Raw genomic sequence first — 72089 nt, 5'->3', positions numbered from 1 at the left:
TGCGTAGGCTGCGTAACCATCTGAGTCAAGTTATTACTGGTGGTGATTTCCAGTAACTGGTGGCAGAGTGCACTCTTATTGGCATACTTCATGACAGTGGTCGTACTCCAATCAATATCCCCCAAGTTGAAATCACCGCCTAGCCACACATTCGGAGATTTCCATGGAGACTGGCGAGGGACTTGTCAAGTTGCTCTAAGCTGCTTGAACCATCATCCGGTGGTCGGTAGAAACATCCCAAGAACACTGATTTGGTACCCTTCATCTGGAGTTGAGCCCACACTATTTCGCAATCTGCATCCAAATCAGGACGGTGCGTAAGTATGAGGTCATTTCGGTAAGCTATGAAAACTCCACCATGTCCTCTTCCAGAAGTACGGTCCTTACGGATGACCCCATAATTTTCAGGGAAAATTTCACCATCAAGAATATTCGGAGTCAACCAGGATGATATCAGGATCTGAGGATTCAATAAGGTTCTCCAGTTCCCTTGTCTTATTCTTGATGCTTTGACAGTTCACAACAATCACCTTGAGTTTCTTGCCTATGATGTTCTTTCTGTGTTTTGAGGAGGATGTAGTACACGTTGACTTAGACGAAGAAGTACGTCTCTTGGCGCCGTTAGGGTTAACAACCTTTGGAGAGGAAGTAGCTGACGGGGCTCCCATCCACAGCTCAGTTTCATCAATGGTGGTGTTAGACAATGGTTCAAAAGAGTTGGAATGCGTAAAGTCAAAGAACCCGCCTAAGATGCTGAGACTGAAGTTGGGCGTGCCACATGCACAACAAATCCATGAAGCTTCAGTTTTATTTAAGCTAATATATTCATCTGTAGTCATTAACATACAATCCTTGTGATACCACTTACAACATGTATCGCATCTAATAGCCTGCTGTCCCCACTTGCATGCAAGCTTGCATACTTGGCATGGATACTTCAAAGGGCGTGGCCCAGGGTTAGTTTCAAGGTCGCCAGCTTGAAGAAGCAGGAAAGTACACAAGAAATGCAGCAACACATTTTTATCAGATCTTACTACGTCAATGTTACACTTATGGGAGTTGTAAAGTAACACCTGGAAGTGTTTGGCACTATCTATTACCGATGTCATGGAACTGTTTATCTTGAAGTTATTTCCAGGGTAATCATCTTGCACAATGTAACTTTCATTTACTAATTTTGCATACGAGTTCACTGTAGTATATAGTAGAATACCAACAGCATACAATATAAAAACTGCTTTGACATCCATTATGAAGAAAGGAAGAATGGTTGGATCTCACCTGGATTACCGCTGCTCCCCAGTGACCATACCCGAGACCAGTTACCCAACAGGTGTGAGTTTACTCCATGTCTGAGGCGGCCATCTTCCCGGGTGCAAAATTCAACAGGCTTGGTTGTGGGCCAAAGTAGTTGAAAAGTTAAGGCACAAAAAGCATTCAAGGATGGCTCAAAATTGAAACAAAAACCACTTTAAGTACGTCTATGATGGTATAGCTTCACTTTAGGTGGTGGTAAGAAGCATAAAGTTATCCACAAAGCTGAAAAACGTGGGTAAATTGGGACAAGAAAATACGACGACGTGAACCCCGCACAAGCACTCGTCCGATCATGCATAACTCGCGAACGCAAAATCGGAATCAACTGACATTTTGGGAATAGGGTTTTTTCGTGGATATCTAATGAAAAATGACATAAATAGAGGATGCTAGGATCACGAAATACTCCTTTAAATGATTATTAGCATATTAATTATATTGATATTGCAATTTAATATCGCATCTTTGTTTATCATATCACCAAGTCTACCAAATCTTTTGTGGAAATCCGATGGAAACAGGCTGTTTTTAATGACAATATAAGAAATCCTAATGCGCATAATAATAATAATAGTAATAATAATAATAATAATAATAATAATAATAATAATAATAATAATAATAATAATAATAATAATAATAATAATAATAATAATAATAATAATTAACGTGGTTTTAAATCTACGTTTGGTACAGCTACATACGGTATGTCAACACTTTTGGAGAATTGTAATAGGAGGGCTTTGTCTTATTCAGATTATGGCTGTGCTCCAATTGTCATTAGAACAGGTCGTTACAACAACACTCCCGTTAATGAAAGAAAATGTACTGTATGTGACATGAATTACATTGAAGACGAGTTTCACTGCTTTATGACATGTTCTGCTTTAATATACTGTTATTCGTTCACAGTTTATTCAACTTTTTCAAGTCTCTCTGTTATGGATCAATTTCATTTTGTAATGACTGATGGCAACCACTGTCATAGAGTTGCCACATTTGCCAATCATATCCTAAATCTTCGGAAAACTTCGATGATAGTGATAACAGGAAGTTAAACACTTTCCAATTCAAATGTCTCACGAAAATATTGAAAAAGATTAGATGGTCATATGTCATATCAAACAATGACCTAATAAAGAAAATCAAAATGAACAGGACAAGTGAATATGTAAAAAGGAGGTGGAAATGGATTGGCCATGTGCTAAAGATGGAAGACAATAGCCTGGGTTCCACGCAGAAGGCAGAAGGAAAGTCGGTCGCCCTAAGACAACATGGCGGCGGACAGTGGAAAAAGAAAGGAAGAAACTGAGGTGGAGGTCATGAAACAAAGCCACGCCAATAGCTAGAGACATGGACAGCTGTGAGGAGACTTGTAGCCTTATGGACCAGAGGGCCCGAAGAGGATAGGTAAGGTAAGGTACGGATTGCAAGATATGGCAAGACTACATTTTACGAGTAGTGTTAATGAATATTACACAACAGCATTGCAAGATATTGCAAGACTACATTGTACTAGTAGTGTAAATGAATATTACACAACGGTATTGCAAGATTATATTATTTTCAAATATGCTGGAGTAGATTTTCATTATATTCACTTATTACCACAAAAAGTGATTCTACAAATAAAATAGGCTTCTGTTTCGTGTTGCTTTTAAAAAAATTATTATTAAAGATCTTAATAACCTTCTATGTGGTTGCAATAAGTGTTATTACTTAGAGCACGATGTTCATTTTTAATGTTTGTTTTAATAATTATACAAAAATGAAATGTAATGTCATGTGCACGTTATATTTGCACGTTATATCTTGCAACATTGCTACATTGTACAAGTAGTGTCAATGAATATTACACAACGGTATTGCAAGATATGGCAAGACTACATTGTACGAGTAGTGTCAATGAATACCGTATTACACAACAGTCTTGCAAGATATGGCTAGTCTACATTGTACGAGTAGTGTCAATGAAGGGTACACAAGCAACACAACGGTACTGCAAGATATGGCAAGACTACATTGTACGAGTAGTGTTAATGGATATTGTACAACGGCATTGTGTGTAAGATATGGTAAGATTACATTTTGCAAGACTATATTCAACTTTGTGATTAAACTGTAAACGTTTCCGTCAATAGATATTTTTTCCATCGGCAAATACTTTCAAAATGTTGTTTTTGATAACATATTACAAATTCGGAATCCCGTATGTGTAATAATTTTTGGTATTCAATTAATATTTAAATTCTTTTCATTGGCATGACGATTTGGTCACGCTTGCTGGTCTTGGTATGTAGTGCCCATGGGTGACGTGTGTATTTATAAATATGTATTTATTAATATAGTCGAAGGTAGCTGATTATATTTTGCCCTCGTCAATATCAGCTACTGTAATCAGAGATGCAAACAATCAAAAGATAACTAAAATTAATATCATCAGAGTTTATTGTTTGATATGGATTCAAAGCGGAGAATACACCAATTGTATCCGAAATTAGGGTCATCCTAAAAAAAATTAATTCAACTCATGAATAAGCTATAATTATATTTCACAATGGTTTAGATATTATAAGCAATGAGCCAGTAGTTGCAAAAGAAGAATATGCTTCTGGAAGTCATGTAAGTACAAACTTGCATGCGAATCAGAAACAACAGGTCGTTTGAAATGTATTCGAAAACTTACCGAAAGCTTACAGAGTTTGACGAACTTCTGTTTATCTCATTCGGTTCGTTTATACAAGGTTCGTTTATACACAAACCTCTGGTCAACTCGTATGTATTATTCACATCGGTGTATCTTTCCACGATACCAAGATGGACTCGTCTTTGCCTCTTACGTTATGTTTGATTTGTCTGCAGCTAGCGCCTGTTTTCGCCGTAGGTGACCCTGTATACATCTACCCAGATGTCTTCAACGATCCAGAGAGAGACGCTTTCATGTTCGGCAAGTTTCCCGAGGGTTTCATCTGGAGCTCTTCTACTTCTTCATATCAGATTGAAGGCGCATGGGATGTTGGAGGAAAAGGAGAAAGTATATGGGACAGATACGCCCATACACCAGGAAATATTGCCAATGATGACAACGGAGATGTAGCATGCGATTCATATAACAAGTAAAAAATCATTATATTCTGCAATTTTGAAAACGATGTTTCTACGTCACCAGAGCATTATTTAATCAATTTTGTTCAAATCGGTAATTTAATCTTTACTTGAATTAACATAATTCGTTATGTTAATGTTACTTTCAGTCATGGATGAATTCGTCCTCTGGAAGCAAAACTGTCGTAATTTGTGGCAAAAATTGTTTTTCTTTTCAATATACATATTTTAAGATATCATAGAAGTTTATACCATAATTAAAGGAGGTAGTAATTAAGATATGTCAAGAGAGTCTAGCATTTCTCTACCCCTTGTACTGGAATGTAAGACTTATACCATAATTTAAGGAGGTAGTAATAAGATATGTCACAAGAGTCTAGCATTCCTTTATCCCTTGTACTGGAATGTAAGACTATCGTAAGTGGCATTTATGACATACAAATGCCTCTCTTGTAATATGATGAAAAATGTATATAAACTTGCAATTATTGAAATCTACCGTCATTATGTCAACTTGATAAAGTTACTGTATATTACAACTATTAACCTTGGAGCCGGGCCTTGGAGTCAGTTTCCTAGTTATAAAAATTACGTGTTACGGCACTTTTCCAGCCTACACGCTTTGATGATCGCGATCGTAAAAAGATTTTTTATTGAGATTCACTTGATCAGCCACTAGGATGTCGGTGCTGTAAAATGGCTGTTTCACTTCAGTGTTTGCAAGCTACACGCGCTAGCTACACAGACAAATGTGAAAGAAGCACCACCACTTAAATCTTCTTTCCTGTTTATTCTATAATAATTATTGTGTTCCATATTACAGGTACAAACAAGACGTCCAGTTGCTGGTTGATATGGGTTTGAAATACTACCGCTTCTCCCTGTCATGGCCAAGGCTTTTACCAGATGGCACACTGGACAACCCTAGCGCAGATGGTCTTCGCTACTACAATGCTCTAATTGATGAACTTGTTGCCAATGATATTTCACCAATGATCACACTCTATCATTGGGATCTTCCTCGGGCACTTGAGGACGACGGTGGTTGGGCAAATGAAGCTATTGTGGAACATTTCAACAATTACAAGACTACATTGTACGAGTAGTGTAAATAAATATTACACAGCGGTATTGAAAGAAATGGCAAGACTACATTGTACGAGTAGTGTAAATGAATATTACACAACGGTATTGTAAGATATGGCAAGCCTACATTGTACGAATAGTGTAAATGAATATTACACAACGGTATGCAAAATATGGTAAGACTACATTGTACGAGTAGTGTAAATGAATATTACACAACGGTATTGCAAGATATGGTAAGACTACATTGTACGAGTAGTGTCAATGAATATTACACAACGGTATTGCAAGATATGGTAAGACTACATTGTACCAGTAGTGTCAATGAATATTACACAACGGTATTGCAAGATATGGCAAGACTACATTGTACGAGTAGTGTAAATGAATATTACACAACGGTATTGCAAGATATGGCAAGACTACATTGTACGAGTAGTGTAAATGAATATTACACAACAGTATGCAAAATATGGTAAGACTACATTGTACGAGTAGTGTAAATGAATATTACACAATGGTATTGCAAGAGATTGTAAGACTACTTTGTACGAATAGCGCAAAGGAATGTTATTCAACGGTGTTGCAAGATATGGTAAGACTACATTGTACGAGCAGTGGGACTGAATATTATTAGATGAAATTAATATTAAACGAGGGTATGTGTAAGATGTAGTAAGATACATAGTACGAGTAGTGTAAATTAATATTAATATTACTGCATGGTATTGCAAGATACGGTACGACAATATATTGCATGAGTAGTGTAAATTAACATTACACAGATAAGTGTTGAACAACGGGCTTCATCTGATTGCCAGTCATTTGAACTTTGAAACAGCTGTTTAAGCATTTTCTATGTGTTAAAAAATTGGCGAGATATCATTTTGTGTGAAAACCTGCAGCGATTGAATTGTTATACGATATTTTCACTTGTCTTTGGCTACGATCAATGACATTCACCAGTATTTTCGTAGACGCTATGATCCTATATTGTAACGGGACCGAGCTTGCCCCAAATACTTTTATAAACGACTGGTAGAGAAGACTAGCCTTATAAACATACAAGTGGTAGCGTAGTATCAAAGACTAGAATTCTCCCCAAGATATGTGGAATCAGTGATGCATGAAAGGAGAAGTAACAGGTAAGAATGAGACTTGACAATTCTGTTTTATATTTGCTTCTTTTGTTATATCTGTATTGTTATTTTGCTCTCATATTTGTCTTATCACATCACAATTCATAAATACAAGTAAACACTGGTAAATACACAATCTCTGTTGATGATCATGACGATATTTCCTTATTTCTCTGTTTTAAATCCAAATAAATTACCAATAAATGCTGCCGAACAGTACATACTATCTGCTTGAATAATCGAGAAGCATAAAAATACAATTTAATCAACAGAATCTCCCATCACATGACATAGTCATAGGCTAGGCCCAGAGGATGATTTAAGCACTTCCCAGCAAGTCTTGCGGTTAGCACAGCTGTGTGAGTGAACATGACACCACTGCCCGCCCACTGCATACACACGTGCATGGTTAAATTTGAATTTGGACAGATATATTTACAATAAAAACACTTCTAAAGGTTGGTCGATTTCACATTTTATGTTATCTACAGAAGGTGTGGATTTTCCTTCATGCATACATCACTTTAGATCTGAAATCGACCAACTAATAAGGACACACGGGCAATTCTAATACAACATCTTTTGCACAGAGTTCAATGGGATTTGAAAAGTAGAGTGGCAGTTGAAACTCTAGTGATAACACTTTTACAGTGCATGATGGGGCTTCCTTAAATCATCCTCTGGGCTAGGCCAAGGCCTAGTAGGCCTACTAAAGAGTATCCATGCCTGTACACCAAATACGAGCTTGCCATGCCGTAATGCACAAAACACAGTGCCCATGGTGCCTTTCCTGGACTTTGGGGATATTTCACGCCCAAGCTTGTGTCCAAGCTGCAATGCAGTAGGCCTATTTTGAGCCTAGCCTAGATTACTCCGGCTGTTGCATGCTTGCATGCATGGGTGGGACTGAGCCCGAGAAAAAGAGATAGAGAAGCGACACTCTGTACAAACTGCCTATACCATGCTATACAGCAGTTGAAGACATGCAATTCGCAAGCGTCGTCGCCGGCCAAGTCTTACTACGAACGTGTAATGAGAAGATACCATAGAGTCCTACATAGAGATCTGAGGAAGAGACGGTCCGAATTGACCTAGTGACCTATAATTTATTAGAGAATCACATTTTTAGAGTATAAGTCCGCCCACCGCTGTCAATCATTCTAATGAACAAATGAAACAAGCTCTGGCATTCTGGCAATGACGTAATCCTAATTATAAATGAGAAAATCACATTGTAGGCCCTACATGTAACTGTCTGCTGTACTTCATGTCTTCCAACAAGTGCCGGAGTGTCGCGGCCCTGACTGAGCCCACCCGGCAAACTGAAATTTCTTGCGTCGTGCATGGCCTTTTATACTCTCCTGAACGCGTTCATGGAACCTTTTGGCGGCTGCGTTCAAAGCGTAAGCTCCGTTACTATGGATATCGCGCAGTCACTCCGCGTCAGGCGCTCACTTTCGAAAAGATTTGAACATGACGAAATCAACAATTTAATAACTAGAACAATTGCTAAAGTGTTTTTAAATCAGGAATCAAACTGATGACCCCTTTTTGACCATGTAAAACATTAAAATACTCAAAAATATCTTAAAATTCTACATCCTTAAACAATTACATCTTAAATAATCCAAAGTTTGATCAACAAAAGTCGTTTTTAAGGAAATTTACAATTTTTAGGAAAACTTGTTTACGTACGCCAGACAAAATGACAAATCCAAAATTCTGTAAACAACCGGGTAAACAACGCAAGAAAAGCATGAATTTTGTCCTGAATATTTACTCTCAGACGGTATGTAATACCTTATTTTGTTCCTGACAAAATTATTTACACAATATTATAAGATCTCTGTACAATATAAGCTAATAATAGCGGAAATAGTGAAAGTTGAGGCCAATTTCGCACGCACGTCGTGACAAATTTTCTCTGCCGTATTTTCAACCCACGGCAAAAACTGACGATCGGCAGTTAAACAAATCCAAATATTTACAAAAATATACCTTGTGCAGAGCCATGCAATCATTTTTAAATGCATAATAACAATCAAAAACTACCACGAACACGTGAGCATCTTGACTCTTCTCTAAATATGAATTTGACAAAAGCTGAATTCGGCCATTGACAACACACGGGAGGTAAGCTTAAAAACAGGCCAAAAATCTGAAATCGCATTTTGGCTCTCCGTTTCACTATTTATGATTAGGTATGATGAAATTTAAATTGTGTTTGATATCAATCAATGTAATGTCATGAATATATTTGCACGTTATATATTATGTGGTTTAACATGTTTAAGATCTGATCACTGTGAATTTAAATCCCTTACTTAAAGGGTTGCAAAGAATTATCATTTTTATAGTATAATGAGAAATCACCCTGGGAAAATCCTCTCTGTGGGGTAGAATGAAGCCGCTAGCACTAGGATCCATAACATGCTCATCTATCAGGGGCACAGTTCTTTAACCCCAATACATTTGTACATTTATTGAATGACTCATACTTTGCAAATTTTGCACTATGATTGTTTAATTAAGGTTATTGAACTATGCCATTGGGATGAGGCCATTGTGGTCCATAGGTTTCCGAATATAAATCTCTGCTGTGCTGTTTGATTTCACTGTGGTTCGAGTTGCTGCAGATGAGCAGAGTTAATGCAGTTGAAAATGGCCATAATACAGTCAGTTGTATCTATATATAATTAATCCAAATACTTTATGTTGTTTTAAACAAAGTGAAATTGCACAATGCAATGCTAACTTAATGTTCACTTTAAAATAATAAATGTCAAAGTCATAAATGCTTATACCATTATTGAAAGATGATAGGTAAAAGAAACACACAGTACGTGGCCTTTACAATATATTTTGTGATTCATAGTGGGTCTTTGTATTTTGTATAATTATAATTATGTCCTAAAATGAACATGGGATAAAGTGTATTGACGATACAATCATTTTACAAAAAAGATGATTTGTGTGGGTGTGTGTGTGGGAGGGGGGGGGGGGTGTGTTGGGGGTGTGAACTAGACTTATGGCCTACATAGTAAACAAGAAGAGTCTTTCAAAAAGACACAGTTCACGAATCAGGTGTATAGTCATTTGTTGTTACTTTCCATTTTCATATCTAACCTACTCTGCACTAGACTATGCCATAGTCTATTTTTGATAAATAAAAGCATGTTATTAATGTTAATCATGATGAAAGCATTCAGTTGAACTCGAAATTATACTGATATATATTTATTACATCACAATAATACTAGTATAAAATTGTTATGAAAAAGTTTATATAATTATATTAGTGACAGTAAAAGTAAAGTGTACGTAGGCTTATATTATTGAATGCAACATAAATTATCATAACTAGCGGGATACCCGCGCTTCGCGCGGGTCCCCGCTAGTGAGTAAATGGGAGCGTTCACTATGACAGGAAGAATTACTGAACAGGTAGAATAATTGAAAAGGTACATTTTATTTATATAAATCTGTCTCTTCTTACATTTCCTTTTTTTTTTTTTTTTTGCTGCTTAGCTTGTGATTTTCCGTTTCCATGTTATTTATTTATTTATTTGTTTAATCCCATTCCCATTATTTTATAAATGTGTTATTTCTAACATTTTCCTTTTGGCTTCTCTTTTTTTATTTGCTGCTTGCGATTTCCCGTTTCCATGTTTTTTTATTTAATTCTGTTCTCATTATTTTAGCTTCTTTTTTTCTTACATTTCCTGAATGGTTTCTTTCCTTCTTTGTTTCGTTCCCGTTTCATTTAGTTACTTCAACCCGTTGGCCTATTACTCGTACCTCTTTTGTCATTTTAAAATTTCCATTTTTCCATTAGTACCGCTTCATGTTGTTTATACAATACACATTTTTTCCCGATTTATTACGTCCTCTCATAGCGTGTCTGCGGACATGTTCATCCGGTATCATAATCCCGTGACCCGTCCATGTACCTTTTTGTCTTTTATTTTCTATTTATTTTTCCTTCTTTCTATATTTTCATGTCCACTGGTCTCTGGCTCGCAAGTCGCGTGGCTCTGCGCCGTTTACGCGCGCATTGGCGTAGTGCGCATTACGCACGCGGCGCTGACGCGCTGCCTGCCAGCTGCAGTTTTTCATAACAAAAACCCCGTTTTTACCCATATTTTCACTGTTTTTGCAGCCAATTCTTGACCGATTTCAACCAAATAAAGTCCAGGCAATTTCCCGTATATTTCTCGATCTCCCGTATGAATTTGGCGACATTTGGATCGAAACTGACGGAGCCTTTTACATAAACCACATACATACACACACACAACATTAGCCTATTTATAGTAAGATGTCATAATTGTATTGGCACTTCACTGAACAATTCTGATTTTAAAATCTGCAAGTTTATTAATCGCGAAATTCCAGGTTAAAAATAGACTATGGACTTCCAATTTTAAACGGGATTTTGAGTGGGCAAAGTCCCTGACACTCACACTGTCAATCACACTTGTTTATCAATCAAATTTAACCGCAAGCAAATACAATACGCGCTCATGCACTTAGTGACGCGTTCATGCAATTACACAACACAATGGCGGCAGACTTGTGTACCATGTAGTTATTAATGGTAATGATAGGTACCCGGAGGATTTAAACCATAACGAGATCTGGGCGACCAATCACAAGCCAGATCCATTTAAAGATGCATTACATCATGGCCAATTTTAGTAGGCCAGATTTCCGACAATCTCATCCATAGAAGCTCATAGACAGCCGTGTTAAGCATCTCTGACCGCAATCCAATGTCAGTAGTCCACTTGGGGAGCTAACAAACAGAGGGTGTAGGGTGACTAAAAATATCAGATGCCACGAAAATCTATCAATTGTGCACACATGAATTAAATCAGAGTTTTAAGCTCAAATACAATACCCAGAGTATTATGCAGAATGGGCAAGTGGACTACGGAGTAGTCTAACTCTGCACTGATCTTACAATAAATTAGTGATTTGAGGCATAATGATACCTACATCCTGACTCTGACTTATATAACTCTCCAGCAAACAAACTTTCCAAGTCAATTATACCATGCAAATAATAACCTTGGCCCACTAGAGCTCTAATTAAGATAAGCAAACATTACTGGGTAGATAACAGGAACTTAATTTCGTCAGTTGGAAGTATATAATTGAGTAAATCGCCTGTATCAAAATAGCAGTGTATTTTTCATATATGCAGTAATATGCTCAGCCTTATCACAAAATAAACAATAGCATTGACCTTACCCACCAATCAGTAAAGCCTATTATAATTATGTAATGGCTCAATCTAATAGTAAACATGCTTAGAAAAGAGGCAAAAAAAATAGTCCTGCCATTGTCTCAATACAAGATAAGATGTGCTAAAAAGTCCTTGTCATGTGGGGCAGGATTAAATAAAGGGATGCAAACCTAGGTATGAGACATTAGAAATTATTTCCTAGCCTCTTAACCACGGGGTTGATGGGCTACAATATCTATTCAAGACACAGTGTATGTAAGGGATAAACTGTGCATATTATATGGGTTCAAGTGGGGGAAATGTTCACTCCGTGAACAAAAATCATTTGGTCAGAATCGTAGCCAGACCTTCATCTGAAAGGGTCATTAGAAACACGAAATGTTACTTATATTAGAAATTCATCCAACAATGATTACTGACAATTGGAGAACCGATAAGAATAGAATCAGGTTTGGTGTACTATATTACTAATTAACTGTTATGTATAGCTTTTAGTTTTATCACGACAAATGGACAATTGTATGCCGGAAATATTAAGATGATTTATGCTGTTGAAGGAGCCTCAATAGTACTGTTACTTGATAAAATGTAGTAGTAGTCAATCAGTCCGCCTTTTATCGATATACGGAGTATGTTTGTTGCATATAGATATTATTTTTATTACCGTTTTCAAATATGCTTGAGTAGATTCTCATTATATTCACTTATTACCACAAAAAGGGATTCTACAAATAAAATAGGCTTCTGTTTCGTGTTGCTTTTTTTATTATTATTAAAAATCTTAATAACGTCATAAAAAGTAATACAATTGAGTTGTGTAAATGGATATTACACAACGGTATTACAAGATACATTGTACGAGTAGTGTAAATGAATATTACACAACGGTATTGAAAGATATGGCAAGACTACATTGTACGAGTAGTGTAAATGGATATTACACAACGGTATTGCAAGATATGGCAAGACTTTATTGTACGAGTAGTGTAAATGAATATTACACAACGGTATTGCAGGATATGGCAAGACTACATTGTACGAGTAGCGTAAATGAATATTACACAACGGTATTGCAAGATATGGCAAGACTACATTGTACGAGTAGTGTAAATGAATATTAGACAACGGTATTGCAGGATATGGCAAGACTACATTGTACGACTAGGGTAAATGAATATTACACAACGGTATTGCAAGATATGGCAAGACTACATTGTACGAGTAGTGTAAATGAATATTACACAACGGTATTGCAGGATATGGCAAGACTACATTGTACGAGTAGCGTAAATGAATATTACACAACGGTATTGCAAGATATGGCAAGACTACATTGTACGAGTAGTGTAAATGAATATTAGACAACGGTATTGCAGGATATGGCAAGACTACATTGTACGACTAGGGTAAATGAATATTACACAACGGTATTGCAAGATATGGCAAGACTACATTGTACGAGTAGTGTAAATGAATATTACACAACGGTATTGCAGGATATGGCAAGACTACATTGTACGAGTAGCGTAAATGAATATTAGACAACGGTATTGCAAGATATGGCTAGACTACATTGTACGAGTAGTGTAAATGAATATTACACAACGGTATTGCAAGATATGGCAAGACTACATTGTACGAGTAGTGTAAATGAATATTACACAACGGTATTGCAGGATATGGCAAGACTACATTGTACGAGTAGTGTAAATGAATATTACACAACGGTATTGCAGGATATGGCAAGACTACATTGTACGAGTAGCGTAAATGAATATTACATAACGGTATTGCAAGATATGGCAAGACTACATTGTACGAGTAGTGTAAATGAATATTAGACAACGGTATTGCAAGATATGGTAAGACTACATTGTACAAGTAGTGTAAATAAATATTACACAACGGTATTGCAAGATATGGCTAGACTACATTGTACGAGTAGTGTAAATGAATATTACACAACGGTATTGCAAGATATGGTAAGACTACATTGTACGAGCAGTGTCAATGAATATTATTAAATGAAATTAATATTAAACGAGGGTATAGATGTGGTAAGATACATAGTACGAGTAGTGTAAATGAATATTACTCCATGGTATTGCAAGATATGGTACGACAATATATTGCATGAGTAGTGCAAATGAACATTACACAGATAAGTGTTGAACAACGGGCTTCATCTGTTTGCCAGTCATTTGATCTTTGAAACAGCTGTTTAAGCATTTTCTATGTGTTAAAAATTGGCGGGATTTCATTGCGTGAAAACTTGCAGCGATTGAGTTATATACGATATTTGTTCACTTGTCCTTGGCTACGATCAATGACATTCACACCAGTATTTTCGTAAACGCCATGATCCTATTTATGATAAGTATGATGAAATTTAAATTGTGTTTGATATCAATCAATGTAATGTCATGAATATATTTGCACGTTATATCTATATAACAAGTTAAAAGTACTGAAAAGATGAAAATCTACACGCAAAAGGAAAGCGATGGGTTTTTATGTTTTTAAAGGCAAAATTGATAACGCGTTTTGAATAGGAAGAATATGTTTGTTGCTTTGTTTTCCAGTCAACGTCCTCCACCTGACCTTTCGCATACACTTTGATCATGAAAATGCTGTATAAATATATGAATTTATTATTAACACTGTAAAAACGGCGCTTGTAATTCAAAATAGCATATAGGGCTGCAATAAAATTCTATCATTAATATTTGTAACAATGTGAAAGACGTTTCTCTAATTCTCCTAATTGTCGGAACTTGTGCTTGTCAAAATGATGCTTTTGATAGAAGAATTTTCTTTCTGCTTATTGTTTTAACTTTTATTTAAGATATTTTGATTTTGAAACTGAGATTTTAGACAGTGTTCGGATGTCCGCGGGTGTCTAATGTGTTAGTGTGATGAATATTAACATGTTTTAGATCTGATCACTTTGAATTGAAATCCGTTACTCAATATTAAGGGTTGCAAAGAAATTTATCATTTTTATAGTATAATGAGAAATCGCCCTGGGAAAATACTCTCTGTGGTGTAGAATGAAGCCGCTATAGCACTATAGGATCCACAACATGCTCATCTATCAGGGGCACGGTTCTTTAACCCCAATACATTTGTACATAGATTGAATGACGTTTGAAAAATTGGGTACGAAAACTCATACTTTGCAACCTGAGCTCAAATTTTGCACTATGATTGTTTAATTAATTGTTTAATTTCACTGTGGTTCGAGTTGCTGCAGATGAGCAGAGTTAATGGAGATATCCAGAAACGCAGTTGAAAATGTTTTCCACATTTCTCCTTCCAAAGTCGCAGAAAATGTCGATCATTAAATAGTTGATTAAACAGGCGGTTTTTTATTGCTTGACATTAGTTTCAGCAGAGTGTAATCAAAGTATTCTAGCTTGTACAATAAAATGGTCATAATACTGTCAATTGTATCTATATATAATTAGTTCAAAAACATGTACTTTATGTTGTTTTAAACAAAGAGAACTTGCACAATGCAATGCTAATTTTATGGTCACTTTAAAATAATAATGTCAAGGTCATGAATGCATACCATTAATGAAATAAACACACAGTACGTGGCCTTTACAATATATTTTGTGATTCAAAGTGGGTCTTTGCATTTTGTATAATTATAATTATAATTGTGTCTTAAAATGAACACAGGATGAAGTGTATTGACGATACAATACTCATTTTACAAAAAATATGATTTGTGTGTGGGGGTGTGTGTGTGTGAACTAGACTTATAGCCTACATCATGACATAGTAAGAAATAATTTTTGTCAGAATCGTAGCCAGCCCTTCATCTGAAAGGGTAATTAGAAACACGAAGTGTTATTTATAGAAATTCACCCAAAAATGATTACTGACAATATGAACAGACAAGAATACATGTAGCATCGATTTGGTGGTACTAAATTACTAATTAATTGTTATGTATAGCTTTTTAGTTTTCTCACGACAAATGAAATGTACAATAGTAGGCCTATGCCGGAAATATTAAGATTTAATTATCTGCTTTTGAAGGAGCCTCAATAGTACTGGTACCTGATAAAATGTAGCATAATCAATCAGTCCGCTTTTTATCGATGTACGCCGGGAGTGTTTCAAAAGGTTGCATACTCCAAATCAAGTATTACAAATTTAATGGTTGTTACACATTATGGATAAAATCAGACCGCTTCTTTATTATATACTAGCGGGTACCCGCGCTTCGCGCGGGCCCCCGCTAGATGAGTAAATGGGAGCGGTTAGTAAACGGAAGCGGTTAGTATATATAAACGATGGAAATGGTAATGGCAATTGGTATCGCTTTTAACAGCTCAATTATTACGCGGTTAGTGATGGTAGGCCTACCAGGCCTACCATTTTTGCCTCTACATTGCAAACGACTTCCTTAGCATAAAATCTGTTGCGTAATTTTTGTATCAAACACCCTTTTTACTTATTTTTTCTTTGTCTTTCCCTTTTTTCTTTCAGTTTCTCTCTCTCTCTCTCTTTCCTGCGTTCCATTTCTCTTTCTTTTTCTTGCTTGTTCACTTTCTTTCTCTCTATCTCTGTCTTCTTTCTTTCTTTCTTTCTTTCTTTCTTTCTTTCTTTCTTTCTGTATGTCTATTTTTTCTTTGTCTTTCCCTTTCTTTCTTTTCGTTTGTCTCTCCCTTTCTCTTTCTTACTTTCCCGATGTTTCTTTCTTTCTTTTCTTCTTTCTTTCTTTCTTTCTTTCTTTCTTTCTTTTTGTCTTTCTTTCCCTCTTTCCTTCCCCTTTTTACTTATTTTTTCTTTGTCTTTCCCTTTTTTCTTTCAGTTTCTCTCTCTCTTTCCTGCGTTCCATTTCTCTCTTTCTTTTTCTTGCTTGTTCACTTTCTTTCTCTCTTTCTTTCTTTTTTCTTTCTTTCTTTCTTTCTTTCTTTCTTTCTTTCTTTCTTTCTTTCTTTCTTTCTTTCTTTCTTTCTTTCTTTCTTTCTTTCTTTCTTTCTTTCTGTCTTTCTTTCTTTCTGTCTTTTTTTTCTTTGTCTTTCCCTTTCTTTCTTTTCGTTTCTCTCTCCCTTTCTCTTTCTTGCTCTCCCGTTGTTTCTTTCTTTCTTTCTTTCCATTTTTTCTTCCCTCTCTCCTTCCCTTTTTTACTTATTTTTTCTTTCTTTTTCCCTTTTATCTTTCAGTTTCTCTCTCTCGCTTTATGCGTTCCATTTCTCTCTTTCTTTTTCTTACTTGTTCACTTTCTTTCTCTCTCTCTCTTCTTTCTTTCTGTCTGTCTATTTTTTCTTTGTCTTTCCCTATGTTTCTTTGTTTCTCTCTCCCTTTCTCTTTCTTGCTTTCCCGTTGTTTCTCTTTCTTTCTTTCTTTCTTTCTTTCTTTCTTTCTTTCCTCTTTCTTTCCCTCTTCCTGCCCTCATTCCTTCCCCTTTTCGCGCGGGCCCCTGCTAGATGAGTAAACAGGAGCGGTTAGTAAACGGTAGCAGTTAGCATAAACGATGGAAATGGTAATCATGGCAATTGTTATCGATTCAACAGCTCAATTAGTACGCGGTCAGTGATGTGGTACCATTTGTTGCCTCTATTTGGAAACGATTTCCTTTAGCATATATCTTTTGCGTAATTTTTGTACCAAACACCCTTTTGACTTTGGCTTTCCCGTTATTTCGTTCCATTTCTCTCTATTTCATTTTCTTGCTTGTTCGCTTGCTTTCTTTCTTTCTTTCTTTCTTTCTTTCTTTCTAGGCCTAGTATTAAGTATAATAGCAACATTGGGTTTCAAGATATCCCCCCCCCCCATATTTTGATAAGGGCAATGGTCCATACAATCACCCCCAAGAAAGTTGACACCTGTAGGCCTATACATGTGGGTTTCTGACAATATCAACCTCATATTTGGCCAAACTAAAAAATTTTGCGGTCTTCGTGCGAATTTGTTCCACTTTTGCATCATATAAAATACCATCTTCATTATGGCCATAAATTATTCTGTCGCCAAACGGGGCAGGATTCACTGTAGGCCTATTTCAAGAAATTGAAACGGACTCTACCTATCCCCATATCAAAAGAAATCTATACGCCACTGTTAATGTTGCCAAAAGGTGCTGGATTCACTATTATAATATGCCTACTTCAAGTTCAAGAAATGTTTTTCATATCTCTCCCCCCCCCCCCCCCAATGTCAAAAAGAAATCTACGCCATTGAGATATCATAGTGTTTCGTTGCGGTTACCATGCTAATAATGCTCCACCCTCCCCATCGAAATTCATCACAACATGACAAACGAATAAACTCAAATTATACTTCCAATATTATAGGCCTACCTTGAATTTAAAATCTTCGGAAAGTTATCACAAAATAAGTTACCAACAGTCATCGTAAACGAATGCAGCTGATCTATTATAATAGCGGTTGCGGTTACCATGCTATAATAATGCCCACTCTCCATCGAAAGTCACCACGAACGGATAAACTATGATCACTTTCAAAAAGATCACTTAAAATTTTTCGAAAATCATCTGTGTAGCGGTTACAGCATGAAATATCCGCCGTGAGCAGTTTGTTTGTCTTGAACATGCGCGTATAGGATACGCGTATTTTAAAGCTTGTCCGTAGCAACGAAGCAACGCGTGCGGGTTCACCATTGGTTGATCTACCAAATAAATCCAAATAATTCTTTGTATTTATTAATTTATCTATCTATCTATGCATTTACCATTCATCCGGAAATGCTAGAACTTATTTATTTATCTATTTATTAATTTATAATTTATCTATAATCTCTGAGATGATTTATCTATAATCTTCAAAGTATCGATTAGTATCGATTATCGGCAAGTTCCTCTTTAATAGTATAGACTAGATTTCGCGGTTCTCGGGTCGGGCGCTTCTCGTGATAGGCTTATTTCTAATATTACCCAAACCCGTTACCCATATACCTGCCCTGACTTTTTAAACTATATGAAATGCGTCTCTCAATGATCAAGACCCAACTTGACCCAACTTAATCAACTCTGTTTGTTTTAGAACGGTAGTTCGGTAGGCCTACCCATAATCTGGAATTCGACTCTTCCTAGCCCTGTTTACCACATTTAGAGAAACCGAAATTAGTATCTGGACGTGGATAGGCCGTTACTAAAATAATGAAATCAATCGCGAGAAACGTGAACGCAAAAAAGGTTATAGGCCTTACCACAACGGATAATTTTTATGTAAACCATTCTGGAGGATTCCGGAAATAGTCATGTTCTTCTGAAATAGGCCTATGCACGTGTTTGGTGTGTGCACGTGTTCAGTATTGAAATATGTGTTAAAAATAAGGCCTATAATTATTGGTCCGATGAGATGCACCTGTTAGTCACACTGTAATGCTTTGCCGATGCGCGAACTGTACTCCGCGCACACTCCCGTTGATACTCCGCGATAACGCAGCGTGAGCACGCGATAGTGCACCGCGTGAACGCGAAACGCGCGGACGCGAACGCGATAGCGCGCGGACAGAGGACGGACGGACGGACACGCCGTTATTAGTATTAAGATATGGTCAATTCCAGCGAAAGCGGGACAAAATTCTCTCTATGTTAACTTTCCACTTTAAAATGTCATTAATAAAGGAAATCACTGTATTGATGGAGCATATCATGTCACGTCTCTTTGTGCATATAGGCCTTTACTAGCAAGTCATACCAGAGGACAAGTTATGATGGCTTAAATGAATTGGCGTTACCCACGAATTCAAAGATAAAGCACCATATATGTCATTGAATGTCCTTCAATCAAAATGAAATTATTACCGTTAGAAAGACGTTTGCATGATCTCTCATCATATGTAAAACGATTGAATTCCACCAAAGTTTGTGGACTCTAGAGGCCATTAAGTCAATTTGGCTAATAATTTTGTTACCCGCGTATCAAAAATAAAATGATCGTTCTGAAAAATGTTAAGTGAATATGCCATAAATGACTATATCATGAAACGAAGTTTCGTTCTATAATTCTGAGGTCCAAGCGATTATTTTATGCAAATACGTTTTACCCATAAAATTTCATAAAATCAAATATGACGTTACCCACGTATCAACTGTTACCCACGAGTCCAGCAAATATAATTGCCATAACTTAAATTAACATTTAATGACTTTGGACACTGAATTTAGTTTGACAAGCGCTTAAAATTGTAAGTCGTAAAAATACGTTCACCGCTTTAAAAAAAGAATCTACGACGGTTTAAACTTTTGTTACCCACGAATCCCGAATAGATGCTAACCTTGAAAAACAAGGAGATTGTTTATTTTAAGTTTAAATCAGCACATATTCAAGCCATGGGTATGCTATAATTTTTACAGTACTTACAGTTTATGCACCTAAGAAACGCAAACCCCAAACGGTACTATAGTACTTATAGCTTTACCCACGAATTCGGCGTTACCCACGAATCCAAGGATTTACTCGTAAATTATATGTTTCTTATGCATCTTAACATTTTGAAAACATGCGAAATAGGTTCCAAAACAGTCCTGTTTAATAGCGTCCTCTTGAAGGTATACTGAAGCTGTATCATGAAGTTTTGATTGATTATCCTAAATTACCATTTTTTGGGTAAATGCAATTGGTTAGAGAAACGGAATCATTGAAACACAATGGAGGAATAACCGCATGATGGTTTCCAACCTTCTGTAATATTTTCTATTTTGCCGATTACCAATACATACCTTCAAATATGTGTTACCCACGAACATTTTGGTTACCCACGAATCCCTACTTAAATTATAGTTAACAATGTATTGATAGGGTTTTTTTGTTCATAGGAACTGTCAAACACAAGTTAATAGAATATTGCTGCATGAAAATATGGAATGATTTTACTAAAATAATAATACAAAACTGTTTGCTCTGTCTATTTGAATTTGGCAACTTCATTATTCTCAAAATTTTTATACCCAAAATGCCATAATGATCCATTCTAAATATTCCATGTAGTCTGTATTTTGATTAAAATTCAGTTTAGTGCCATTGCAGCCTGAATTATTGACATACGGAAAAGTATTTTTATTTTTATTTAAAAAATTAATAGGAATTGCTATTTTCCAGACGCTGTTACCCACGAATCCATCCGAGATCCTCATCCTGCGACGAGATACAAAATCTAACTTTATATTTATATGAAGCATTTATTCTAATCTTTTGAAATAATACAGTAATGTTAAATGACAGCCACTTTGGAAAGAGTTCGGAGAATTGACACAATCTTAACTGTACACCTTGTTCTTTATTAAAATTTGTAATAACCAAAATATTTCTTTGTAGATATATGTAATAAAATTCTATTTTACGTTCAAAGTCTTCACCGATTTCTAGTGTATATGAGTCACACATAAAATATTGAAAGATATTAAAGAAAGTGAACTTTTATGGCGTACAACAGGTGAAAAAGGCTTGAATTCGTGGGTAACATGCATATGCGCATTTAACACTTGATTTGGTCTAGCAAGAAAAGTTATTTTTCAATCCGATGGCACTTCCACCTGATGATTCACTAGATATGATCGTCTCATTTGATAAGTCTAGAATTGAAAAGGAAAACATTTTAAAAATGGCCCCCAGAGAGAATTTTGTCCCGCTTTGGCTGGAATTGACCATATAGTCTAGTAAATAGTGATATTACAATTCATATGTATATCAACGTGATGAGAAATACTTGGACTAAAAAAAGTAGATCAATTTCACTGTATGACCAAAATTTAATCATGACATATCAATATTGTTATTATGCAAATAACCAATTTCCCGTGGCCCGGGAACTAACCTTTTGTTGGTCTTCCCTATTTCTCATGTACAAGGTCGCGCATTACATACATCAATGAACATCAAAAGAGCTCTCCGAGAGCTCACTGTGTATGTACTGCTCGTGAAATGTTCATAAATGTAGACCTGCGTCATCAGTCTGCTGCATTGGAAATCAATTTCGCTTCGAACGCTGAAAAGGCCGTACGAGTCAGCATTTTACCAACACAATTGGTCTTTTTTTTCAGGGGAAATACGAATAAAAAAATGGCAACGAGTGTCAACTTGTAATGTAATAATTATTCTCTTCGAATGGAATTTTAATTTAATTTAATGGAGTGTAAAAACTTGTTTTTGCAATAGATATGCCCTTTAAATATCATTTTCAAACATTGCCACAAAAAGTGATTCTACAGACATGACAAATAAAACAGGCTTCTGCTTCGTGTTGCGTTTGATAAAAGTCCTTAATATAACATTCTCTGTCCTTGCAATAAATGTTATACTTGCAGCATTATGTTCATTTTTAATGTTTGTTATAATATACAAGAATGAAAATTTATATAATAACAGCGTAGTACATTTGGGAGTATTCGCCCAATATTATAAAGCACAAATAGAGCAGAAACAGCTCGTTGGTCATTAATAGCGACTATATTTTTAATAGAGTATGGCAAGATCAATTATGGAGAAACACTCTTCAATAACAAATGTTCGTTAGAGTTTTTGGTTCTCCCGTGGTCCCATTGGGGCTTTTAGATGAGAACGAAGGGTGTGTTCAACAGAATAAAGAATTATTCGTGCATTTGAATCATAAAATCAAGGAGGGTCGTGGTGGTGGAAGGCACTTGAAACATAAAATTGCGCCCCTACTTACCGTACCCTACGGCAGCCAATTCCTGAGCGTTGTTTTGGACCTTGAATTGAGATCCCCGTGCCGTGTGCCATTCAATTTCTGTCCGAATTAATGATTGTAACTTTCATCTTGCTCAACAAGAACATGAAACCCCATCTGATCATGTGACTCGTTTCTTTAAACCGGTTGACCTTTGCAAGGATGTTCTTCATAGTAAAAATATGGATCCAATCATTCTGAAAGGCAGTATTGCTACATGGAACGCCCGATCCTAGGCTGAAAGAAAGATATGGAGTGCCTGGCAGAGCTTACAAATGGTTCACTTGTTACCTTGACTACAGGCAGCAGTTAGGTATCATTTGATGATAAAACATCAGACTCAATGACTCTGGGCTGGGGCGTACCACAAGGATCAGTTGTGAGTCATGAAATGTTTTTTTAAATTTATGCTGCTCCTGGAGAATATCATCAAAAGTCACAATCTTTCGCAGCATGACTTATGCTGATGACACGCAACTTAGATTGCCAGCTATGCTGTCAAGACTAGTATATGTGACATTAGACAGCGGTTGACCTAAAAACAAACTTTTCCTGAATGACACCAAGACTGTAGTGCTTCATGTCAAGTTAGCTAGGCTATGCCAGAAATGTTCCTGATATCACTCTTTCCATCGGAAATACTACTATAATTGACGACCGAATTAAAAAGACTAGTTAGCGTCTGACGTCAGGGCAAAGGCGCGGCGTGATTGTTGCCGACATGCGCAGTACGGCATTTTTGGTCTGCTTGACAGGACATCATACGCAAACTAGTCTTTTTAATTCGGTCTTCAATTATATCTCTCAATCGAAGGGGGCTCATGATACTGGAGCTTGTTTGTTGGTTTGTTTGTTTGTTTGTTTGTTTTATTTTTTCCTTAACCTGGGACACTCAATCAGTTGAAAACACAATTAATCAGCTGTTCTTCCTTGAGGCAGTGCTTTCTACGCAATCTATATACATAATCGGTAAGGGACCGTTCATAAATACTTTGGTGGGGGACTGGGCAAAGTGTGGGGGACACAAAAGTTTTGAGTTGCACAAAGAGGGGACCAAAAAGTTTTGGTTACTAAAGGAGGGGGGTCAAAAAAGTTTTAAACAAAAAAATACCAAAAGAACAAGAGTATACAAAATTTTTGCGCGTTACGCGCGCATATGTACCAATAAAGCCCTTTTTTACCACGATTATGGTCAAAAATAGTGTACAATTCATTTTTGGCTCGCTACGCGCGCTCATTACCGGTGTCTCAAAGAATCTCAAAGACTTTACATGTATTCTACAGTCGCTATAAGAAAAGGGTGATTATGTAGGCCTATGTATCCCACTGATATACCGGGTCAAAATGATGCAACCAGGATTTTTTTTTGTCTTTGCCCCGAAATTTATATTTTGCCCCCCTGACCAAGAAAGCTGGCTACGCCCCTGATAAACAAGTCTTAAGTATTAAAAATCTTGAGTATGTGCCCAGATGTTGCTCTGAATTTCCAATGGATATCGACGGGGGCAGGTGGGGGCATGTGCCCTGGGCGCCACTCTTAGGGGGCGCCAAATTGACCAATTCAGCATCGATTCTGCGCCACTCTAAGCGATGAAAGTCAAAATTTTCGCGCGCATTTCAGGACAAAGACATTTGAAAGATCAATTTTAGACCGATATTCTTTCATTATAACCAAAATTAATTAGTGGTAGACCCACTTGTTGGTTTGTGCTCCGGGCGCAATAATTATTTTAAGAATCGGGAGCGACACCTATCCTTAGCCCTGGGTGCCACAAGCCCTAGCTACGCCACTGTCAATTTCCCTTTTTGTGTTACTTTTATTTATTTAATTATTGGTTATAAGAATGAAACAAAAATTAGAATGCATAAATTGAAATTAAACTTCATAAAAGTCACAGCATGTGAAAAACACCTTGAACTTTCAGGCCTATAATTGTGACTGAGTTTGCACAAATGGAGTAGCCCCCCTCCCCAGACTGATTTTTAACCTCTTGGAAAGGGGGGGGGGTCAAAAAAGTTTTATATATCTAAAGAGGGGGGTAAAAAAGTTTTAGGTTGTCTGGAGGGGGGGTCAAAAAAGTTTTGACTCCAAAAATTCCAAGTGCCCAGCCCTCCCCCCACCAAAGTATTTCTGAACGGTCCCTAAGTTGCGCCGATTATCCGATATATGATGCTGACAGTACTGAGAAACTGGTCCATGCGTTTATCACCTCGCGTCTGGATAACTTCAATAATATTCTTGCAGGCTTCTCTTCTAAGAATTTCGTGAGACTGCGCCATGTCTAGAAGGCGGCGGCATTATTCAAGAAGGCAGTTCACATCTCTCCCGTTTTGTTCAAACTACACTGGCTGCCTATTCAGCATCGAAGTGGTTACGTAATTCTCTTGGTTACCGGATCACGCTACTTTGGTATGCCTTCGAGTGCCATATACTTTATGTGGTGATCATTTCGATCGTGGTTCATTACTCTAGCGCGTGATCCCGTTGACATAGTAACATTACGTAACTTCGATACTGAATTCGTGATTGTGTTCAAAATTGCTCCTCTGGCATATAGGATTTCGTCTTGAATAGCTCCTGCTTATTTATTTGTCAGGCCTGGTGTGTCCTTATAATCCTCCAGTCATTGAAATCAGCGTCGCAGAACCTGCTTTGTGGGAAACCATCTAACTCTTCAACATAAATTATGAGAGGTCTCTCTCAGTGTTGGCACCTAAGATCTGAAATGGACTACGAATTACTGTCAGAGACTCGGTGACGATTTCACAACTCAAATCATGGCTTAAAATTTCATTTGTTCAAGTCTGCTTATATTCAATTTAGTTTTCATATGTGTGTTTGCATTCGCTTCATTGTATCTTATGATTTGTGTATCTTTTGTACATGTATTGCTTGTATCTTGGGTTCTTCATCGCTACGAGACGTCCTGTTTTATGCGCTACTATTAGTTTTCGCAAGCTAAGTAATACGGGGAAGCGATTTACCTTAGCAGGTCAAAGGTGAGTGAAGTAATTATTGGCACACATTCTTTTTAGCATCTTGAAGGCTTCACTAGTAGTACCGTACTAGGTGCTTTAATGCTACAATTATTGCACCATCTATGTTTGGAAAGTAGGTTCATCATTAAATTTGGCTTCTGCAAGCAGGCATTGGCACACCAAGAGGTAGGGCAATCAATTTTAGAGCGCCATTTTAAACCTCACACTCATCGGAAGATTCATAATTATTGCTTAAGCCCTCTTTACAACATGAGAGACTAAATGCATTGTTAATATAAATATTTTATTTCAGAGACAAATACATTGTTATTTAATATAAAACATTTCAGAGACGAGTAGTGATTTTAATGAAACGATTTATTCAGCTAAGTGCTTGAAGGCGTCTGGCGAGACGTCAGAATTTAATAACAGCATTCAATGCAGCAAATTTAAAAGTCTTTTTTCTTCTTAGTGCTTAGAGACAAGTCAATAAAGTGATGCTTTCACGCGGAAATAAAACAATAAAGTTATATTTTATTGACGTATTTCACCTGCAAATTCTATCTTATCAAAGACCAGGCAAAATAGTCATAATTTAGACAACACAACGGTGGGAATCACTTGACACTCAGTCTGATAGTCCGTTACATTTGCCTGTGCATACTTGATAGCCGATTTTCAATTTCATGCAAATAAACAGACATCGGCAGAATACCAATTCTCAATGCGCTTATTCGGAATGTAGACATTGTTCACGTTGATTGCTGCATGACACTTTTGGAAATGTTGAACTCAAAATGAAGGGCTAGTCCATAACAGCTTCCCAGAGATATAATGGAAATCGAAGGAATGTTACATTGTTTTGAATACAAGGTTAACAGGCACACATGCGGGTAACTTGCAGTGATGAATTATTCAACCAAATCAGCATGGGACAATGGTCCTACATGGATTGGCATTCGTACAACAATCGTAACATTAGTAACCATTCTTGACGTGTTCGGAAATATTTTATGCCTAATGATTCTACCACGTCTGAAGTCCATTCCAGAAAACAATCGTATGCTGCTGCTAATCCTGTCTTCTTCTGATCTCTTGATAGGGATATTGGTTTCTTTTAGTATCTATCCAGCTGCAACAGGCAGGTGGCCTTACTGGGAAGTGTTCTGCCAAGCTGTGCCACTGGTAGTCAGGGGTCTACTTAGTATTAATATTGCTTCATTGATGCTCATAAGTGTTGATAGATACGTAGCAATAGCAAAACCATTACAATATCATTTGATAATCACAAAGAAACGCATCTTATGTATCCTTGTGACAATATTCGTCATCGGATTTGCTCCAGCTTTGAACCCATTGCCTAGAAATAGAAACATAGTCTTTGTGCCAGGAATGTGTATTTGCATTATTGAACCAGGGAGTGATATCGGGGAGACTGGTTTATCGGCCTTTATTTCTGCTCTGATACTCGTTATAATTGGACTTTTTATCACTTTGTTTGTGTATACAAGATTGTTTTGTATCACTCGCACACAACTTAATAAAATTCACGCAAGAAAATGTCTTCAACAATGGTTCAAAAGAAATAAATCAACGAAAGTTTTTGAGGGACGCTAAAGCTCTGCGGCTGTTCTTCGGATTCACGATAACGTTCATCATTTCATGGGTACCAATCATGGCAAACAATGTCTATGTTCAAATTTCAGGAAAACAAACTACAGTACCGGTTTACTTTTTCTGCTATTGGGCAGCTTTGTCTGGAAGTGGACTCGATGTAATCACGATATTTGGCACTAATTCAAGTTTTCGTAGATCTGCAGCAAGTATTATTTGTGGTCGATGTTTCCTGAGTTTCAAGGCTGATAACTCGGAGACAATTGCTTCAGTTGCTTTTTTGGAAAACCAAAGGTCTACATAATAATAGAATGATGGGAAGATATATCGAAAGCTTTCTATACCATAGACATGAAATATACTGTCTAAGATTGGTATGGACATACGCTTGGGTTCTGATGGGACTAGGCTCAAGCAAAATGCTCAAGGTTAAAGATGCAGCAAACAAAATAGACTTCAGGAAACTATAGCTAGGAAAAGAAAGGCCACTCCCAACCAATTAATTGAACAAGTTTGCTCTTAGCCCTTGAGTCGAGAAATTAGAAATTGGGAATTCTTATTCCGTGCCCCTGATACAAAGGCTTTAGTGCATTCTGTATAATTATGTCTGTCATTGCTGAGCAAAACTTAAACGATCCTTTTCAATATGTCTACGGACAATGACACATAGTGTGCAATGGATTGTGGAAAGATCACAGCTTTTGTATTACTCGATTTTAGTGCTGCATTTGACACTGTAGATCACAACATCCCTCTTTACACAGACTTGAGAATAATTGCAAATCTTGTGCAAAAAGTTACTATTTTCGCCTGTTTTGTCATACGGTTGCAAATCCAACGAACTATGTCTTTTTGTCCGGTGGCAGACCAAGGTAGGTTGGTTTTGCCAGTTAAAGTGTTTTTGCTTCTGGATTATTGTTCTGTGGGTAGTGCAAAATGAGATTCCGAGGGATGTAAAATTGTCACCCCTGGGCAATTCGAGATATCCAAGGTCAAAGTTTATACAGGGGTCAAAATTATAAACTTGTCCAATTTTGTCCAAACATATGTCAAATTATTCCTCTTGTCATAAGGATTCAGAAAATATATAGTTTCACATATCTACGACTTATCGTTGTGGAGTTATGAGTAAAAAGGTCAAAGGTTAACTATAGAACTCCACAGGGGTTGAATTGAAAAATGCTTCAATTTTGATGAAAATGGTCTGAAATTGGTCTTTCTGTATCACAACTCGAATAATGAATAGTTTGAACTACCTAGAATGACTTGTTGCCTTGGTAACACATCAAAATAGGTCATTGTCAATTGAGTCCTACTGATGTTGACCTACTGGTACTTCTCTGAATGCTTACCTAGGTAACGAGTCATTACAGTTGGTTATAACTATTCTTTATTCGATTGAGATAACACTGCCAACAATTTAAGACCATTTTCATCAAAATTGGAGCATTGTAACTCTTTCAGCCCCTGTGCTGCTTCAAAGTTAACCTTTGACCTTTTGGCTTATAACTCCGAAACGATAAGTCGGAGGTGGGTCAAACTATACTTTAGGATCAGAGGAACATTTTGGTATTGGTTTTAAAAAATTGTTCAATTTTGAATTTTGACCCTGTATAAACTTTGACCTTGGAAATCTTGAATTGCCCAGGGTGACAATTCTACATCCCCATAATCGCATTTTGTACCACCTATAGATTAATAATCAGCAGGGAAACACTTTAACTGGCAAAACCATCTAACCAATTACAGTGGCGTACCGTGGCCGCCCCAACCCCGGGGGACTGAAGAAGAAACAATTTTGCCGCCCCTTCTTTAACAGCCCGAAAAGGTTGACTCAATCTTTTCACGGTCGTTTTTAAAAGTCAAAAAAAAAAAAAAAAAAAAAAAAAAAAAAAAAGAGGCGCTAGCGCCCTACAAGCAACCATTTTTCAAAATTGTTTATTTGCTAATTCGTTTTGCCGCCCCTTCGTTTTTGCCGCCCCTGTTTTTGCCGCACCTTCTTCTTCCGCTGCCCCTTCGTTTTGCCGCCCCCTACTTTTACCCCGGGGGGCTGGCGCCCCCAAAGCCCCCCCCCCCCAAAAAAAAATACGCGCATGCCAAATAAAACAATAGTTTGCAGCCGGACTATTTTCTACAGTGCGCTTACAAATTGATATGACTTGTATTCAACATATTCTCGACCATGCACGCTGCGTCAAGTAAGATACGTTATTGGTGTGAACAGTCATACAACGCCAAGAGCTCATGGAACACGCTGTTGCCAGTGTGTGATTTTTGTGGCGACTTTTGTACATCTTTCATGATTAATTTCCGCAGATTTCCGATCATCTGCAGTCCACTCAATTTGATACAGTTTGATATGCTTGTTCGAATTTCATTATCGGCGCACATTTTGATACATTGTCATTTCTATAGCAAAACGAAGTCCAATTTGATACACTTTTGATATAGCAATTTCTGAAGCAAAATATTCAAAGTACGATTTGATATAATTCTGATCAGGAAAAACGTTCAAATTCTAATTTCATACACTTTTGTATAGTACTGTATAGTACCATAAAGGTATTTGATACACTTTTGATATAGATTTGATAATATCAAATTCACATCAAAAACGATTTTGATATAGTTTTGATATACTGAAACTATCATGACTATGTACTGAGTATAGTAGGGTTACTGATCGAAAACCATAAAGGTATTTGATGCACTTTTGATATAGATTTGATCAATTCACATCAAAAACGATTTTGATATAGTTTTGATATATATATTTGATATGAATTTGATACAATTTTTTATTTCAGCAAGGGGATCACAAAATAGTAAATGAAAATTAAATATACCCCTCTCCGGACACGACACGTAGCATATCTAAATTTTTGTGAAATCATTTTGTATGAATCCCATTTTTTATCATTTAATATGGCAAATTTTTAATTTTATGCCCGCGTGCAATATTTTAATATTATGGTAGTTGATACGTTTTACAATACACGCCCTGTGTAAAGAGGTGTGATATCAATTAGTAAATCAATGAAGCAAAAAGCAGATGCGTTTAAGTTTAAGGCGATTTCGATGGAGCCTTCGGGTCATTATCGAGCTGGTTATTTTACTTTTTAAAACAAGTTTATTTTTTGCAGAGTAATACATTGATCATATATGAAATGAGGCAAGGAAGCCATTGAGCACATATATATTTTCAAATGTATTGCAGTTATTGAGTTATTACCAATAATAGGGAAAAGAAATTTTTCGCGATTTCCCTCCTCCATGTAAAACTAAAACCATGCCCATGGGGGAAAATAAAACCCTTTAAAATGTGCCTGGGGATCTCACGTATAACCCATACAATTCCCTATGAGTTTGCGATTTATTTTTCTGAAAATTTGAGCACAACCACCGCTAGCTCAGCATCGCACGGACCGCCTCGCCTTAAGCGTGGAATCGATCGAGATTTTATGCATATAGGCGTACATCACTACAACAGTATCATTTATAACCGAACTCGGAGAAGCAATCTGCAAGATAATGGTGGCAACCAGACAATAATATATGTTGAGATATACGTATACACAACCTAAGAAGAAAGAAAACTTGAGTAAGGTGCACAACGGAATAAACCAGAAAGCTCCAGAAACTCATGTAAGGTGAGTGTTATAGGCTATGTACGGTGACTATATAACGATCATAAAATATACTTATCCGTCAACAATGAGGCAAGGGAGGCACCAAATGTTTCCGTCCCTCGTTCTGTTTTAAAGAGATAGGCGAGGAAAGGAAAAAGGACGGGAGAAAAGGGGAGATGGTATTAAAAAAAAGGAGAAAGAGAGAAGAGAAAAGGAGAAGAGAAAAGGAGAAGAGAAAAGTTATTGCTTTTTATAAAAACCGCAAAGCCGCGTCGAGTGGGTATGTTGATTTTTTTAATGTAAAAAATGCCGGTTTGGCTTCTGTTTTGGACATCCGTACACTTTTTTGTTTGTTTTAAGAAATAATATGGTAAAAATGGCGCACCAAATGGCTTCAATTGTGCATCTTTTTCAATATCGGAGGGGAACCTAAATACCCCCCCCTGCGTATGGATAAATTACTGGCTCTTTCTATTTTGGACAATGCACTTTTTGTTTATTAAACAATAACCATGATAACATTTAAAGCAATAATTACAAAGTGAAAGATGATCCACGAATGGCTTCAATTGGGCCTTCATTTTCACTCATCTCCAACTACAATTGTACACAATATTAAAAATAGTATCAATGGTCTACCAAATGGCTTCAATAACAATGTACAAGATTTCCACCGAATGGCTTCAGTACCTTCATTTCCATACTTCTCAGGGGGACATCACCTTCAGACACCCTGGGTATGGATAAATAAGCAAGTGATCGGGTTCGTTTCTGTTTTAGACACACTTACTAAACGCTTTATGTGCAATTTAAACCAATAATATATTCAACTAGTATTTGGCGAGTAGTTTGACGTCAATATCGAGGCAGCAGTGTCAGTCGTATCATCAGCAAGCGTCAATGGCCGGCTGTGCAGAAAATGAGGTTAAAATATCACTTCAAAAGCTGAATTTCTCGTGCCAGTGATCTGTGTTCAGCCAATGAGCATGACCGTACATTCATGTGTGATAAAGTATAATGAACTGGTCAGGTATCAAGTGCTTAGCGCCAGTTTCTGAGGTATAACTTTACGAAGCAGTCAATGTTTAGCTGAAATGTTTAAATGCAACCGCAGAAGGGTGATCTTATTGAAAGGATATAAAGTTACACCATTTTCGTGGTGACTCAGATTTTGAGAACGACGTCTGAACTCTGCGTAAGGAGGTTTGCTTGACTTGAATCAGTAATTGCTCCATTGTTGGGTTGGGCGGTTCTCGTGATAGGCCTATCTCTAATTACCCAACACCCGTTACCCATAATACTTGTCCTGACCTTTCAAACTACTACGATATACGTCTCTCAATGATTAAGACACAACTATCAACTCTGTTTTGTAGCTGTGACGCTTACTTCGGAACCCATAATCTGAAAACTCATTGTTCGCCTCTTCCAAGCCCTGTCCTGCTACCACATCGGAGGACCCAAAAATACCTCGAAATTCTAGTACTACTAGTAGTAGTGTCTGGATGTAGGCCGTCAATTTAATCGGGAGAAATGTGAACGCAAACGGGTTACATAGGCCTTACCATAACCATGGAATTAAGAGACATGGAAGTTGGTCGATCCAACACCTATTGAATTATTTACGTAACATTCTATAGAGGGTACGTATCAAGCTATTGTGATAACAATGTAGTCAGCGTGTCTTTGATGTGGATCATACTTGCCGCCTTTATTGCCAGTTCGTTTATTTACAGGTTTATTATTTGGAGCAAAAATCGTGTTTTTCTTGATTATGTTTCAAGTATGTTGTTTTATTCGGAAAAAGTGACAGGGATGTTAGATTTGTAATCCATAATTACAGAAATCCAATCAAAATGTCGATTTCTACCCTATACTTACAGATTTTCTTAAACTTCAAAATATTGGAAATCATGCATTTACGTCTAAACCGCTAATTAGCGGTAATAATTGATATGCGCACTTGGCACATGCGTTACATTGTAAAATGAATCTCGCATCTATTTGTGTGCCCGGGGTTGCCCGAAATTGCTGTTGACCAGAATGTTCCAGAGTCGGGTATTATCTTTACATTTTGCGTAAAATAAATTGTATTTCATTTCCTTTTCTGTTTTAAAACTGCTATCCGAAAGTCTAGCATATATATACATTTAATCGGTAGGTTTTCACATAATTACATACTTTTAATAAAATTGTATAAATTAAACTGATAGCATTCTGACCATTACGTAGGGATTTTATAAAATCTGTTTATGTTCATAAAACTAGTCATGCACTGCGGTAATATAACACAGCCCATTGTCAGGACTTAGTACACGACCTCGTACTGCTATTGATTTTTAAGCGGGAACTTTGATTTTAGACATGGTACACGTTGACCATGCGTTGACTCAATTGTTCCACTTTCACCTGTACTGCTTTTGTTAAGTATCGCGGCAAGTATGATACTCACTTTGATGTAGTATTTGACCAGCTTCCATGTGTATTACTTCCATGCCATAACTGATGATTTTTATGTTAATCATGTCTTTAAAATAGGCCTATTGGTCCGATGAGATGCACCTGTTAGTCACTGTAATGCTTTCCGATGCTCGCACTGCGCCCGTCGGTACTCCGCACACTACGCGATAGCGCACCGCGCGCACGCGATACACACCGCGAGCACGCGTTATACGCACGCGTTAGCTAGCCACGCGCACGCGATAGCGCGCGGACAGAGGGACGGACGGACGGACGGACATGCCATAATTCACCTGTTAGTCACTGTAATGCTTTCCGATGCTCGCACTGCGCCCGTCGGTACACCGCACACTACGCGATACACACCGCGAGCACGCGTTAGCTAGCCACGCGCACGCGATAGCGCGCGGACAGAGGGACGGACGGACGGACGGACATGCCATAATTAGTATTAAGATAACAGTGGAAAATGGTCCACGGCCGTTGGTTTTAATTGTTGTGCTTTCATGTCAATTTTCAAATATTTTGCCTACTAAAATTGACACAATAATTATTAATAGTGTCAAAAATAGTCCACCAAAAAGCTTCATTCTGATTTTATATGTGCCGAACAAAAACAAATGACAGCTGCCCTCATTCGTAAACACTCGGATCACGGAAGATGCACGGTACTATAGCGCAGCGGAGGCCACTGGATGGTGGAGGCAGTCTATAAGCAGATGACGTCATGATGTATACCATGCTCACTGACATCTACAGAGGTCAGTCCAGGCTATTGTCAATAGCCTTAGTCGGATGTCCCTCTGCCCATTATGCGTGACGGTCTCAAAAGTATTAAACAGGTCGGAACAAAATGACCATGCATGGCTGTGGATTCAACCTACCATCATGGCAATTTCTGCCATGAAGATATCGGGGCGATGACACTGTGTGCTCTACTTCTGGAATTTATGGTCAATTTAAGAAAGGGGCTCCAAATTCAAATTGACCAGGATTATTATAATTCTAACATGTTTTTAATTTAGGCGATGTCTGCTTGTGTACTGTTCACAAGGGGTAGTATTCAGTGAACGGCTCTTTTCAGAGCCATCAGTATGCAAGGGCGGTCTACATGTCTCATACTTAGGTACTTTGTCCTGATGAAGTCAGAGCTAAACGTGTCTGACGGCGAACTCGCTAAAAACCTTTTTTTTTTATTATTATGAACTCCCGTCGTAAAAGCCTATCCCACGATAATTTTTAAACATTTCAGTGCTATATATAGGCTACGCGTTTCATTTAATAGATTGATTGATTGATTTATACATAATAGGCCCCCCCTATCTATCCATTTTACATTTATAAGTTCTGAAAGCAGATTGTCATTGAATGCATGAATTACCATGGTTGAATCCATCTTATCACCAGGATTCTGCGAATATTTTCCAGCTGTGTTGTTGTACATAATGCATTTTTTCCAAAAATAACATTGGTCACTAAATGACTCCATGTTAAAGAGCTTCTGCACTATTCATCCACACGCAGTGTGTACTTTATCTGTCTATGCTGAGGTGGTGGCAGAGAAGAGCCCAATTTCCAAATTTTATGCAACATTATTAGCGGTGCTCGGTATAATGCAACAATACGAATTTTCAGTGCACAATACCTAAAAAGAATCTTATTATTTTTTTCCCATTAATTTTTTCCACAGAGACGTTTTGTCTTATTCATTATTCTTATAAAGTCATGGCGACTAAAATTCGATTTAGTGACACCAAGAAACAGCCTGATCATCCAATTGTTTCCTCGAATGCATCGACAAGTGACGTGCCTGGTGCCAAAAGACTGTTTTACCTGATTGTGTGTGTAATTGTAATTGTAGGAGTTTCAATGTTTCATTTATCAACGTATTCAACGGTAAGTTAAGTTTTGAGTTAAAACAACCTAATGATTGGAATGAAAGGATCGATTTTATCGATTTAATTTGATGAATTACATTTCACATGCGCGTTGTGTTTTTTTTTTGGGGGGCTTTGGGAGCGCGAGGCCCCCCGGGGTAAAAGAAGGGGCGGCCAAAATCGAAGGGGCGGCGGAAGAAGACCACCGAAAAAAAATTGGGTCAACCTTTTCGGGCTGTTGAGGAAGGGGCGGCAAAATTGAATTTTCTTCCCCGGGGTAGGAGCGGCCAATCAGGTTCACGATCGGATAGCAATATTTGAACAATATTTTTTTATGGGACATGAGACTGAGTACATCAGAAGAATGTCCTTCTGATCTCAAACAATTTTCATTTTTTTGAAATTCGCGATATAATATTGTAGACCTACACATGATCATAAGAGTTATTCATTGTAATAATATAATTGTGTACAATTTGTTGAATATATTTATAACATTCAATTTACCTGCAGGTGAAAATTTACCCATACAAACCAGCATAATTATGTTTCCTCAGAAGTGTCAGGCGAAGACATAATAGGGATAGGCAAACTTAAGCAAAGAGATTTTACTACCAAGTCTGACCACATCTCTTCATCGGAAAATGCTTCTATAATAAATGCCACAGCAAACTCTCCTTCAATAACGCATGTACAAAAGGTTGATGTGAGATCCAAGCCACAAGACATTGAATTCGCACAATCCACTGCCAGTGTCGAACCAAACATTACATTGGACTTACCAACCAATCCAACATTTTCACGTTTTACATTAAAATCAATCGGACAGTACCAACTTTGTGATACTCTTGAAATAACAATCGAAGCACGAGATGTTAAGAACAAAGTTAAAACATACGGCGGGGATTACTTCTGGATTTGGATTTACAACAAAGAATTACGTGCAAGTGCTGCGGCAGATGACATCATTGACCACCAGAATGGAACCTATACAGCTAGATTCCAGTTGCATTGGACGGGAGTAGTGAAAGTTTCAGTATTAAGTCTGATACATTCAAGTGAAGCAATCGTCGTACTTCGACGAATCCGGAATGAATTCCCCGCTAGATGGGCTTACAAAGGAAGATTTAAGGCCGGGAATGCAGCGGAAATTATGTCATGTCATATAACGGAAGATATGTACTTTCCGCCGACTGCAGCGAAAGCCTCCGTGGTTAGAAAATTCTGCAATTTTACAGACGGTAAAACAGGATTTCCGTGGTTCTGTGAGAAGCCTAAACAACTGTCACACGCTGTTCACATCACATCTTTGAAAGCAGTCATGTCTAAAAAAGAAGTATGATTTTTACTCGTTTGCTCATGAAACGAAAACTTTGCTCCTGAAGATTTGTGAAAAGTAACCGTTTTGAATGTTATCACTTGCTTATCGCTGCAACTATTTAATTAGCCCGATAGGCTTAATTAGGTCAAAGATCCAAAGGACAGTGGTACAATTGACACGTCTTCATCTTGATTATCAATCAATATATTTTTCTGATTTTTTTAGTCCGGTGCTGATTTCAGCCTCAATAGCAAATATTCCAGTGAAAGAAAGTGGTATGTATTAATATTTGTTGATATCTTTTATACCTCGCTTGCAGATTATGGAGGTATGGGTGCTTCCGTGCATGATGCTATTGTCTTTTTGATTTTTATTAAAGCCATATTGTAATATTTGCTAAGGAGTATGCCTGTATTCATTTCGGCATAAAGATTCAGAAAAGGACACTTTAAGGTCTGATTTTTCGAAGTTTGGCTAGTGATCCGGCTTCCTAAACCAGCAGGCTAGCCCTACCAATGTGGATACATTTTTTAAATCTTTCTAGGTGATGTACTAGTACAATGTGAAATTTTAACTAATTGGGCTTAAGCCTGACCACTAGCCATGCTTCGAGAAACCAGCCCTAACTGTCTGTGTCTACGCCGTTCTTGAGTTATATACAGAAAGGGCGAAGGTCATTTTAGAATTCCGCAAGCTCAAAACTCGAAAGATGCTCCAAATTTCATTCATTTAATGTGCTAAGCATATTATCTGATACATTGTCCACCTTTGTGTTCGGTGAATTTGTATGTAGACAGTTATAAATGTATATCATTACAGATCGGAAATCGTGACCTGGTGCATGGGGGCTGCAAGTATAAACGTCAAAAAAATTTGGCTTGTTTGTTTGAGACATTTAGCGATGATGATGGAGATGATTTGATTATGAATTAGTTTCTTGACCCCGGAAAACACAACCCATACCTCTCACCTACATGACCTAGGCTCCATTCTCCCCTCACCTATATCCCCTACTCTCCCCTCGCCTCTCCCCTACACTCTCCTCTCCCTATACACTATTTCACTCCTCATTCGAGAGCTCCCCTTCCGTCTTCCAATCCCCTCTCTACCTCTCTGTTTCTCGTACCCTGCGAAATTTAAAGAATTCTTATATATACTATGATAAAGGAGACTTCAACTCGAGAGATTCTGCGGTCACACGATTATGTAACAAACTGAAATGAAAACCGAATTCTCCAAGTCAAGTTTCTAACAAAGGGTTAGCGACAGTCAAGAGCTTATATAGGTATGATAATAGGATACAACGTGACATCAACCAAAACCAATTCAAATACTAACAACTTGAAACGACCGAATGAATAGTTTGCAGTAGTTTGTTTTGTTACTTGATAATATCGCATAATCGCGATATTCATGCAGTTCTTTATAGGATTGAATAGACACTGATCTTTTATGCAAAAGTAATAGAACGACCTGGTGTATATGGGCTATATATAGCAAACTTATCTTGATTTGAATTCCTTATGGACAAAGAACAGTTTGAGACCATTTTGGTGAATATCACCCAATAATTAGGTTTAGCAACATTTGAGCTATTTATGATATTGACCTTGATGAACACTAGGACCACTAGGACACTCCGTATATCAAATTGCCCAATGCTGACACAGGTCCAGGAAAATTGTCTTTTAAATTAATGATCTTGAGAAGAAGCAACATCGAAAAACAAAACTTTAAGGGTAGATTAGGTATTGTTGGTCGAAGCAACCCAAAAATCTATTTTCACTAATTCAATATATTATTGAAAAATAACATTTCGTTGTTTTTCAAAAGTTCATTCTACAAATCATATACCGGTACTTTGAAAACTTGCTTGATTTATTTTTGTTAATGAGTTATGTACGTTTTACAAAAGTGTTGTTGTTTCAGCCCTCTTTACAACATAATTCAAGAATCACAGGACCTACTAAAGTATATCTGTGATATTTGAATTCTTCTACACGCTCGCTATGAAATGATCAATGCAATTTTTGCCAAAGCTCACTGCCATTCGCAAGATGCTGTGAACTACCAAATCGTAACAGTTTAAAATAACCTTAAGACTCTAAAGCATGGCAAAGATGGCCGGCGGCGCGGCCGGACCTAGAAGTGGTTGCAGGCTCAAATCGTGAGGGTAGAGGACTAGAAGTCTAGAAGTGGTGGTGGTGGTGGTGGTGGTGGTGGTGGTGGTGGTGGTGGTGGTGGTGGTGGTGGTGGTGGTGCATGATATGGTGTTTGTAGCAAATATGTAGCGCGGATATGTAGCTTTTCCAATTTTGGGGTGACTGTTGAATTTTCCACAAGAAATACTTACATCAGTGTGTGTTATTCATTCAAGTATAATGCGGAAATGTGATGTTTATCGTAGTGGTGATATTGTTGGTGATCATGGTGATGGAGAAGTTGTTGGTGATGGGTAATAGTGATGCCCGGTAGTGATGATGCTGTTCTTCGTGGTGGTATGGTGGCGGCGACATCATCGGTACCGTAGTTACTCGGACCTGTTTGGATGTTGCAATCATATCATGCAAATTGACAGGCCTAGTACTAGACGATTGTTTACACAGGATGTTGTACACCAGAGTACCGAATATCCACATTCCTATATTTATTTTATACTTAGTTTCCTTTTAGAGTTTAAGTTATTGGTCATATTCCTGTATAGGCCCCCCGGGGGGATAGGCCCCTACTCCTGAAACTGAGACAACTTTGGCCACTTTCTTTTACCATTTTTGGAAGACTATTTGTGCACCATACTTGTGAAAAGCCTGAAAAGATACATTCGCTGTAAGGTATGGTTTAAGTACTCAAGTGTTTTCATATTGCTATTCGTTTCTCTATATTTTTATCAGACATGCAGATTTCATCTTCATGCGACAACAATAAATTGCCTCGGTGTTCGCTAGGAATCATGCCTCGACCAAAAGACGGCACTACTGGATTCTATTATCACGATAAATGGAACTCTCTAGTATGTAAAAATAGGGAATTTACTATTCCAGAAATAAGAAAATGTTTGCAGAACCAACGGCTTCATTTTTGGGGTGATTCTACACTTAGACAATGGTATGAATACTTTGCTTCGCTTATGAAGAGTACATTAGTAGAACAGAAAGCCGCCAACAGTAAATTCGGTCCTCATGTCGCTGTGGACAAGGCATTCAATATCAGCTTCTTTTACAGGCACCATGGATTCCCCATCCGAAATTCATGGACTCCTGTAAAGGATATTCATTATGTACCAAATATGATCGATGAATTACAGGGTGACAACAATGAAATTGTTTTATTAAGCTTATGGGCTCATTTTACTGCGAGTAACGAAGCGTTTTATCGCAACCGGTGGCAAGGAGTGAAAGACTCGATACTACGGTTGAAAGCAAGAAATCCTAGAGCTCGTATAATCATGGAGGTATATAAATAAATGGAGAATGATCGCCAGAATTCTAATCTCTTAAGTGGAGATTATCCGATTACCTCTATTCAATGAGTCACCAAACTTGAATGACTAGCCACTTCAGCCAAGCTATTGATCTCCACGATGGTTATGAGACTCTACCATGGTTCATTGATCGTCACTCCCAAAATTTCCTTATAGGAATTGACCCTACATTGACCCGTACCGGAAGGCTTGTAAAAGAGACTGTATAATGACGTCAGCTAGTCAATTAACTGTTCAAAGTCGCCAGTTTTGATAGCTTATAGTTCCAATGTATGATTGTGCGAAAACCCGATGAAATTTGGATGTTCTGTTCTCAAGTTATGAAACTGTTTTCAACACTAGTTGTGCCGTAACTTGACAAATATACTTAGTTTTCATGTTCATATATTAAGCTCTTAAGGGGGTCTGAGGGAGTTCAAATATAGTGCAAATGAAAGCAAAACGTTTTTACCTTCCGATTGTGAAAAAATTATGTTGGGCCAATTTGGGCCAATTGAGTTAAGAGCGAGTAAAATTTACCGGAAGTACTTCAGAATTCAGCTAAAATCTTTTCATCATCATTAAACTTCTCATTTTATAATAAATAATTATCAGTATTTAGGCCTAAATGATTATTAATATTATAAGGGGCCATCATTTTCTTTGGAGGGGGGTTCCAAATAGGCCTATACCGGGGGGGGGTATGGAAAGAAAAATAGGGGGTCATAGCCTAATTTAATTTTTCAAGAATCATGACCAAAATGTAGGGGGTCACAATATAACAGGTATAGGCCTACAGATAGGGTGTTTATTTTATTCAAAAAGACTGTGTTCAATGCAATTTTTTGGCGAAAATGACATTTTGATATTAAATTTTCTGAAACATGAGCACTTTCCAATAAACATTATAAGTAACTGCATTTAGCACCCCATTGAAATAAATGACCAGTGAAACAGACTTAACAATGTAATCAGCTTAGCATAATCAATATCCCCTGAAATTGCCTATTCAACAATAATTGGTCATAACCAACGTAGTACAAAAGATGCTTGGCTAGATCATTCTCCATTTATTTATATACCTCCATGGTATAATCATTAAGTCAGCCAATACAAGAGAACCTGCCATTATAGATAATTTGAGCTGGTCCGGGAGCTGGTATGCATGGACATTAGATCAAATGATGAGACGCATGATGTTGGGAGTTGATGGCGTTACTATCATTGATGTTTGGGATATGACTATCGGTCATCGGACTGGGGTTCGGATACACCCTTTGAGCCAGGTCATATCACAAGAAATTGGCATGTTACTTTCCTTTTTATGCCCTGATCCCAGCTGAGTGTTTTAAATTTTTAAATGTGTTGAACTCGAAAGAGCAGTTTTTAAAGGGAAAGGTAAGTGGGGTCACCTAAGTGGGGTCAGTATTCGGGTTACAAATTGTACCAATTCAAAGGTTCTTGACATTTTTAGAAATATCATCAGTCATAGGTGCAGTGCATCTATTTAAGGGTGTTGTCATTTCTTCGGAATGAGAAGGTGGGGGTCATGGAATTTTTAGACGAAAAATAGGGGAGAGGGTTATAATTTTATATACCTAAATAGAAAAACTTACATGTACAATCAAAATGTGCACACAATCTTTAGTGCAATCTGCAAAATGTTTGCTCGCTCCGCGCGCCTTCTTCACACTTATGATCAAAATTTTAATGCGTTTCACGCGTTTTCTTCGAACCAACGTTTGGACGCGCTCCAGCAATGAACATGATGAATAATTTGTTTTGAGTCTGTGTAGGCGGAAGGGGAGGGGGGTCATAAAAATTGACTCCGGTGACCGACATATTCATGCAGACCTCTCTTCCGAAGAAAATGACATCCCCCTAAGATTCATGACGTGAGACAAAATAGTTTGTAAGAAATTACTGTACTTTTGTTATTGGGAGTTAGAAAGAAGAAAGAAAGAACAGTTTACCAACTCAAAGTGTTACAATTAAACACGACAACAAATTAATACAAACCCCGACCGGTACATGTGCCGGCGTGGAATTCAAACCCACGACCTTCCGATCACTAGACGGATGTCCATTGTGTTTAGGTCTATATATGTGATGCGATCAAACAAAATAAGTCGGAACTCGGCAATCCTAGTTTTGAGATATGGGCCATAATTGTATTGTGTGTAGAGGTGGTAAAATCAAATTTAACTTTTTTTTTTTTTGGAAGGGATAAATACTTTTCTTTCACATGAACATATTTTGATGAAATTCCGTTAAGTTTGTCAAAATAAAGGTGTTACACGCGAATCGATACTCAATAATACTTAATAATGTGATTTCAAATGTGCACAATTAATTTTTTCTCTATCGATTTGCGTGTAATACCGTTATATTGACAAACTAAAAAATATTGTCACGTGTTCCTATGTAATAGCATGGTAATATTCGTATTGCGCGGACTTGGATGTCGACCTTTTCCCATGATACATCACGATTACATCGCAAACCGCTGGCGGCGCCCTTATTGTGAATAGCGAGAATTGGTATTGGAAAATATTTTAAATGGCATGTAAAGCTACCCCTTTGGAAGAGTGGAAACGATTATTATGAAATCTACTAGGGGTAGAAATCTACTTAAGGAATTTCAATTTCTCTTAGCATGCTTAGAGTGCACATACATTATAACCGTCTAAGATCTAAACTATTGTATTACCATTGTACTATTAAAGACACCCTTCAAATATCACTTTCAACCAGTTGTAACGTAGATGAAATTCAATAAAATTTTGGAAAATATATTTATTTTGCTCTTAAAATTAAAAATGTTATCTACACAACCAACCTCTATAATGTATTGTATAACTGCCTGTAACACTGTGTATACTTTCAGTCATCTGGGAAAATGTTCAAAATGTACAAAATTGAATCTTGTCAACCAGAAAAACTCACTTAGGCTAGATGAAATCATCGACGTTGTCCGTCAAGCCTTCTTGAGTGAATTTAACGTTGTCATCAACTTGGTTGATATGCGCAAAAAAGTTATCGATTTCCGATGTCTTGACTATAAGTGTCGTCGACATAACGATACCATTAGCTACCATTTGGAAGGTGGTAAGACGACAAAGCAAACTGTTCAAATCGCTCAATGTACAAGTTGGAATTAATCGGCAATATGGGGGAGCCCATAGAACAACCATGGCATTGTTGGTAAAAAGCATTGCCATTATTGGTCATCAAGTAACTTCCTCATCGATTGACATCGGATGACCCTAGATCATCCACCCAGCTGAAGCCCAAAGGTTTTGGCCGCAACGTCGGTGATTCCATCTAACCAAAGTGAGTTTTTCTGGTTGACAAGATTCAATTTTATACAATTATAACTGTCTGTACTTTGTATAACTTTGGGCCAGAAGCCTATACTAAAAAACCCTTTGAATTGAATACATGTATAGCCAAATACAAAAGTGATTATTGAGTGATGGCTTAGCACATATTTGACGGAATGTCTTTTGCATTTATACTTATAAATATTTATAAATATTTATAAATACTTATTAAGCGATGGGCAATCGCCGAATTTTCCGATGCCTCGCCCGTCGCTTTTGCATTTATACTTATCACGGCTATAGAGCTCTATAGTGATTGCAGACGACATTTAGAATGTTCTAAATGCCACAAAATACATTTTTAGAACATCCATTGCTGTCAGTAATTATTGCTTTGAAATAATTCATCACCGAAAGTTAATAATCGAGAAAGATAAATTAATTAGCAAAATAATAGATCCAGTTGGTTGGGACCGGGGTTGGGAATGATTGATTGATGCATTGTTCACGTCAGTGTCACGTGTCAAGCGATATCGCTGGGATGTTGAGATTTTCAGATTATCAGATCAATAAGTTAACATATACCCCTTTCTATTTATAGTACAAAAACTATATTAATGAGCAACTTTGTATTTTTGATATATTTTTGAAAATGTCACATAGCCCGGTACCAATCATTTTGATACACCCTGTATTATGTATTATCTAGTTAAAAGACCAATTATTACAAATCTAATTTGGTTTGGGTAAAAACATGTTATTGAATATTAAATACTGATTGAATTAGGTTAAAATAATTTTCAGTTCCAAACAACAAGCTTGGTATATACTTTTGTGTGTGCTCATGACGTACAAAAGTTCAATTTTGAACGGTAAGGGAATTAAGTTCCCGTATAAATGGCACGTTTTCACTGGAGCGAGTAGTGTAGCATACCTCTGGAAGAGTATAGTAAGTGCATATATTTTAGATCTAGATCTGATCTAGATCTGCTCTAGATGTCACTGACTACATTCTTGACAATATGGACCATGGTGAGCTGACTGGTGCCATATTTTTTAGATTTGAAAAAGGCATTCGATACCGTCAACTATAATGTTCTCTTGTCCAAGTTAGAGCATTTGGGCATAAAGGGTGGAGCGCTGAACTGGTTTTCAAACTACTTGAGCTCATGTTGTTTAGCTCTCACCACAAATTAAAAGATGCTCAACTCAATATTTCCCTCAATCAAGTCATGTTGGAGCAGGTCCAAGTTTTCAAATATCTTGGTCTATTTTTCGATCCTCACCTAAAATGGAAACCTCACATTGACAAAACTGCTTCCAAAATTTCTCAAAGACCACTTGACTATGTGCCATGTGCACAGCCACGTGTGCATCACGATTTGATGGAAGTAATGCAGGTAAGTCCGGGAGGTAAGTATTATCAATTTCGTTATCAATGTAACTTAACTATTAATTCATAGCTTCTGTCAAAAACCTTGTAACTCCCAACTTTTTTGGAAAATTACTTTTTGTATTCATGTTTTTTTTGTTTTTGTTTTTTTAGTTACGAGGTTTTGACAGAACAGCAACAAATGATTGCATTCACTATGAAGACTTTTATAGCTTCAAAAATAGTTACAATATATGCTAATATGCCAAAGATCCTAATGTTTACAACAGTGAAATTATTAAAGGTATTCATAACATTTTACCAGTGATAATGAAAACTAAATGTTATTGCTGCTTTATATCTTTGCACTGGATAAAGATGGTTCTAACCTAGGGTCTTACATTTAAAGAATTCAGTAATCATTGGCTGGTTCTCCGGACGTTGAATTTTCTTTGTTTTACTCCATTTGGCCTTCTTTGTTTTGCTCAATTTGGCCTCCCGTCCTTCAGGCTTGTCTAGATTTGTATTTGTACCACCATTATTTTCAATGCTTTCATCAATGACTGCGGCCACATCTTCATTCACATTGGAGGAAGCTTCACCTGCACTATGACCCATTTCTTCAAGAACGGGATCGTCACCGTGATTCTTCTCTCGTTTACTGCTATCCCTTGATTTGTATGCAAAATCCTTCGCTGATGATAACATACCATTCTCAGATGCTGTATTTTCGGATTCTGTTAGCTTGTGCTTCCGTTTGTTCGACTTTCCCTCTGGCAGTAGGGCTTCTTCCTCCATCTGAACAAGCTGTTTTACTTTCTCTTCAGGCCAATCCTCTGACATCTCCTCACTGAATGATTCAGTGTCACCTTCCATTGCAGTGTCATCAGGAACCCTTGGATGTGTGCCAGAGTCATTACATTCATTTTTCTTGATGTTAAACCTCTCTTTTCCTTTGCTACCCATCACATCTCCAACCTTGTTAACTGGATCATGATCTTGCTTATCTGTGATAGAGATTAATGGCTGCATACTCTTCTCTTCTCTAGAACTTCTCAATGGCCACCTTTTAGATGTAGATGGATGGCTGGGATCAGTAGCATTCTGTAGATGTGGTCTTGATTTTAAGCCAGTGTAATCTGATGTAGAAGGTTGAAGAGTGGAACTACCATGTGTTGCATATCTTTGTCTTGAAGGTGTACCATCAGCTGACTGCACTTGAATCCCAACAAGTCTTTCCTGCAGTACCGTATACCGGCTTGCAGGTGGTTTGCTGACAGCAAACCTCAAATTTTCCTCAGTTCCAACAATGATGACCTTTTTCTTGCCTCTTGTCACAGCTGTGTATACATGTTGACGTGTTTGATTAAATACTTTATCCAGCCAGTAGATGACCACATCTGTTTCTGAGCCCTAAAAAGCACAAATCAAAATTTAAAATAGCCATCAGCGAAGCACTGTACAATTTAATGAATTGGGAGCAATTTTCACAGTACTGTATTCAGGCCTAAAAGAAGATAAGCTAAATTGCCCACAAAATCTCTTCCCCCATTATTTCACACCTACCGTATTGTTTCTAATAAGTGCCCATGGGCCGTGAGATTTCATGAAGGGTGGGCGTTTATGATCACTGATGCATGACATGCTTCGTGACTTTGCCGGAGAAAGGTCAAATCTCAGGTCATTGCAAGTCTTGTTGTTGGTTGACAATGGCGATCGTAATTTGTTCACTTTTAATGGGAATTTCAACATATTAATTCTATCTTCAAATGAATCTTGGAAGATAAATCCGTCCATGCTACACAAAAAAGATTAGCCTAGCCTACAAATTACAAAACACGTTTCGGCCTACACAAACTTTACACCGCGCTGCAATCACTGAACATGCTGAAACCTTCTCGGGTCCTTTAGGCCTATTCCTTCAGTTGTCCACACGAAAACAGATTTTCACTGAGCCATGATTTCTGATTTATTAATAATCTATACCTTAATTTATACCGGTACCTCTTTTAACAATGTTTAAAATATTTTTTACTCTGAACGAAAGTTGTACGTCGTATTCGTCAGCTCAGCTCCAAACACACAACTGATGAAATGGTAAACAAAACAGAACACACGTTGCGATCACGTGACCGTGTCAATTTCCGTTTTCTCTCCTGTAAGCGCAGTCTGTCGGAACGATGTCAGTTTACATTGGCGTTATCCGGATAATTTCTCCGCCATTATCCTACCAAAAGTAGGATAAATTCCCGGAAAACTCTCGCCGCTATTATCCGGAGAATAACGGAGAAGGTCAGTTTCTATTGGGCACAGTTAATCTCTTAGCCGGTTTTTATCCGGATAATGGCCCCAATAGAAACACGCTATTAGTGTATAGTGGCTATCAGGGTTTTGTTGATAAAAACAGCCACAAAAGGTGGACTTCAATTACATCCCAACATGGTTGATGAATGATCTGACTAAGAATGATAATAAAAGTATCATTTTGAGATCCAGCCAAGTATTTCTACCTCGATGTTCCACTTCAAATAATGGTGTCTCTCATGTTCTATGAGATGATGGATACAAGGCTTGGTCTCAAAATGACATGTTTATTCTCTAATGAGTACACCTACCTGATATGTGTGTATTGTTCTTGCCCATGCATGTCTAATGTTGGACTGGTTTTTCAGCTCACTCATGAGAACATTAAATGACTCGTCCAAATCAGTCAATGTAACGACTTCCCTCCTCTTCCCATTTGGCTCGATGATCTCACGTACCTGCAAAAATGAAAATCAAAAACAATTTTGATATCCAGCTGAAATACAAATGTAACTTAAAGCCATATTATAACATTTCTTTAAAAATAGATTAGTATTCATTTTCAATAAAATATTAGCATTTACTGTCAGATATGTCCCCTTTTAATTTTGAGCCGAACAAGTGAGGTAAAGCAAAGAAAATAGGAATGACAACTAGCGCCAATGCATGTTACTCCGGCGGTTGTAATATGGTACGACCCTCTGGCGTGTGTGTGTTTGTCCCGCACGCCGTGTACGTAGTACTGTGTTGACATCGCATACGCGTTCGACTAATATTTCTATCGTAATAATAAAACGCTGATTCAGGCGGTTTATTCAAAATCTCGGATTTTGACTAAACTACAGCACCTAAAGTCTTGATTTTTGCAGAGAATCTTTGTTTACTAAAGTACATTACAATCGTGTAAAAACCTGAATTTAAAATTTGTTTGAGGGCGTTCTCCTCAGCAAATGTTATAATATGGCTTATGTCTCATATGAACAGTTCAAATCCTATTGCTACCATTATTATGTTTTGATGAATCCAAGTGTGTGAAAATATTGGAGCCAAAACATAATAATGATACAATACTTTACGCCCAATATTTATTTGTCTCGATATGAGTTTTAAAATATTGGACTCGGCTACATCATCTCATCCAATATTTAAAAACTCATAGCTCGACCAATAAATATGGGCTCAATCGATCCAATTTTATATCAAACTTGGATCATAGCTGCACTTGTGAAATTTGCATCTATTTGTGGTGCTCAAAGGTCATTTGCAGTCAACTTGTAAATATAAAATCTGGTCTCACATGAAAGTTCAAATCTAATTACAATCATTATTATTATGTTTTGATGAATCCAAGTGTGTGAAAATATTGGATCCAGAACATAATGATAAAATTGGACTCTTTACGCCCAATATTTATTGGTCTCGCTATGAGTTTTAAAATATTGGACACGGCTACGTCTTGTCCAATATTTTTAAAACTCATTTTTAAAAGCTCTACCAATAAATATGGGCTCAATCGATCCAATTTTATATCAAACTTGAGTCAAAGCTGCATTATTAACTTTCATGTAACCGTGGTGTTCAAGGTGACATACTGAGGTCATTTGAGGTCAACTTGTAAAATTGTCTGAAATGAAAAAGTGTTTCACATGAATACTTACTATCCATATCTTCGAATGACCTATCTATTTTTAGAATCTTAATGTCACTGTTTATCCATTTTAACACCATGCAAAGAAAGATTTTACCTCTTTGATGAAGAATATTTCTCCATTGCATATTCGTCTCATATATGGAGGTGGTAACTTCCTTTCCTCTTCCACTCCTCCCTGCTCATCTTCATTAGCCTGTGCTTTCCTTCTTCTCTCCCTTTCTTGCCTGTTCCAATCTACTTCACATGTCTCTTTCTTGTCGAGGTCAGTGATGTTGGCATTACGCTTAGGACAGATCTTGTCACCTTGTAGGAACAGATATGACTTCTGGTCAGGTGTTTTGTGTTCATGACCAGTATAGAGTGGACAACACCAATCATTCAAAGCCTTGAAATTATTCCTATATGAAAACAAAAAAACAGCCCGACAAATTACTGTTTAGTAAACCAGAAACTCATGAATACAATCAATTAATTTCACCATTAAACAAAATCTACATATGATTTTATTGGATGGAATCACCAATGTTGCAATCAAATCCTTTTACGCTGGATGTACAGCAACCTTGAATGTGGCTACTATCGCCACTCTGCATACAATTTTAACTTTCAGACTTTGGTTCAAGACAAACGAAATTCTTAATCCAATCCATAATAGGCTTCTTGTAATATCCAAGTAACATTTTCAAATATTACTACACTTTGTTTCACCTAGTTTGGTAATGATATATACTTTTAAATGCTGTAAGTGTGCCAAGAAATCACTCTTGTATGCTTACAAAAAACATTGTACTTATAAGTATGTATATGATTGCGATTCCATTTATTGAAACCAACAAATTAGCACCAATGCAGGGGGGGCTTGAGCCCCGGGTCTCCAAACAGAGGGGAAAAAGAGAAAGAGAAAAAGAGAAGGAAAAAGCGAGAAAAGAAAGAAACAGGAGAGAAAGAAAAGAAAGAAAGGTAAAAAAAGAAAATGCTGGTAAAGAAGCAAAAGGGGGTACAAGGGGTACTCACATAATTATGAGGCATGCAAGGGTGTGAGGTTCAAATAGATAGTTTTTTCACAACTTGAGAAATTCATTTCACAACTTGAGAACTTCTTAATCTATGTTTAAAAGCAAAAATAATGTAAAAATAGTGTGAAAATAGTGCCACAAAAAGGCTTCAGTTGGGCTTCATTTGTAAATTTCCCCAAGATAATATTCAAACTATATAGTATACAATGAGTGTCTTACTTTGTGAAGGTAACAAACTGAGATGTTACATCATCACTGGCATCACCTTCGCTTAGTTCCTGCAAAATTTCCTTTTTTCTTGTATATGCAGCTAAAAAAAAACACACAAGGAAAATGTGATTATAAACCTAAGCAAAGGATTAACATAATTGAATGCTTTAAAAGATGTATGTGTAGTATTTTAATACTCCTGCCAATTTTGAGTTGCAATTTTCCAGTGCTGTAGCATGAAGCAGAGAATGGTTTAATGTTTAGTCCTATCCAAAGTCAAGGGAAATGAGTCTTCAGAGTATCTTCTCATTTGCTCACTTTCTAAAATCTATTTCAATAAATAAGTTCTGTAATGTGTAACACCAATGTATAACTTTAACAACCTTTCAACCAACAACCAGGTAATATTACATTATATTAATGTACTTATATGGTAAATGTTTCAGATTATTGAGTTTTACAGGTAAAAATGAGTACCTTCAGTTGGTAGATGAATAAGACGAAATTCCTCAGCAGCATTCAAGTCTGGCATCTCCCCATTGGAAATCTTTATGGCACAGTTGACGATATGCTCTGATTCTGTCCTGTGATTGGTCTTCAGCTCTACACAAATATCCTTCTTCTCTTTGAAATACTCAAACAAATCTTGTAGAATATTTCCAGAATCGATAGATGGAAGCTGCCGATAATCCCCCATCAGAATGAGTTTCTTCAGGTTGCTTGCATCTAACAAGAGCTTGAGTGTTTTAGACAGAAGATCAACAGACACCATGGAACATTCATCAACAACAAGGATGTCAGTATCTTTGTATTCCCACTTGGTAGGGTCTTCAGCCTTTGCGTAGGAGTATCTGATCTGATCAAGGGTTTTGGCTTTTACATTTCTACCACACTTTTTTCTCAGATTGGAGGCAGCCTTTCCTGTTGGAGCAGCCATTACAATTGAAGCTCCACAAAACTCTTTCATTACTTCACACACTACATGTGTTTTGCCGCACCCACCTCTGCCTAAGATGACAGAGAACGGTTGCTCACGGACACTTTTAGCTGCTGCCAACTGATCAACATCATCCTTGAAGTTCTTCTGGTCTTTCTTTGATCGTCTGTTCAACAATTCCTGCTGCCAGTTACTTGGGTTGTCTGCTGAAGCAGTATCATTACTGGTGCCATTCTCTGTCTGTGTGTCTTCTACATGTATTTCAGATTCACTGTCTTCTCCTCCCTTCAATTTTCGCTCATAAAGACAATCCACACAATGACGACATTGGTCAAAATTCTGCTCCTTCCTCATAAGTGATTTGATATATCTAGCAATATTAATCTCTGCCCAATAATATTTAGACAGAAATATTCTTTCGTCTTTCCTCCGACATGTCCGATATCTGCTGTTCACAGCTTCGTCTGTCTTAATTACTTCCATTTCCTCTCTTAGGAAACGTAGCACCAACTTCCACCGTAATGAAGGGACTGAGTCAATGACCTTCTTCTTTTTGCCTTTTGGAACATAATGTTGCAAACTGAATTGTGTTGACAACCAGCAGTAGGTATGACCATACTTATTGCACATCTCCTTTAGAGCGTAATAGATATATAATGCATCCCTGACTTTCCTATCCATTTGAGGTAAAAGTCCTGCTTTCTCAAATGTAGCATGGTCTACATCTGGTAGATATAGCTTGGTTTCCTGTAGAATTTGCTGGGAAAATTAAAAATAATAAAATGTGTCTTGCTAATTTTAGGAAATAACAAAGGAAAATAAAAAACAATTTCAAATTTACTTTATTTTCCACCTAAACTAAATACATAGAACAAAATTGTGAACACATTTTTTTTAACACCAGGTACAGATTGCATTTACAGATTTCAAAATCAATAGATTGACTGTCAAAAGAGCCTTTAAAATAGCTTAAAACCATAACTAGCAGACAATTAGCATGATTTTAATATTTACAAAATGTTGATAAATTTCATTTTTCCATCAATAAATACTTTAATCAATTAGTTCTTCAAAACATGGAGAAAAAAGCATCTCCATCGGCAGGAGCCCGGGGTAATAATTTTGTCTGTATATGAATGGGAGATTATCCAGAGCTATGAGCAGAACCTTTCCAACCAGATACATGTACAAAGCAGTGTATAAAACAAGGAAAAAACCAAGAAACTCACATAACTAAATCCAAACAAGTATGGTTTCTCCTTGATGATGTCTTCCAGTTTCATCAATTGATGTGTTGCAGCGCCCTCTAGTAATGATGACAGATGCTTGGGAAGTAAAGCAGGCAGAAGTTCCAGTAGCATTGGGCAATCTATGGCATTCTTCACAACACGGTAGTGGACTGCAAAAGGGAGAAAACTCCGAGAATATGATCCAGGATTTTAGAGCTAGAACCCCCTTATATATAACAGTTACAAAGAAATTTGTCAAAATATGTTGAATATGGGATGTGTCACTTTAAGCAACTATGAACTATCATACTATGGCAAAAGAATAAAAGGTATTTTCTCTTGGTATCAATTGCCAACCTCCTGCATATCACTTGGGATTGGCAAATAAAAGATTCAGCCAGGGTGGAAATCACCATTCTTGGAGAAAACTGACCAGCCAGTAAAACTGGTAAGGATACAGACAACATAGGCCTACAGCATAAATTTTCATATTTTTAACCACTCATTTATAGAAGGCTAAACTCCCGGGCTAAACTTCAGTAAGTGTTGATATGTTGCATTAATGTTACCAACTACACCACAGTGCAGTTCAAAGGGTATCAGACTCTGAATTTACTGACCTGATTTGCACAATATTTTCTTCACTTGGTTGCACACTTGATCTCTTGTAATTGGATCCTCAATCTCTTCAGCTTCATCAATTACATCTCGTAGCAAAGTAAAATTGACATTTTCTCCCCTCTTTGTCGCTTGACCTCTCAAATACTTCATGAAGATAGCCTTGGTTTCATCCTCTACACCACACTTATGGAGGAATTGATACATCACTGAGCCATCTTCTCCATTTTGATCCAATTTGTCATCAGAACGAAGTCTATAATGGAATTAAAGAAAAAATCAAATATGAATATGAAAGGAAACACAAAAATGTTTTCGAAACGTTTTCGACAGGTTATATTTAGGGTTTTGGTTTAGATAAAAACTTTTTAATAACATTAAATTTCGGGTTATCGTTTTGCATGAAAAAAAAAAAAAGTTATCAACAAATGTTTTTTGTGTCAGTTCCTGCAGAACTGACACCTTTAGTACAGGTTTGACGATCACGTGACAATTCGAATCATCATATCGAAATATCACGTGCTCTGTAAAAATATCAATATCGATACTATTCGTCAATTCAGCCCCAAACCAAATCGCCCACATGCCAATTCGAACCCTGTATATTGATGTACAAAAAAGGTTGGCCAAATTTAACTATTTCGTGATTTTCTCCATAACCGTTGTTTTTACACCAAATCTGTATATTTAGATGAATTGATGTCTTGCATTCGGTCACAAACCAATTCGTTGTACTTTGTTCAATAACCCTCTATCTTTTAAACCAAATATCCTAAAGAGTCGTGTGATATGTCTAACTTTTCCTCTGGTCATAAAGAACAAAACAAGTCAGCGTTCGCGTATCTGTACGTAGCCGCAGTTTGTGGCCCTCACAACACGGGCTTCCGGTGAGCTGCCGGTCCTAGGAAATGGAATATTACTGATAAATATATAAAGATGGCAAAATCAGTAAACCAGTTTAAGTTACAAATAAAGAAAAGTCCAATAAAAAATTACATCTAATATTTAGGCATTATTTAATGACCTCACCCCCCATCTCCACTCCAACTATCAATTTCTTGTGTGAACTGTGGAATGTCTATATGAAATGTTATAAATATTTATATTGGTTCTTTCTTTGCATGTTCTTCTCCTCTTTCTTTTTTCTTTTTATTTGTTAACTTTGTGTAATTGTATGTTGTAACTTAAGGGATGGGTTTATATGTGTGTAAATGGAGGAGAAATGGGAGGATTTTGGCATGTTTGCTGTGATTGTTTGCCTAGCAATATTGATCACAAGTACACAATTGATGGTGCATATCAAGGACCAAACTCTATAGTTTTATATTTGAGCACGATCACTTCTGTAAGGTCATGGGAAATTATGTAAATCGGCTTTTATATTAATTTTGATGTTGCATATCGGCTCACGCACTTTTTTTTTGGACCCAGTATTTCACAAAGTCCCTGTACTCTGATGACCCTATGACTTTTTGCTGGTATGTTGAGCACTTTAAACAATTAATTATAGTACTTACCTCCTACTTTAGGAACATGCATATGCCTTTTATCGTATGTCGACCATGTCAACAACCCAGTGTAGTTTTACATGGTTGGAAAAGTCTATTTCCTTTCGCTATTTTGCCAATCATAATTCATAAATTGTCCAACTTTTTTGACAAAAAAAAGAGTTTTGCAACTATTCCGCCAGCAAGGAAACACAAATTTATGTGTATCCAGTGCGTCCTTTACGTTTAAATAGTTCAGTTTATTGTCAAGTTGTGCCTCTATACGCCATATTTACGGAATTGATGATACGAGCTGATACGGAATTTTTGAACCCAAATTTCTTGAAATATACATTACCTTTTTAACTTCTCGCCACGAAATTGGATTCATAAGAAGGTCAAATACAAGCCTTCCATTATGGCTGGTATCATCATCTCGATTGGTGTCTTGTGTTAGTATTATTCCATATTTTGCTGGTAGAAGTTCAATGAAACCCTCCATAATTCACGACTGCTGTCACTTGTGTTATAAACTCGATGTGTTTACTATATTGTCGCTCGGGTCCGCGACTAATCGCATGGACCGGTCAATCATTAGCTATTCTATACACTTTTCAATAGCCTTATTGTGATGTGTGGGAGTTTTAAAAGCCGAGCCATGAACAAAATATAATGCGAGCACCCGGGGGCATCAACTTTAGAGGTGACGGTATGTGCCTGTCAATATATGCCCCTCTTTTGAAGCCGACTATACCCGATGACCAGGCACCTTCAGTTTTCAAAATATTATACCCAATGACCCCTTTTTCATTTTGATTGTACATAATGACCCTTTTTTTTTTTTTTTAAAAAACCCAACGTTTTGTATTGATATGCGCCTACTTCGCGACGCTTGTAGGCACATACCCATCAATTCTACAATTGAGTGCCCTGGGGCGAGCGCATACTGCGGGCCAATGAACAATGAGATAGTGGCTTTTCTGATATAGCTTTGAGGAACTGTTGAAGTATAAATCAGCCAACGAGTAGGTGTGTCCAAATTGCACATCTTGAATTGAGGCCAAGACATGCTGTTATTTCAATTGTTATACCGTTCCGGTTGGTTGATTACCTACCATTGCCTACGAGATGCAGTTCTAAGGTGACAGAGGGACAGGTCTGCAATTCGATTCCACAACCATTCATACCTTTCATCTGTTTTATTGTATTATCGTGCGAATTGCTCCGTGGTACCTTACGGGTACCTGAATTTTATTTGAATGAAGGTGACTCTGTCATGCTCGACGTCATATTGCATAATTTCTATACAGTATATGCAATAAACCAACCAGAACAGTATAACAATTGAAATAATAGGCAGTTCTAAGATAGGTTAAGAAGAATATAACGTCACAATTCTGTATTATTATTCAAGGTTGTAACGTGTGTCTATGCTGTCATGTAGGCCTACCTGGCAACAGACACGCCCCCGGTACAAACAGATGAAATTTGTAGAAAAGCGTGATTATGACAAAAAACATTAAAAAATGATACTTTGAGGTATTGTTTTTTAATTTTTGTATGGCAGATCATACATACACATGTGCTGAGGTCAAAAAGGTAAAAATTTTGTTTTTGACCCCTGACTCACCTGTCATTCCAAACAACCCCTTAAGGCAGTGTAAGGGGGTGCTCGCTTCAGGCCTTTGGGCCTTTTGAGCATCTCCTCATTCAATTGTTGTGTCTTTTATGTTGATTTGAATGAAAATAAAATGATGATGATGATGTACATCATTTCCTACAAAGTCGTGAGAAATGTCAAACTTTTCCCTTGGGTCATAAGGAACAAAAAAAAAAAAGTCAGTGGTCGCATATCTGTAGGATCATTGGTTAATAATATATAGTCACTTTTTTGTAAAAACCTCTTTTTTTTACTTCTGGATATCGTTTGGAGTCAAATGATTTTTCATTTTAAAGCTTATGATATACCGTAAACGTTCGCCTAATGGCGCTTTTGGATTCTTAGAAATGTGAGAGCGCCATCCTTGTAAAATCTCAACAGCATTAAGGATACGTGTATGTTAAATTGAGCAACCTGGACATAATGCCTCAGAAAAAAATATCGCGACATGACCCAATACTTTAGGTCACTAGGTTAGTTGCTAGAGCAGTTTTAATTGTAAATCGATTCATACGTTATACCTAACTCATTTTGGTAAATCTTTTTATAACATTGTAATTTCTTCATATTTTGTTAAATATTCTTCAGTTCAAAATTACACCCTTCTATTGTCTGACCCGTTAGCTCAGTCGGTAGTGGGTGCGCCTTGAATGGTGAATGGTACTTGTTCGAATCTTGATTTCTGCCCCCACTTTTATGTGAAGATGGGTCAAGAAATGTTTTTGGATTTTGTCCCCATTTTACGAACGAATATTGTGAATTTTTTTAAATTTAATTTTAATTTTCTTATTTTTTTTAGATAAATAGGCACTGCGAACAAACGGCAACAAAAACCGCTGACAAAATTTGCTCCACCTGCTACATATCAATGCGTGATATATTCCACTACATTTAACAGTTAAATGACCTTTGAAAAATAAAACGGCCTCAATGTTTCAAATTGTGTAACTACATTACTTTATTCATTTATGCATTATAAATGATCAGCTATTTTTTCTTTTCTTAAAAGACCAGACCATTGATCATATAACTATCAGACCACGAAGTAGTTACGTAACTCCGTATGGTATCGGAACCAAGCACTGTTTGTATGGCGATCATTACGATCACGCTATTTTGGTATGCCTTTTTTGTGTACTGATTGTTTCGATCGTGGTTCATTACTTAAGCGCGTGTTCCCGTTGACATAGTAACATTACGTAACATTACGATACCGGGCTTCGATACTGAATAGTTGTTGAGTGCACATAATATGGAAAGCCATTGGGGTATTGTGTGCCTTCCAAAGCGCCTTATAACGTGTTCTCATTGTGTTGTGGAATCCTAGCCAGTATTCAATGATAGCTATAGAGTCCATTCAATCAAATGTTGTCATCAACCTACTTGACCGTAGTGCATTTTGTTATGTGTGTGAGGTAGATGCAATCATGCTTTTGTTGAATGTATTTAGGTAGTCCGCCATATTTACGGGATGATACGTCATATGCACAGCCTCTATTCAGTTGGTCTTTGTATGATTTTGTTCGTTCACTCCCCGGGTTCACTCATTCAAATTTTATTTATATCATTTGAAGACTGAGCCTATCATGATACATCCTACGTGGAACAGTTTCAAACAAATATAGCTAGGGATTATTGGAGCATAGGTTATCTTTTGAATCCTCTTAGAGGGCTATCATTTTTTTCGGAAGGGGGGTCCCAAATTTACAAAAAGTCTGCGTCAATAAAATTTCGCACCCCCTATTTCGGCAACAAACATTTTATGATCCCAAACCCAAAAATTGTATTGAAATCAGTCTTTTGAATAAAATAACACACTTTCTGTGGTCATCGTGTGACTCCCTACATTTTGGTCATAAAACATTTTATGACCCCCTATTATTCTTTCCAAGACTTTATGACCCCCGTATATTTGGGACCCCCCCCCCTTCGAATAAAATGATATACCTCTTATGACCACTGATGCATATAGGCAAGGACACTCGCGCGAGTTGCAGTCATGAAGCAATTCGTCTCACCAGAGAAGATGATAAAAGAGGAGGTCGCTCGCTGCCCACATCAAATAAATAATGTGTGCATCCGCCTATTGATGGAAACAATCATCTAATCCGATTGATCAACTAATACGATAAGTGGCTTTGCGAGTCACGACTGTCTAGCTCTAAACAGCGCATGCCCGGATATCAATTTGTTACGTCAGTTGACCGCGAAATATAATTTCTGTATTGTTTGGCATGACCGACTGCTAAGGTTGACCTGAGATCCCTGTGAAGAAGACCCTCATTTTGGATCCAAATAGCATTTTTGGACACGTTTGGACACAAAACGGGAGTATATGGAGAAACTGACACGAGTTTGAATAACTGATTGCACTAGTTTTAAGTTTCCGTAAACTGCCGCAAATATTCAAATGCTTATCATTTAAATTTCTTTTCCTTTGACCTTATATTAATTTTACTGGAAAATTAATTATGCTTGACTTTCCATAACTTAACAAAACTTTTGATTTTTTTAATGGGAGTTGCGTTATATATGATGCTTTTTCACTTGTTTAAAAATCATGGTCACCCTGGTTAGTATTATTTGTTTTAAAGAAAAAAAAGCATGATTTGACTGCGAAATTGGGAATTTAACGATGTACTTCCGTGTGTGGAATATTTTCTCCACTAAGAGAACTACCGAATCAGTCGAGCGTGTGTCGGATGAACAGATTACCACAAAGGAAGCTTCAAGTGGTATTTTAAGTACCCATAACAAAGAAAAGTGAATGGAGGTTAACTGTGGGTAATCGGATTATATGTTCGAGCGATCTCCTCTTTTCTCATCTTCTCTGGTCTCACACACACAACAAATGCCTATACAATCAAATAGGTTCATTACAACATTTGATTGAATGGATTGAGTTACTCTAAAATGAAACGATAAAAACAAAGAATCATGAAAAAGGAAACATACAATTATAAAATTATATAAACAATGTTAAAGATAAAATCAAGAAAATAGAGAATAAAATTTGCTCAAATCAGAAAAACATTGACAGACATCATAATCTGTCAGAAATTACTGCATGAGATTCGAACCATCAATCTTCTCCACAAGTTCTGTTTATCCTCGCACTATAGTCTAATGCTCTGCTCACTGGGCCACAACGTATCAGGTGAATGATTAACGCATTATCATGAACAAGTTTGTTCGATCTTGTTCATATTGTATGTGTCGATAGGTTTCACCCTTTAACTACACGCACCCTTAATGATCAGTGATAAAAGTCGGCTTTTACAGAGATGGCGCTCTCTCATTTCGATGAACTCCATAGCGCCATTAGGCGAACGTTTACGGTATTTTCTAAACACGAAATAATATTCATTAACATATTAAATAGTTTATCCCTTTTGGTCAATATCGAATTGTTTTGTGGCTGACTTAGCTTGGGGCCAAATGCATGCATTGGCATATGGCCAAATCAACTGTGGACGAATTGGTTTGGCCGAATCGTCCTGCTTTCAGGAAGTGGCGAAAAATTACGTACTTTTACAAGGCAAAAAGCAACTTTTCTAGGCATTGTTGACATGGTGCCTTCGCCCAAGAAAGTTTCCTACTATAAAGACCTAACTTTTGAGATGGTTTGTATGTTAGAAGGTGCAAAATTAACAATAAGCTTAAAATAATTTACCGCCGGGTTTAGCAAGTCATCATCAACGACTTTGACAGATGACGTCAGACACAATCTCTGTCTTGATGATATCGGCATGGACTATATAGAGCACGTAGTGTGATGGACTGGAAATTTGACGCATCGATCTGAGGGCAGGCTTTCAAACATAAGTCTTGATAGTAATACGCTGCACACCGACACCGCCTGGCTAATAATTATTTGGTGCAGAAGGGACACTAAAATGAATACACGGGATCGATACACGTGAATTGCTATGCACGATTTTGATATCAGACGAAAATCTTCTGATACCGGGTTAGAAAATGATGAATATCTCCCGTCATGATTTTTTTCTCAAGAAACCAGATTTGGTCTCATAAACTTGGAAATACGTGTTGAACAGATATGATAGTCGCTAGAATGCGCTTTGAAAATTGGCCGTGCGCTTTGAACTCAAAATTTGACCATTTTATATTGCGTTGGTCCTGTTATGGATTACAGCGTGCAGCGTGTAGTACAGCTGCACTCACTGTAGGCAGTATAAAAGTCGATGACCATTGACCTTAATGGGGTATACAAGCTTAATCACGCACAACCAAGATCGATTACCCGGCTATTGTGAGTAGCCTTAGTTATGTCCCTCGACTAATTATTAGTTTAAAAGAGCTTTAAAGGTTTGAACCAAATGGCTAATCGTGGCTGTGGATTTAACCTACCATGGCGATTCCTGCCATGAAGATATAGGGTCGAAGACACTGTGCGCTGTTTTACTTAGCCTATATCTGGTGACAGCAGCATTTTTCTACAGTCACGTGATAATGGCACCGGCGGATAATACACGGGGGAACTGACGGTGTCCACATCTCTTTTTTTTTTTTTTCAGTTTTTGTATTATATCAGTACTTGAGCTGGTGGGGGAGAGAAAGCATTAAACTACATTCAGGAAAAAATACAACTCGAAGCAAAGATGAAGGCTCCATTTCAAAATCAAAATTACAAAACAAAACAAAACAAAACAAAAAAAAACCAAAAAAACAACAACACAAAAACACAAAAAAAAACACACCAGACAATGAGCAGGTTCAAAGACCCACAGAAGGAAGATGACAAAACAGAGTCCTAGCCTGATCCAATCCGAATCCTATTTTGACCTTTACACAAATAAACCACCAGCCCCCTTCTTCATCACATACAATATTTTTTATAAAAACATCCAGTGTTAATTAAACAAAAATGTCTTTGTATTGCGCTGGTATAGGAGTTGCAAGGGCCTGATACTTTGCTGATATCGAATGATGAAATTCGCCATCTTCCTCCTGTGAAAAAAAATTGAAGAATAGAACGCTGACGTTGCGCCAAAACACGCAGGCCTATATGTAAGTGTATAATTAGGCCTATTTAATGATAAAATGAACTACCACTAAATGTTCTTGTCAGTGCTGCAGTGAAAAACCTCTCTTTAACATTACATTAAAATAATAGTTACATTGTAAATTGGAACTGACACCAATTTTTTTCAGGAATTCTTGTTAATGTTATGAAAACGTTTTGTACCTTTATATGCCCTTAATATAACCGACATTTAAACATTTTCTGGTAACCTTCTCTAACCTTTAATAAAAATTCCTTTAAAAAAGGAATGGGCGCCCAACTGTTTGGATACTTTTTTTTTCTCTTTAAAACAATCATGTAATATTAGCATAGAAAGAGGTCCATTAATTTTGTATTTTAAACAAAGAATATACGCACAACATTTTATCCCGAACATATCAGAAAACAATAATAAAATCAAATCCAAGCAAATTGTGGTTTTATTTCTAAGCTGGGCATACTTTTAAGCAAAACAGTTGCGAAGTAAATCTAGCAAGACCGAAATTAGACGCTCTTTGCAAAGTCAAGCCAAACAAGAGAAATGTGTCTGATTGGGGAAGGTGTTCTGACAATCCGAATATAAACTTAGTCCACCTCAAATGACCTGTAACAATTTGTGATTGACATTACTGAATTCACCTCGGATGACTTTGATCTGACATTCAACTTTTTCGTTCTTACACCAATCATATCCATAACAATTTAACTCTTACAACTTCCTGTCAACTCTCTAATTTAAAACTCTAAATTTCTGTCTGCTTGCCTTTTCTGTCTACAGTTTGTTACAATTATTATGATAAGCAAACATTGCTGGGTAGATAACAGGATTTAGTTATTTACTTAATCCAATCATGGAGGTAGTATAGCTACAGCCCTGGCGAAAAATGTTGCCACACCTGAGCGTTAATTGGCCAACATCCTTCCCCGCTCCCCTATTGCAATGGTGATTTGGACAAAATCGTCATCATTTCTACATTACAGTCTCCCAACATTGGAAATTGGGGGGGGGGGGTGGGGAAGGGCAAGTGTAATCTGAATGTGCATTTGCAACTATTATACAAAATAGTACGGAACTATCCCATATTTAGCTTCGATTGCGTGCTTTTAACACCAGAACGTGCTGGTGTGGCCCTGGTGTGGCAACGAATTTCCGCCAGAGTTGTAGTAGGCTTACTACCTCCATGATCCAATCATGGCAATAACGTCAATTTTGGTCTTCAGTGTTTTAAAATACAACAATGTAGAACATGTATAATTAATATGCCGTGTTGTTTGCATACAGTTTTCCGCCCAATTGTGCCACCATATTGCAACTTTGGCAATAACCGCTATATAGATTCTATGGTAATTAGCAAACAAAAGCCATCAGTAGAGTCCTCGTTAATTGATCTTATCACTATGGACCACAATAGTCTCATCCCAATGGCATAGTCCAATAACCTCAATTACATAATCATAGTGCAAAATTTGACCTCAAGTTGCAGAGTATGAGTTTGTGTACCCAAATTTTCAAAGGATGAAAGTAGGCCTACAAATGTATTAGGGCTTAAGAATTGTTCCCATGATAGATGAGCATGTTGTGGATCCTAGTGTATGGTCAAATGTCACCGTCTATCGGGTTTCTAAGGCACACGGTAAACTGATTGAACCCATACAAAGGTCAGGATTTATTTGGTGTTTTTATAAATCCTAATTTTGTATTTTAAACAAAGAATATACGCTCACCATTTTATCCTGTGCATATCAGAAAACAATAATAAAATAAAATCCAAGCAAATTGTGGTTTTATTTCTGAGCTGGGCATAATTTTAGCAAAACAATTGCGAAGTCAATCTAGCAAGAGTGAAATTAGAAGCTTTTCACAAAGAATCACAAAGTCATGCCTATATTTTGGCGCCTCCGTAGAGGGCGGCAAAAATTATAAATGATACCTTACCATACATGCTTGCCATGTGTTTCGTAAGTGTCGTTACTATTAGCATGCGCTGAGCGAGGCTACTATGCCCAATTTTTCATTTGGTACCAAAATAACTTAGATTTTGTAAGATGCAGATGATGACAAAAACGTTTTGTGTTTGCTTGGATCATATTTATATATTTGATGTGATCAAGCAAAATCAGTCTGAAGCAGTGGCGTAGATTTCTTTTTGACATGGGGGGGGGGGGCACGGGTTTAGAAAAATTTCCTTGAAGTCTAGTGAAACTAGCACCTATTGGGGACAAAATAAGGTTATTGTATAAATGCGCGCAAAGCGCGTGAAAAATTTGCTATATTGAAGCTAAACTGGTGAAATATGGTACAAAAGTGGAATAAATTCGTGCGAAGCGCGAAATATTTGGCACTTTTTAGGTTAAAATGGCCAAATATGTGGTTAATTTGGTCAGAAATCCATATACAGGCATCAACATTGGGGGGATGATTGTATGGACCACCCCCCTGGCAAAAAATTTGTGATGTTAATAATGTTTAAAATATTGTATTTTTTGAGACATTTTTCAAGGTAATTCCTACTCTCAACATTGTCAATAATATCTTTAAAGGCTGATATATCAATTTCCAATTTTATAATAGGCCTACTATAACTTACGAACTCAATATCTTCACTTAAGAATGTCCGATTTCATTGGGGAAAACGGCGTTGTGGAGCAAAATATCTCTATATTTAAGATATGTAAAAACCTCAAAAATGATAACTTGCCCAAAAGTGTCTGTTTTTGACATGACACGTCACAAATAATCTATGTCTGATTTAATGTATTTGCAGACTTTAAAAGGTCAACAGGATCAATGGTGCTGTCTTTGCCTTTATTTACATGTATTACATGTTATGTACATCTGCATTTTTGAAATTTGGGCAGCACATACCTACCAATTTTTTTAGTGGTTAAGCACCATACCATACCATTACCAATAAGTATATAAACAACATAAAACCTACAACATTTTACTCAAGTTAGACTATCTTTTGAATAAAGTGCTCAATCCCAAAAGGGAGAGCGTATAAAAAGTCAAAGAACAGACCTTCCAGAATAGGTAGTCGTTACTCTGAGTTTCATGCCTAAAAGGCAATCGTCAGACGACACGTGTCGTCTGACGATTGCCTTTTAGGCATGAAACTCAGAGTAACGACTACCTATTCTGGAAGGTCTGTTCTTTCAACATAAAACCTATATATTTATTTTTTCACATAATCTCACCTATACTTTATTGGTAGTTTTATCTTCTTGTAAGTTCCTCCATCACTGTGTTCAATCTGGACCGTCAATTCCCACCATGGATCTGTGTAAATGAATTCACCTTCAACTTTGCGAGTTGCTTCTAATCCTGGTCTTCTTTCCAAATTTCTCAAACAAACTAGGAAAAAAGAAAGTCAAAATGTTCAGGTCATTATAAAATTTCACAGAAACCCCCAATGGGGCTTCACCCAGCAAACACAACATTTTACAGAAAAGGTCTAAATGTTGGGTTATATAATAGTGGCTGAGTTAAAATCTAGACAAAGAGACTCGTATAGGCAAGATTTTTTGCGAGATGGGGAGTGAGAAATTTCCCAAATATGGACCTTTGCCCTACAAAACCTCACTTTAATACAACAAGTGGACTACATCTAAAAATGAACTTTGTGGGCTATTTTTTGAACATTTATACATGAATAGTGGTCCCTTTGTAAATTTTTCTTTTTACTTTGGGACCTGATATTTTTTCTCTGAAAAGTGCTTTTTTTTTCTTCGATGGGGGTGCATCGCACCACCCACACCTACCCCTATTTTTGTTGGATGTTGGGCTCCACCCCATACCAGGTTTGCCCACCCTGGTAAAAAAATCCAGCTATGACTACCAGCCGCTGATATTCACTGAATTTGCTAGGATGGTAGGCCTACACTTGAAGAAGATTGGAGTCCTGGGATTAGACTCATGTACATGTACAAAGCTGGGTTGAAATGAAACGGGGTCCTGCAAATATTTTGTAGAAAGCAGCCTATTTATCATGTTTATGCACACATCAAACATATTGTGAGTTTAGGCCTATTGAGAAAAGCTAATTTACAAAGAATGTCCCATAAACGGTTAAATGCCAAATTTACCTTTTTGTCGTTTTGGCCTTTCAGCAGTGACATATTTATTTCCATTCATCAAAGCTTCCATTTCTTGGGAATCAAAAGCAGCTTGTTGCTGTTCATCGTCATCATTTTCGACATCATCATTGCTTTCAGTTCTATTTCCGTTTTCATCTATTTCAATGTAGCCTCGAAATTTGGAGCTGTGAGTGTTCGAAGTCATTTTAAACTGGCAATAATTTATGGTGATGTACTTCTCGTCTTCTCTGAGCGTTGGTAGCATATGATAACATGTCGCGCGTTTTTTAAATTAAGTGACCCTTAAACCCTAACGGCTCGTATGAATAAATAAACAGTAGACGCGACCTTCGAACTCGAAACGTTAGTTTAAGGTGAGGCATCATCATTATCCTATATATCAGTTCACGGGGTATATACTTGAATTCTGTCCGGGTACCCAGGTATTTTTTTCTCTGAAAAGTGTTTTTTTTTCTTCGATGGGGGTGCATCGCACCACCCACACCTACCCCTATTTTTGTTGGATGTTGGGCCCCACCACATACCAGGTTTGCCCACCCTGGCAAAAATTCAAGCTATGACTACCAGCCGCTGATAGTCACTAAATTTGCTAGGATGGTAGGCCTACTCTTGAAGAAGATTGGAGTCCTGGGATTAGACTGATGTACATGTACAAAGCTGGGTTGAACTGAAACGGGGGTCCTGCAAATATTTTGTAGAAAGCAGCCTATTTATCATGTTTATGCACACATCAAACATATTGTGAGTTTAGGTCTATTGAGAAAAGCTAATTTACAAAGAATGTCCCATAAACGGTTAAATGCCAAATTTACCTTTTTGTCGTTTTGGCCTTTCAGCAGTGACATATTTATTTCCATTCACCAAAGCTTCCATTTCTTGGGAATCAAAAGCAGCTTGTTGCTGTTCATCATCATCATTTTGGACATCATCATTGCTTTCCGTTCCATTTCCGTTTTCATCTACTTCAAGTTCAATGTAGCCTCGAAATTCGGAGCTTTGACTGTTCGGGAGTAGTCGATGACCTTCACGTGGTCTCCCCTGTTAACTCGCTAAAAACGAGAACCAACATCGACAATGAGTCAAGGAAGAAAGCGACATATCGCTAGTCAACGCAGTGTTACCCAGGAGCAGCGCCGTGACCCTGAGCCCAGCTTCGCGTCCTTCTCAGGACGGACAGCTACTGCTGTCGAAGGTTACGGTGTAACGACGTTGCAACTGAACGTAGAAGGCCTCACCCCTGCCAAGATGAACATCATTGAGCAGCTGGCAGTCAACAACAAAGCCATTGTGATCCTTCTCCAAGAAACACACCGTGAAACCAATGAAAAGCTAACTCTACCCAACTTCTCACTGGCAGGCTACATTCCAAGCAAACACCACGGACTAGCAACCTTCATCAGCCAAGACACAGATGACTGGTCTTTTGAGGCCCAGTCATCACCCGACTCTGATACTGAATGGATCGCTGTGAAAGTGCTTGGCATCAACATCATCAATGTGTACAAACCACCTCCAGTACGCCTGACCAACGCATCTCTACCTCATTATCCAGCACCATGTGTATACGCAGGAGACTTTAACTGCCAGCACACTGACTGGGGCTACTCTCGCAAGAATAGTGACGGGACTTGCCTCGCGGAATGGGCTTCTACCAACAACCTGACCCTCTTGTTCAATCCTAAGGAACCTGACAGCTTCTTCTCAGGACGGTGGAATACTGGCACCAACCCAGACCTGGCATTTGCTGAACCCAGCCAAGGAAACCAACTCCCTGTGCGTAAAATCCTGGACAAGTTCCCAAGATCTCAGCACCGACCATCTCTGATAACCCAACCTGCTCTGGTATCTCCAACAGCTAGCAAACCAGTAAAGCGGTGGAACTTCCGGAAAGCAAAGTGGGACAAGTTCTCTGCCGAGGTCGACCAGCGTGTTACCAAACTACCACCACCAGAGAGTGATGATATTAACACCACATACTCAGCCTACTGTAACTTGCTCATAGATGCAGCCAAGTCGTCGATCCCAAGGGGGTTCCAGAAGAGCTACATCCCATGCTGGGACGATGAGTGCCAAGCTCTGTATGAAGACTTTACCTCGGCTCCATCGAAGGAAGAATCTGACTCCTGTGCTTCCACTCTCCTCACAAGACTGGATGAGAAACGCAAAGAACGCTGGATCGAGACTGTGGAATCAATCGACTTCACCTACTCAAGCAGAAGGGCCTGGCAAACCGTCAACCGCCTGACAGGCAGATCAACACCAAACGCCGGAAAGTGTCCAGTAACTGCGAACGCCATCGCCAGCGTACTTGTGAACAATGGCCGCTTCACCAACCCTGACCGTGATCACTCCAGGCGGGTTAAGAAGGAAGTGTCTGATCTTTGGAAGATGCCATCCACCTCCGATCTCTGCAGCGATTACACCATGCAGGAAGTAGAAGATGCTTTGAAACTACTCAAAGCAGGTAAGGCACCTGGACCAGACAGTATCCACCCAGAATTCCTCCATCATGCTGGCTCTGCTGCAACCAACTGGCTATGCAAGTTCCTGTCATCCTGTATGAAACGATGCAAGATACCAAAGATTTGGCGCAAGGCAATTGTCATCGCACTACCCAAACCTAATAAGCCAAAGGATGACCCTAAGAGCTACCGTCCAATCTCTCTACTCTGCATCCCCTACAAGCTACTGGAGCGCCTGATCCATAGCCGTATCAACCCGATTGTAGACCCACAGCTTCCTCACGAGCAGGCCGGTTTCCGTCAGGGCAGATCAACAGTGGACCAGGTCACCCTCCTCACCCAAGACATCGAAGACAGCTTTGAAGGGAACCAGAAGGCTGGTGCTGTATTTGTAGATCTCACAGCAGCATACGACACCGTGTGGCACAGAGGCCTGATATGCAAACTCCTCAAGCTCATACCAGACAGACGGATGGTGTCCTTCATCGTGCAGCTAATCTCGAACCGCAACTTCATTCTTAAGACCAGCGACGGCCAAGCTAGCAGACAACGCAGCCTGAGGAACGGTGTGCCACAGGGCTCCGTCCTAGCACCTCTCTTATTCAACATATACATCCATGACCTGCCTAATACCATTGCTAAGAAGTATGGATACGCAGATGACCTGGCAATCCTGAAGACGGGCAACTCTTGGGACACAATTGAGAGAGCGCTCAGCCTAGACATGGACACCCTAGATACTTACCTCTACCAATGGCGGCTCAAGCTGAGTGTTGCTAAGACTGTCTCCTCTGCATTCCATCTCAACAACAGGGAAGCCAACAGAGAACTCAATGTAACCATCAAGTCCAAGCGACTGAACTTCGAGGCTTGCCCCACGTACCTAGGAGTGAAACTGGACAGAGCCCTCACCTACCGGCAGCACTTGGTTAATCTAAGGGACAAGGTCACAGCAAGATGCGCATTGATTCGTCACCTAGCCGGCACCAGCTGGGGAGCAAGCACCAAGACCCTCAGAACATCAACCCTGGCCTTGGTATACGCACCAGCAGAATACTGTGCACCAGTATGGAGCAGGAGCCACCACACCCACCAGGTAGACACAGGTCTAAATGAAGCTATGCGCACTGTGTCAGGATGTCTGCGACCAACTCCAACTGAACAGCTTCCGGTTTTAGCAGGAATCCCTCCGCCGGACATCAGAAGGAAAGCAGCCTCCGTAGCTATAGCACTCCGGTCTGAAGAACCAGGACACCTCCTTCATGACACCCTGTCAAGAGCTAGGAACAGTGAGGGGAAAGCAGGAGATTGATATCCAGGAAGCCGTTTGCTCAACAAGCAATAGACTTGATGAAGACAACACAGCCTAACCAGACAGCCAAGGACTGGACAGCTAAGGCATGGAAAGACCAATGGCTTCAGTCTTCCTCACCACTCCAGCGTTTTGTCACAGACCCAACAGACACCATCCCAGGCTTCAATCTACCCAGGTCTGCTTGGACAAAATTAAACCGCCTGAGAAGTGGAGTTGGACGCTTCAATGCCAACCTGTTCCAATGGGGCTTAAAGGAAAGCCCAGCATGCGAGTGCGGTAGTGAGGAACAAACAGCCGACCACATCATCTCATCCTGTCATCTCCATAGACCACCGAATGGTATCCCCGGCCTGATTGAAGTCGACGAAGCCACCAGGGACTGGTTGATGCATACTGGGCTTGAAATTTAATGAAATTTATTGTTTTGGCTTTTATATCTTGTTTCTTCCTGACATACGCAAGAAGAGAAGAAGACTGTTCGAAGTCATTTTAAACTGCCAAATCTCACCTAATTTATGGTGATGTACTTCTCATCTTCTCTGAGCGTTGGTAGCATATATGATAACATTTCGCGCGTTTTTTAAATTAAGTGACCCTTAAACCCTAACGGCTCGTATGAATAAATAAACAGTAGACGCGACCTTCGAACTCGAAACGTTAGTTTAAGGTGAGGCATCATCATTATCCTATATATCACGGGGTATATACTTGAATTCTGTCCGGGTACCCAGGCTCGATCCGGAAAAAAAGTGACACATACTGCAGTTACTGTCCGTTTTCCTATACACAATACACAGTGCTCTCACCATTGACGCGTGACCTCTACAAATGATGCATGTTGGAAGAATGGACACTTGCCTAGTTAACATCACTGTGTGAAAAATAACCAGCCAATATTTTATTTATTCTCCAAAACTTCTAGCAAATATATTTCTCTAACATGACCTAACATTACAGCTAGGTCAGATGTTCAGAAATGGTCGCACTTTTGTAAAATATGAGTGAGGGCAAGGTATAGCTAGCCAACTCCCCGTGTTAATTGAATGGAGATTTGACCGAAAATATTGGTATCGGACCGCTCACTTCTGAAGGATGCCACAAAAAAACGGTAAAAGCTACATTTAAACTATTCTAAATAGGTTCTAGAAAATATAGTTTTGTAACATGTCCTAAATTTTTAGCTAATTTAGATGTTTGGAGAGGGTCGCACTTTTGTGTTTTAGGAAGGATATGTAAACGACAGATAACACCAAAAATATGAAGAAATTATTTCCAAACCGTGTTAAGTCAACAATCATTATGTTGCTCATTTTGAAGAATGCTGGTTAACAAAAAGCAGGTCTTTGTCTCATTTCGTGAACAAAGGTACATATACCATTGTTTCCTTTCGTTTCCTTTATAATCGGTTACCCAACTGAAGCTATAATACCAGCTTTATTGCGATGTCGCACATTGAAAACAGACACTTGTGCACAACCAGAGAAGATCTGATTTAATCAGTTGAGCTGCTTCAATGAGTGTTATCTTGGTTTAATAGCTTTTAATGGGGTTTAAGTCCTGCAAAGGTCGAGATGAATTCTACTGTAGACATGACTGCATCATGAGTCTCGGGACTCTCACAAGTGGTCACTGTAGCTGATTCTAGTCTCGCTAGGAGAGATTCATCTCTATAGTCTCCAAAGGGGTATACAATTTTCTGATTCTATGCCCACGTCCGTATCTAATTTTTTTTTGTGGAAATTTTGATAAAAAACAAAACAAAATGTGACTTTCTGGTATAATAATTGTCGTATTTGTACGCTTGATCTTATAGAGATGACTTGCTTGTTTATATATTCTCTAATTTCTCTTCACTAACGCAGAGTAACGTCATCAAAACTTACCAATTTTAACTTGTAGATGTCCCGGGTACAGGCGAGTCACTGTACTATATTGATCTAAACAAAATTTAATATTGCTGATTTTGAATCCTCCTGAACAACATAATAAAACGGAAGTCTAGTTTGCCGTATCTCCGATGAGCTATGGGCCTAGTCATAAAGGTCAAATGTCAATTTTGTCCGGGTGTATGCCTACCCATTGTTTTACTTAGAATGACTAGATAGTAGATGTTGTCTCCTACTATCTACCGTAGACAACTTGTCTGCTGCTAATAGGGCTACAGTTGATAGCTTGTCATGTAATGTTTAAATCTTGTCTTCTGCTATCTACTGTATATAGCTTATATCATGTTTAAATCTTGTAGGCCTATTCTGCTATCTACCGTAGATAGCTTGGCATGTTTAAATCTTGTCTTCTGCTATCTACCGTAGATAGCTAATTCCAGCTATGACTATACCAGCCGCTGATATTCACTGAATTTGCTAGGATGGTAGGCCTACTCTTGAAGAAGATTGGAGTCCTGGGATTAGACTCATGTACATGTACAAAGCTGGGTTGAAATGAAACTAGGTCCTGCAAATATTTTGTAGAAAGCAGCCTATTTATCATGTTTATGCACACATCAAACATATTGTGAGTTTAGGCCTATTGAAAAAGCTAATTTACAAATTAAACGGTTAAATGCCAAATTTACCTTTTTGTCGTTTTGGCCTTTCAGCAGTGACATATTTATTTCCATTCACCAAAGCTTCCATTTCTTGGGAATCAAAAGCAGCTTGTTGCTGTTCATCGTCATCATTTTCGACATCATCATTGCTTTCCGTTCCATTTCCGTTTTCATCTACTTCAATGTAGCCTCGAAATTTGGAGCTGTGAGTGTTCGAAGTCATTTTAAACTGCCAATAATTTATGGTGATGTACTTCTTATCTTCTCTGAGCGTTGGTAGCATGATAACATTTCGCGCGCTTTTCAAATTAAGTGACCCTTAAACCATAACGGCTCGTATGAATAAATAAACAGTAGACGTGACCTTCGAACTCGAAACGTTAGTTTAAGGTGAGACATCATCATTAATTATCCTATATCACGGGGTATGTAGGCCTACTTGGATTCTGTCCGGGTACCCATGCTTGATCCGAAAAAAAAGTGACAGTCTCGGGACTCTCACAAGTGGTCACTGTAGCTTCTTCTAGTCTCGCTAGGAGAGATTCATCTCTATAGTCTCCAAAGGGGTATAAAATTTTCTGATTCTATGCCCACGTCCGTATCTAATTTTTTTGTGTGGAAATTTTGATAAAAAACAAAACAAAATGTGACTTTCTGGTATAATAATTGTCGTATTTGTACGCTTGATCTTATAGAGATGACTTGCTTGTTTATATATTCTCTAATTTCTCTTCACTAACGCAGAGTAACGTCATCAAAACTTACCAATTTTAACTTGTAGATGTCCCGGGTACAGGCGAGTCACTGTACTATATTGATCTAAACAAAATTTAATATTGCTGATTTTGAATCCTCCTGAACAACATAATAAAACGGAAGTCTAGTTTGCCGTATCTCCGATGAGCTATGGGCCTAGTCATAAA

At 37.8% G+C, this 72089-nt stretch overlaps 4 protein-coding genes across 4 annotated transcripts in view; 2 read left to right on the top strand and 2 right to left on the bottom strand.

Annotated features, from left to right (window-relative positions):
• Window positions 1–92, bottom strand: part of LOC140152166 (uncharacterized) — a 1053-nt gene extending 961 nt beyond the window's left edge. The window contains exon 1 of the mRNA XM_072174466.1: window positions 1–92. This exon is cut by the window's left edge and continues 961 nt beyond it. Within this exon, the coding sequence (XP_072030567.1) occupies window positions 1–92 (92 nt within the window).
• Window positions 93–4134: 4042 nt separating this feature from the next.
• LOC140152165 (beta-glucosidase-like) lies at window positions 4135–5528 on the top strand. Its single transcript, XM_072174465.1, has 2 exons — window positions 4135–4433; window positions 5246–5528. The coding sequence occupies exons 1-2, from the start codon at window positions 4135–4137 to the stop codon at window positions 5526–5528; spliced, it is 582 nt and encodes a 193-aa protein (XP_072030566.1).
• A 30118-nt stretch (window positions 5529–35646) lies between these two features.
• Window positions 35647–41554, top strand: LOC140152164 (NXPE family member 3-like; the record flags this gene model as incomplete). Its single annotated transcript, XM_072174464.1, has 4 exons — window positions 35647–36452; window positions 36577–36725; window positions 39342–39901; window positions 41008–41554. Coding segments are annotated over 4 exons (1761 nt in total), but the record flags the coding sequence as incomplete, so codon positions are not given.
• Window positions 41555–44989: 3435 nt separating this feature from the next.
• LOC140152163 (DNA helicase B-like) lies at window positions 44990–65025 on the bottom strand. Its single transcript, XM_072174463.1, has 9 exons — window positions 64830–65025; window positions 63942–64098; window positions 52573–52826; window positions 51953–52122; window positions 50264–51482; window positions 49796–49886; window positions 48655–48958; window positions 47221–47367; window positions 44990–46018 (listed from the first exon to the last, which is right to left on the bottom strand). The coding sequence occupies exons 1-9, from the start codon at window positions 65023–65025 to the stop codon at window positions 44990–44992; spliced, it is 3567 nt and encodes a 1188-aa protein (XP_072030564.1).
• Between the last annotated feature and the right edge of the window lie 7064 nt (window positions 65026–72089).

Source organism: Amphiura filiformis, chromosome 5 (genome assembly GCF_039555335.1).
Source record: "Amphiura filiformis chromosome 5, Afil_fr2py, whole genome shotgun sequence".
NCBI lineage: Eukaryota > Metazoa > Echinodermata > Ophiuroidea > Amphilepidida > Amphiuridae > Amphiura > Amphiura filiformis.
This window is presented reverse-complemented; position numbering and strand designations above follow the sequence as displayed.

Coding starts and splice junctions, on each gene's coding strand:
- LOC140152165 (XM_072174465.1), top strand. CDS start 4,135: ATGGACTCGTCTTTGCCTCTTACGTTATGTTTGATTTGTCTGCAGCTA. Junction 4,434..5,245: donor GCATGCGATTCATATAACAA/GTAAAAAATCAT, acceptor TCCATATTACAG/GTACAAACAAGACGTCCAGT.
- LOC140152163 (XM_072174463.1), bottom strand. CDS start 65,025: ATGACTTCGAACACTCACAGCTCCAAATTTCGAGGCTACATTGAAATA. Junction 64,099..64,829: donor AAGGCCAAAACGACAAAAAG/GTAAATTTGGCA, acceptor CTTTTTTCCTAG/TTTGTTTGAGAAATTTGGAA. Junction 47,368..48,654: donor AAATATTCTTCATCAAAGAG/GTAAAATCTTTC, acceptor TCATTTTTGCAG/GTACGTGAGATCATCGAGCC.